This window comes from Coptis chinensis, chromosome 2 (genome assembly GCF_015680905.1).
Source record: "Coptis chinensis isolate HL-2020 chromosome 2, ASM1568090v1, whole genome shotgun sequence".
Taxonomy (NCBI): Eukaryota; Viridiplantae; Streptophyta; class Magnoliopsida; order Ranunculales; family Ranunculaceae; genus Coptis; species Coptis chinensis.
Window position 1 is genome coordinate 7,799,540 of NC_141457.1, and position 72,089 is coordinate 7,871,628.

At 37.0% G+C, this 72,089-nt stretch overlaps 2 protein-coding genes and 1 long non-coding RNA gene across 4 annotated transcripts; 1 reads left to right on the forward strand and 2 right to left on the reverse strand.

Moving 5' to 3' along the window:
* The first annotated feature begins 3,286 nt into the window (after positions 1–3,286).
* LOC147514671 (uncharacterized) lies at positions 3,287–24,695 on the forward strand. 2 transcript variants are annotated; one of them, XR_015213254.1, is made up of 6 exons: positions 3,287–3,503; positions 4,257–4,370; positions 4,464–4,538; positions 23,112–23,204; positions 24,051–24,138; positions 24,406–24,695. It is a non-coding gene; the product is annotated as an uncharacterized LOC147514671 (long non-coding RNA). The 2 variants fall into 2 exon arrangements; XR_015213255.1 differs by having other exon boundaries at positions 4,290–4,370.
* A 13,688-nt stretch (positions 24,696–38,383) lies between these two features.
* Positions 38,384–39,124, reverse strand: LOC147514672 (uncharacterized). Its single transcript, XM_086592657.1, has one exon. It carries the CDS (start codon positions 39,122–39,124, stop codon positions 38,384–38,386), a length of 741 nt encoding a protein of 246 aa, XP_086448783.1.
* Positions 39,125–42,996: 3,872 nt separating this feature from the next.
* Positions 42,997–43,710, reverse strand: LOC147514673 (uncharacterized). The gene has a single exon (XM_086592658.1). The coding sequence runs from the start codon at positions 43,708–43,710 to the stop codon at positions 42,997–42,999; it is 714 nt and encodes a 237-aa protein (XP_086448784.1).
* Between the last annotated feature and the right edge of the window lie 28,379 nt (positions 43,711–72,089).

Sequence of the window (72,089 nt, forward strand, 5' to 3'; positions counted from 1 at the left end):
AAGTGAGAGAAAGAAGGGAGAAAAAAAGAAAAGAAAAGAGACCGGAGTGAAGAGAAAGGAGAGAGACAAGTAATATTGTAGGTTGTAATAGAGGGTGATACAATCGGCATAATGCTTTAGAAAAAATAATGAAGCTGTCGAAAATTTTCGATTGTAAAATTTTTCGAAGAAAGATCGGCATAATGCATTAGACAAAAATAATGAAGCAGTCGAAAAATTTCACTCTGAAAAAAAAAATTCTTAGAAAGATCGGCATAATGCCTTAGAAAAAATAATGAAACTGTCAAAAAATTTCGCTCGGAAAATTTTTCTTAGATAGATCGGCATAATGCCTTAGAAAAAATAATGAAGCTGTCGAAAATTTTAACTCGAAAAATTTCTCGTAGAAAGATCGGCATAATGGCTTAGAAAAAGTAATAAACATGTCGAAAATTTTCGCTTGTAAAATTTCTTGAAGAAAGATCGGCATAATGCCTTAGACAAAAATAATGAAGCAGTCGAAAATTTTCAATGTGAAAAAAAAATTCTCTTAGAAAGATCGGCATAATGCCAAAATAATGAAGCAGTCGAAAATTTTCACTTTGACAATTTCTCGAAGAAAGATCGGAAAAATGTCTTAGACAAAAATAATGAAGCGATCGGAAATTTTCACTCGGAAAATTTCTCTAAGAAAAATCGGCATAATGCCTTAGAAAAAATAATAAAACTGTCAAAAAATTTCGCTCGGAAAATTTCTCTTAGAAGGATCGGTATAATGCCTCAGAAAAAATAATGAAGCTGTTGAAAATTTTGACTCGAAAAATTTCTTGTAGAAAGATCGGCATAATGCCATAGACAAAAATAATGAAGCAGTCGAAAATTTTCACTAGAAAAATTCTCTTAGAAAGATCGGCATAATGCCTTAGAAAAAATAATGAAACTGTCACAAAATTTCTCTTAGAAAGATCAGCATAATGCCTTAGAAAAAATAATGAACTATCAAAAATTTTCACTCGAAAAATTTTTCGTAGAAAGATCAGCATAATGCCTTAGAAAAAATAATAAAGCTGTCGAAAATTTTCACTTGTAAAATTTCTCGAAGAAAGATTGGCATAATGCATTAGACAAAAATAATGAAGCAGTCGAAAATTTTCACTTTGAAAAAAAAATTCTCTTAGAAAGATCGACATAATGCCTTAGAAAAAATAATGAAACTGTCACAAAATTTCTCTTAGAAAGATCAGCATAATGCCTTAGAAAAAATAATGAACTGTCGAAAATTTTCACTCGAAATTTTTTTCGTAGAAAGATCAGCATAATGCCTTAGAAAAAATAATGAAGCTGTCGAAAATTTTCACTTGTAAAATTTCTCGAAGAAAGATTGGCATAATGCATTAGACAAAACTAATGAAGCAGTCGAAAATTTTCACTTTGAAAAAAAAATTCTCTTAGAAAGATCGACATAATGCCTTAGAAAAAATAATGAAACTGTCAAAAAAATTCGCTCGGTAAATTTTTCTTAGAAAGATCGGCATAATGCTTTAGAAAAAATAATGAAGCTGTCAAAAAATTTCACTCGGAAAATTTTTCGTAGAAAGATCGGCATAATGGCTTAGAAAAAATAATGAAGCTGTCGAAAATTTTCGCTTGTAAAATTTCTTGAAGAAAGATCGGCATAATGCCTTAGACAAAAATAATGAAGAAGTCGAAAATTTTCACTATGAAAAAAAATTTCTCTAAGAAAGATCGGCATAATGCCTTAGAAAAAAAAATGAAGCAGTTGAAATTTTTTACTTTGAAAATTTCTCGAAGAGAGATCGGCATAATGCCTTAGACAAAAATAATGAAGCAATCGAAAATTTTCACTCGGAAAATTTCTCTTAGAAATATCGGCATGATGCCTTAGAAAAAATAATGAAGCTGTAGAAAATTTTCGCTTGGAAAATTTCTCAAAAAAAGATTGACGTTATGCTATAGAAAAAATAATGAAGCTGTCGAAATTTTTCACTCGGAAAATTTCTCGTAGAAAAATCGGCATAATGCCTTAAGAAAAATAATGAAGCTGTCGAAAATATTCGCTTGTAAAATTTCTCGAGGAAAGATCGGCATAATGCTTTAGACAAAAATAATGAAGCAGTCAAAAATTTTCACTCTGAAAAAAAAAATTCTCTTATAAATATCGGCATAATGCTTTAGAAAAAATAATGATGCTGTCAAAAAATTTCACTTGGAAAATTTCTCGAAAAAAGATCGGCATAATGTCTTAGACAAAAATAATGAAGCAGTCAAAAATTTTCACTCGGAAAATTTCTCTTAGAAAGATCGGCATTGTGTTATCACAAATTACAACCTATAAACTTACAGATCTCTATTTTCTCTCACTCTCTTTATTTTCTTTTTTCTTTTTCCTCTTTTTCTCTCCTTCCTCTCTTTTCTTTTATCACCCCCTTCTTTCCTTTTTCTCTAACCACCTCTTGTCATCCGTTCATCTCTCTTTAATCTAGCGTCCTCTGTTCCCTCATATGTCGCGGCGGTTTTGTAGCGGTTAGGGTTCCGCAAACCTGATCCACTGCAGTAGGTCTCCTCCTTCTTAAATGGCATCTGGCCCACTTACCACCTATAATCTCCTATGTCAGGAATACGGCCTCTACAGATGCGCCTCTCGGCCCCATAGACGTCGTGTGAACCCCTTCGTTATCCGCGAAGAGACAATGGGGCCGAGAACCCCTTCTCAACTTCTCTTCCTTTCGCGGTACGCCTTTCTTTGATTGGCTCTGTCACCTTCCCGTTCTTTATTGGCACGTGCTTCATCATTGCTTCCACGTGTCTCAGGCGCATGCGCATACGGCCTGGCTTTTCGAACTTCGATGCCCCACATGTCTTATTTCCCATGGTCCTTTTTTCAGTGATTACTCTTTTGCCCCTACCGCTTAGACTCTCGCTTAAACCCCTCTCTCCACTCCTAATCCCACACTTTAGCCTTCACTACTACAGAAATGGTCATTTACCACGGTTGGTCAACTGGTATATACCACTGTTCCCCAAATAACAGTGGTTTATAGTCATTTACCATGGCACAAAACACTTTTCTAGTTTTGGAACAAGCAAATACCACTATTTTTGAAAAACAGTGGTATATAACAAGACATATACCACGGTACTATCAAATATTAGCATAATTATTTTTTAGTATACGTATACCCCACGTTTTCTTAAAACCAGTGGCGTATATTTTGGGCATAAGCAAACAATCAGAGAAAGTCAAAAAAATTAATTAATAAGGGTCGAAAATTAAACACGGAAAACAGAAAGAAAAAGAACAAATGGGGGAAAGAAAACACGGTACAATAGAAAACCCAATTTCTCCATCTCCCACTTCTCTCTCTCTCTCTCCCCCGATTTCTGCCGCCACTAGGGTTCACGAGTTGAGAAAAATCAGTCCCCACCTCTACACCAGTACGAATTACAAAGTTCATCTACCCTAAACTTTGGGCGATCAAACTGGAGATCATATATAATACAAGGTAATCTGTAACAATGAATTTATAATTTTTGTTTGGATCAATTTCAGGGTCATTCTAGAAGTCTACACGAGCTGAAGAAGGAAATGTACCCTCTAGTTTATGTTGGTGATGTATACAAACAATAAGGGACTAATGATCATGGATATTATAGCTTATTATTATAGCTTCACCCTTATTATTATAGCTTATTTCTTGTATAGAATTCTAAATAGAATTGTTTTGATTGGGAAGAAATGAACGATTTTATTTGGGTAGAAAAATCTGAAACTACTGTCATGCTTTTTTGAGATTTTACTTCACTCCAATATTGATAAGAAACCCCCTTAAAAGTTCCTCTGCATCTTTTTCCTTGGGAAGGTTAGTTAATTACTCTGCCGATACCTAGAAAGCTAGACTCATTCCCCTCGCATGGAACTCTGTTCTTTGCAAATAAAGAGGAGGATACTCCATTCCTGTTTACTTCTAGAAGAGAAGGACATGTCACATGAGTGGCCCCATTTGAACGGGACCTTCTGACCTTGATGTAGCTTAGGTGATACTTGAGGCACAAAGTACTACTATATTGTACCTTATTGTTTGCTTCCATTCCAATTATGCTAGAAATATTATTTTAAATAATTTCGACTGGTACTTTATGATTAATAATCATTTGCTTTTATTTCATTTATCATTACAAGAAGATGGAAATAACCACAATATTGATCTACAGTGTGACAGTTTGTTAATCACGATTAGATGCTCTTTCTTTTACAGTGAGGAAGAAGCTAAAAAAACAAATAATTGTAGGTTCAACTAATGGAAGTTACTATGATTTTAATTAACTGCAACATCTCTGCGGTAAAAGGCTAAAAGCATACCAACTCAGAGGTGCAACATCCTTTGAACCATTATCGTATTATGGTGTATCCTTTTTCTTTTTGATCTTATTGAATAATATGTTTTGTTTTGAAATTTCTCCAGAATTCCCAAGTGTACACTTGATCCGTTCCTACATCTCCGAGGTAGATTAAACTGAAGATTATGGGGGTGAGGAAGGTATTTTGTTTTGGAACATCTTGCGCAACTCACAAGTTTACTCATAAGAACTCATGCTTAAATGTTTTTTTTTGTTATTATCTACTGATTATACATTGATTTTATCATCATTAGTCCCTTATTGTTTGATCATGGATATGTGACGTATACTAGTACGAATTACAAAGTGCATCCTTGTTTTGCATTCTTTCTTGTGTGTTAGGAACCTCCAAGATTCCTTGCATCATAGACTTGATAAGCACCCAAAACTGTAATATTAAACCTCGAGAGACATAGCATTTTGGTCAATTATGTGTTTAATAATCATGTAATAATTATATTTTCGTACTTTTGCAGGTTTCCGCAATTAAAATGAAGATAGCGATAAAACATGCATCAAAGTACAGGAATACGGGAATATTTGGAGTTTCCCACTCGACCCCGTAAAGCCGAAGTTTCCAAAAGAACAGAACCAGTGCAGAACGGGCCCACATATGAAGAAGCAGGAAACTTCCGATGCTCAAATCGGATAAATCTAGGTGCCGACGTTGGCTAGTGAAGCTGCCAAGTACAAGAATACGGGAATATTGGAATTCCCGCTCAATCCCCGTAAAGCCCAAACAAAGCCTGACTAGAGCCGGGTTTCCAAAAGAACGTAACCGCGTAACGGGCCCACATATAAAGAGGCAGAAACTTCCAAGCTCAACTTCGATAAATCTAGGTGCCGGCTAGTGAAGCCGCCATAATAATTCGGCTAATTTAACTCAAGTAAGGACAAAAGTAGTAAAACGCCTAATTTTGGCGCGCCAATCGACACTAAGTGGACACACTCTCATGGGCCCGTAAGGCATGATGAGTCAAGATAGGCAGGTGGCAATTGATGGTTTCAAATTGATACCATCTGTCAAGAAAGAAGATTATCGATCAATTCAAACCTGGTGGTTTGAATTAACATAAGCTAAAAAACAAAAATTAAAATGGCAAAAGGACAAAAACTTAAAAATCGTTGAAAACAAAGTTTGGTTTCGAACCATTCAATTAGCAAAAGAACAAAATCTTAAATATTCACGGGTCACTTTTGTATTGTTTATATATATGAAGGCTTCGCTTCATTAGAAGGCCTTCAAAGATATTAATGCTTTAGCTACGTTAAATTTCTTTCTTCAAGACTTACCTTCCGCTATTATTTTGTTTCAAAGCCTTTAATACAAGAAGTTATTTTACCTTAATAATGCTTATTTCTTTCCTTGTTTAATTTCGTCCCGCAATTATGTACTTAATGTATACGCAAGTTTTATTATTCCTCCTATGATGATGAGCTAATCCCCTCGTGGGGAGGGTTATCGCTTCGTGTAAAAATCCGGATTGACTCGTTAATATTCTAGAATCACTACTTAGGAATTAGACATAGAATTAACATCCGTCCCAAAATGACCGAGATCGCATAAAGTTGGAGGCCGATGCTCCAGATAGCTTCGCTGTAACCCAAAATGTCTCAAGCGTGACTTCTGGTGTCGACAGCTCTCCAATTCGGCCCAAATTGATGTGAACTCGCGGCGTGAGCGTAAATAATATACCGTAGAGATGAGGTATTATCGAAACTCCTTATGCTAGTGAAATGCGACCTGTAGATGTGGGCATGCACTAGGGGATCAATATCGACGCCGTCTCTAAACGAGACTAACTAGAGATGTAGTGATTTAGTAATAAAACCGTTGAAAAATGATTATTGCATGAGCATGATTAACTCTCTCCCCCGTTTTCTACTTTTATTTACCTACATATAATCGCCGTAGTAATTTATATTATTTGCATTACCGTTATTTTAATTAAAACCAACTAAAAGAAACCTAAAAATCCTACTCACCTAAAGTTGTAACTCCAGTTGTGAACCTATCCGTGCCCTAAGGTTTGGACGATCCCTTACTCGACCTATCCTACCAATCCCAATGAGTAAGGTAACTTGACTAAAACGCGTCACGACAATACGGACGTTGGACTTTGGACTTTGGACTTGGACTGTGGACCTCGGGCTTTGGACTGTGGACCTCGGACTTAAGAAAATAAGTAACTGAAACCAATCAAACGTGCCTAAAGAGCGTTTTATCAAATGGCGCCACAAGACGAAGGACTCGGACTTAACGTAATAACCGGAATACATCCATAAAAACCCTCCCTTACCTCATCATCTTTTAATTTTCATTTCTGTACAATACTAACTCTTTACCGTAATTTTTTTTTCTACTAACAAATAACCGCGGAGCCAAGTTTTGTTTATTTTCATTAGCACGTCTAAGTACTCAGAGGAATTTGAAGTACTAAACAGACAAAAGAGTCTCGACGAGACTCAATTAGTAAGCACGAAACTAACCCGAGTATCAACACTCCGGTTTTCGTGTATGTGCCACTTTCCTTTTCTTTTAGACTCTTTTGGGCTCTTTGGTCCTGTTTTTTCTAGTAAGCATAAGCTTGGGAGTAGTCGATCGCTATACGAGGAATCGGGACGCCGTGTTTCAAACTCTTAAACTCCTCAAACTTTGTCGAGGATATTATTTGCTATAACCCGTTTTACCTCAGATATTTGTATGTTGGAATGAGAACTCTGTGCATGTAAAGGTGGTTCGTCATCACATATTCACGTAACACAATTAATATGATTCAGATATATTTTGATATATGCGTAGTAGCACCAAACCACTTGCTTAGAATATTTTTATATGTGTTGTTACATCAATTCACATACGTGTATTCAATTGCATGAGTTCGTTTCTTGACATTCCCCTAACTCACACATAGTTGCACGTATAGGTAATATAGATTTGCATGGGTAGACTTTCTTCGTAAAACTAGTATATGTTAGTTAGTTCTATTTTGGCATCTATCGCTTTTAATTGCATATTTCGTAATCAAGTCTCCATAATACACTAATCAATAAAATTAAAAAAAAAAAAAAAAAAAAAAAAAAAAAAAAAAAAATTAAAAATTAAAAAAATCATAGTAATTAAAAAATTTCATCTAAATCATCTTAATAACACCCCGCATAATACACCATCATAAATCATCCTATTCCATCACTGCCTAGGAAACTTGAAAAAAAAATTGAGGTTGCCTAATTAAGGAACGCATAGCACTAACAACCTCCCTCAATTCTCGGGAGACGGGTCTTTGGAATATTCACACGCTATCCTAGCTTCCCCGCCGAAAGTTAGCAATTTCGTGAAGGGCGTGTTTCAACTTCCTCCTTCTTAACTTCTAAAAAAAAAAAAACTCCGGTCATTATTCGTTTCCTTTATGAGCACTAAATTAAAATTTATATTTGTATGAGACTACGGTCGGTAAACATAAGGAATTAGAACTTACATATCATCGCCGAAAATACAAGAAACAACTGTTTATGTTATCTCCTAGGCATAGTTCCTCCTCCGTCAGAATCAACCTCGTCAAACATCTCCGTTTCCATTATCTCCTTTAATTATGGTTGAAGAAAACTCACAAATGGAGAAACCCCTTTCGGATTTCTATATCGCCTACAGAAGGACGACCGCTTCCTCGCATTAAACTCGATCGCGATTGTAGGTGATTTTCGTATTCCGCCAAACATTTTCGGTTTGTTACCTGTTTACCATGGTTTAGACCATGAAAAACCGTACAATCATCTTCGTCGGATGCAACAAGTAGTCACCACTTTCCGCCATCCGACTGTTACCAACGAACAAGTCTTACTTAGGTTGTTTCCCTTCACCCTAGCTGACAAAGCTTCAGTTTGGCTCGCAGGACAAGCGCCGCAATCCATTGACACATGGGCCAAACTAGTTCAAGCATTCATGATAAAGTTCTATACTCAAAAGAAAACTACAGAAATGCTTCAAAAGATTCAATTCTTTTCGCCAAAGACCCTGTGAATCCTTTTCGAAGCGTGGGAGCAGATTTATCGATCTACTTCTAATGTCCCCATCATCAACTCGACACCGCTGTATTAGTTCGTTCATTTTTCAATGGTCTCTCTGACCATCAAAAGGAAACATTAGACATCATGAACGGCGGTTGTTTCATGGACAAGGGCGCTACTGAAGCATACACTTTTCTTGAGAAACAAGCCTCAATGGCACCCATCGGGGAAACATCGATTCTTCTAGATCTTCTAAAGACACTCCTACCAAAGTTACGCCTATGTTCGAGGTCAAACCCGATCCGAATTAAAAACTCTAATCGAGACCTTTAAACAAAAAGGTCGATGCTCTTTTCGGTACAAGTAAATGAACAAAACCCCAAACAGTCATGGTCGCCAACGCTTCCCCATGCCCTCTTTGCTTAAGTCCCGAAAGCACGATTCTTATTGTCCTTTGGTATACGAAAGTGTCCTCCCCAACCTTTCAAGAGGCTTGTGCTTTCAACATCCCTAACGCACCTTTGGCGACAACATCCGAATTTAGCTTTGGGCACCCCCGCCCAACAACAAGCTCCTCCGGTGGCAACAACGCTCCTCAGACGCGACCACCCGCGAATTACAATTCCTATCGTCAAGGAAATCCTCCACAATTTCAGCAAGGGCAAAATAATTTCCCAACAACGCAAATATGGGATACCAAAACAACCGCGAACCTTGTTCCCGCTTAACCAAGGATATGGCTACCAAAATCAACCCCAGAATAATAACCGCGGAACTAGTTCCCGCCGCTCCTTTGGTACAATCCACAGCCGATAAAACGGCTGAAACTTTCCTGACATACATGAATCAACAGAATCAAATCCTAGCTTCTATCCAACAGTCTCTCCAGCTGTTAGCTCAGGATAAAAGTCAAAAGGGCGTGTTCCCTGGCCAAGCAGTTCCAAACCCTAAGCCTCCCAACACTGCCTTTGAACTCAACAATGCACCAGGACCTAGTAATCCAAGCCAGGGTGAGGTAAATGCCATTACCACTCTTCGTTCTGGCCGAACCATCGACAATAATATACGTATGCCAGACGAGGAATCGACGGAAGTCACGACTGACGTCCTTCCAACTCCTACCTCGCAACCTATAATGGACGAAGTTGTACCTTCAAAATCTACACCTACGTCCCTAGGAAAAGATACCACTGATCCTTATCACATGCCGATTCCGTCAAAAGCTCCATTCCCCGCCCGTTTGGTAAAGAACAAACGTGACTTAACATTTTGATGAGATCCGTGAAACCTTCAAAAATTTGACCATAAACTTACCTTTCCTAGACGCTTAAAGCATTTACCCAAGCATGCCAAGTTTTTGAAGGACATGTGCACCACCAAACGACGTACAAATGTACCTCAACAAGCGTTCCTCACTGAGCAGTTTCCCTCCATTACCACTACCAATGGTGTGGTGAAGTACAAGGACCTGTGTCGACTAAACGGTACCATGCACGTTAGGCGACAAGTATACCGCTACTGCACTTTTAGACCTAGGTGCCAGTGTTAACCTACTTCCCTACTACTTATTTAAGCAGTTAGGTCTTCATGAATTGAAACCTACCAATATGACTCTGCAACTCGCGGATCGCTCCATCAAGTACCCAAAAGGCATAGTAGAGAACGTTATAGTAAAGGTCCAAGATTTTTACTATCCAGTTGATTTTGTCATTCTAGATACTGAAGTAGCTTGTGACTCCATCCCTATCATCTTGGGACGTCCTTTCCTTGCAACTGCTAAACGCCTCATAAATTGTCGGGATGGTTCAATGACATTCTTTTCGAACCTTTTTCGTTTAACTCAACGTATTCAAAATAATGAAACAATTTCCGATCCTATAATGGAGGGCTTAGATTAGCTTGGTTGATAGTCCGAACATGATTATTTCGTAAACTCTTTTCCCCCTGACGAGATACATACACCAATTTCTTTCTTTTTGATAATCCGGAGTTTGACGATGACTCGTGACATAAGGGATGTCCATGCATTATTAGAGTCGGCACATCACTATTTGACCCTAATGCTTCGGTGCAAACTAATTCGTAAGAACCGATTCGCTTCTTTTCCATTGAAGAGATGATCCTCACTTAATCCTTGATCCCCAATCCTCCAACTCCGGATTTAAAACCTCTACCCCGATTTGAAGTACGCATATCTCGATCCCGATGGTAGTCACCCTATAATAATTTCTGCCACTTGACTACGCATCGAAGAGACACGCTTTGATTCATGTCATTCGCGGAACACCGCCCGCTTATCGGATGGTCCTTAGATGATATCAAGGGAATAGACCCTAGCATATGCACGCATCGTATACATCTTGATGACGGCACAAAGACATCACGAGAACCACAACGCCTTTAATCCCGCTATGAAGGAAGTAGTGAGAGAGGAAGTTCTACGTTTTTTGATGCTGGTATCATATACCCTATCTCGATAGTGATCGGTTAGTCCCGGCCCACGTTGTTCCCAAAAAAGTCCGGCATTCAAGGTTGTGCAAAATGAAAATGGTGAATGCATCTCCACCGCGCATTCCTTTGAAATGGAGAATTTGCATTGACTATCGCAAACTTAATGCCAGAACCCGTAAAGATCATTTTCCTCTCCCATTCATTGACCAGATGCTAGAACGTTTAGCCGGTCATGCTTACTACTGTTTTCTTGATGGCTATTCCGGATACTTCCAAATTGTCATCGATCCCGCCGATCAAGAAAAGACAACTTTCACGTGTCCCTTTGGAACCTTTGCTTACGCATCTAATGCCTTTTGGTCTTTGTAATGCCCCAGGCACCTTCCAACGCTGCATGCTTCACATTTTTAGTGATATGGTGGAACGTTATATGGAAGTCTTCATGGACGACTTTTCCATTTACGGAAATTCCTTTAACGACTGTTTATCCAACCTTTCCAAAGTTTTAACGCGTTGCGAAGAGAAAAATCTGGTGCTCAATTGGGAGAAGTGTCATTTCATGGTTACCAAAGGACTTGTTCTAGGTCATATTGTTTCAAAAGACGGGATAGAGGTTGATAAAGCTAAAATTGTTAAAATTTCTTCGCTACCCTTCCCACGCACAGTTCGGGATATCCGTGCCTTTTAGGCCACTGGGGTTTTACAGAGATTCATTCAGATTTCTCTAAAGTTGCTCGACCTTTAACCAATCTCCCCTTTAAGGATGCGATTCGACTTCAATTTCAATTGCAAACAAGCTTTTGATACACTAAAACCGCCTCGACTACCGCTCCTATTATTCAACCCCCGATTGGTCTCAACCATTCGAATCGATGTGTGACGCTTTAGCGACTTTGCTATTGGTGCCGCTAGGTTAACGACGCCGACGACAAACCCGTTGTCATTTATTACGCTTAGTAAAACTCTTAACGACGCCAACGTAATTATACCACAACTGAGAAAGAGTTCCTAGCTGTTGTCTATGCTTTGGATAAGTTTAAGCCTACCTAGTTGGAACATCGACCATATAGTATATACCGACCATGCCGCAATTCGGTACTTACGCGAAAAAGACGCGAAAACAACGATTGTTCCATACTGGATCCTTCTCTTACAAGAATTCACCCCGAAATCAAAGACAAGAAAGGAACCGAAAATGTCGTGAGCCGACCATTTATCAAGGCTGGTTGGTGACATCGATAGTGATTCGGAAGCTATCGGTGATTCCTTCCTGCATCTAATACTTGTACTCTATTTTCTCATCTCCATGGTACGCCGGATATCGTTAACTACCTAGTTATTCTTGAGGAAGTCCCTCCTTTTGGTCACGCCCCGATCATAAAAGTTCTTATCCACCGTAAAATATTATTTCGGGATGAACCCTACCTCTTCAAGTATTGTTCGACCAACTCATTCGTCACGCTGCATTCGACCGGGAACACACCGACGTATTATCCTTTTGCCATGAACAATCTTGCGGAGGGCATTTTCATGGAAAGAAAAACTGCGCGCCAAAGTGTTACAATGTGGTTTTACTGGCCTACCCTTTTTCGCGATGCACATGAACATTCGTGTAGCTTTTGCATTCGTTGTCAACACCTAGGTCGAATTACCAAACGAAATATGATGCCCCTAAGTCCTATCTTGATTGTGGAAATTTTTTATGTTTGGGGCATTGATTTTATGGGACCCTTCCCTATTTCTCAAGGTTTTCTATACATTTTAGTTATTTTAGACTATGTGTCCAAATGGATTGAGGCACTCGTGATGTCGCTCAAATGACCATAAGACTGCCGTGAGATTTGTAAAAGAAAACATTTTCTCGTTTTGGTGTTCCCAAAGCTATCATCGGCCGATGGGGTACACATTTTTGTAACAAAATTTTGGGTTTTAATGAAGAAATATGGAGTTACACACAAGGTTGCTACTCCATACCACCCACAAACGAGTGGCCAAGTGGAAGTCTCCAACAGAGAGAGATAAAGTCTATTCGAGAAAACTGTCAACCCATCAAGAAAGGATCGGTCTTCCGCTTTATCGGATGCCTTGTGGGCATACCGAACAAGCATTTAAGACACCTATAGGGATGTCTCCTTACCGCATTGTTTTGGAAAACCTTGTCATCCGCCAAAGTTGAACTTGAGCATCGCGCCTTTTGGGCCATCAAAAGCCTCAATTACAATATCATCGGAGGCAGTGAGAAGTTTAAAACCGCAATTAAATGAGCTTGAGGAGATTCGAGTGATGCTTATGATCTCGAAATCCTACAAAGCTAATATGAAAAGAGTGCACGACAAGCACATTTTGCGTAAGGATTTCAAAATTGGCCAAAAAGTTTTACTGTATAACTCCAGATTACACATCTTTCCTGGTAAATTGAAAACACGATGGTCTGGTCCTTTCATCAGGTCACCTGTGAAACATTATGGGGCAATCTCTTTGCTTAATCCAAAAGATAACAGTGAATTTCAAGTCAATGGACAACGCCTAAAACATTACCACGGAATTACGCCACCAGATGTTGAACAGACTCTTCTTCGTAATCCAATATATACACGACTAGATGTTTCGTTTGGTATCTAATCTTGTTTCTATAGAGAGCACGCCATTTTGGTAGCCGGGCCATCTTCTATCTTATGATCTCCAAAGTTCTTTGAAGTGTGTGGTTGTGCCGGAACCTTAGTCCACTAAAAACTCTTTTTACGTAACGGAGTATAAATGTATTCCGCAAACACGAAAGCAAACGCGTGCTTTTCGAAGAAACGATGGGTACCTAAAATTTCACCTCCTTCCTTTTCTTCCCTTTTCTACTCTCTACCTCGCGAACTTCAGCTAATCATTTGGTGTAAGTCTCACTCATCACTTAATAGGGAATGGTCGTAGTTCTTTTGCTCGTAAACGACGTGCGCGAAGGATGGGCTGGTGTATGCATTGCCAAACACCCTTCTGTCTAGGCTCTGACTTCCTATCCGATACTAGCCAGTTTAAGGTATACTTTTGTCTAACACCAGCTGCGCAGGATAATCTCCGTCGCCGCGCCGTTTCTCCCACAGGTTGGGATTCGTCTTGAGAATCTGACGATAAAAGACTCGATTCGTCTTGAGAATCTGACGTTAAAAGACTCACCTTGTAAATATGTTTATTTTGTTACCTTTTTCCCTTTGCATTAAGTTTTGCACAAGGGATGCGTGTCAAACCTCAGATGTTGCATACTTGGAACACAAACGGGCAATGGATTCCACCAGACCAACCCTAGAATTGGTTACTTTGAGTCCCTTGGGGCGGTTTGAGGATAGCCGTATGTAAAAAGGGCAATTTTAATAGATCAGAGCGCCGCGACGGTCCGGGATGGTACCGCCCCCGCCCCTAACCCCATAATACATAGAGGTGAAGCCAAACCGGCTGGATTGGGTTCGCTCCGAGCCGACATGACAGTTGTCTACGATTTAAGATGGTGACTCCCCGACATCAGGTGTTTTTCACGATATCTCCCTTTGTATGTAAATAAAACCCTTACACTTTCCTTCTAAAAAAAAAAAAAAAACTTTCAAGAATGACTTTCAAGAATACATACAATTGGATAGAATTTTTCGTGCCGATCATTTCGATATCTCATTCGGTCCAATTCGAGCCCAAACGAGTCATGGGTACGAATTTAGATTTTTAGGTTTAAATCAGGCTTTAGGCTTGATTTGGGCTTCGAGAAAATTTTTGGCCCAACCCAAATATCGATTTCTCGGCCCATTTAAACCCAACCAACCCGATAACACGCGTCACTATTCCACGATTCGTCTCCCTAAAACCGGATCTTGCCCCTCTCGTGATCGGGCCTCGCACGAGATAGGCCCACACTAAAACCGGTCTCGCATGACCCTCACAGCTCCGATCAAAATTTCCTTCCGTTAGATCATCCCAATTCTCCCCCTCATCAATAATCCATAGCCATCCTCCCTCTTAGATCAGCAATGGCTGGAAACAGACGGATTTGTGTGGAAAAAATTTTTGGAAATTTGTTTGAAAACGGGATGTTTGCTCCATTCTTTGATCACGAAATTCACTCTAGAGGATGGGAGAGTTTGTTATATGCCAATGGAGGGCTTTATTCTAAGGATTTGGTGATGAAATTCTACGACAATGGAAGCTTTAATGGCGACCATTTTGGATCACCGTCGAGGGTGTGCGACATTTAAGTCACACCGTGTTGTTGCTCTCGGGATCACGCGGGCATTCCATCGGGTCGACCACGGATCGACTTCGAAGAAGAGTCCGTGTACCCACGGACTTACGACCTAATGCTCGACACGCTTATCGAGGGAGAGTACAACATCGACGGAAAATGCGCCATCGGCTTCGGTCGCGAATTTAAACCAAATTTTAGCAAGAACTCAATGGTCGGACCGAACGCGTCATTGGCACCTCGAAGCCTTCCGACATCAACAAGACCTTCCTCCACCTTCTTTGGATCCTCCAGGAGCGAAAGGGTAACTTCTGCATCGTTACCTTTCTTTTTGATATTATCACACATGCCACTCTTAGGTCTGCCCCCCTTGCCGTTCTAGTAACGCAAGTCATGATTAATCTGGGATTTTTGTCTGCCACCCCACTACTCCCTATACCACAATATGAGAATATGCTGGTGTTTAAGAAATGCATACAAGACCCTTGGGAACCCACAGCACCTAGGGCAGCCGAGCACGCTAGCGTAGGATCCTCTCACCCACCATACTTTGATGAGACTGCCATGAGTAAGATCACCCAACCCATAGAGGCCCTACGCAAAGGAATGCTGGTCTGAGAGACATGTACACTCGCCAGGTATCGATGAGACGTACCTTGGGCGAGTTAAGGACAGATATGACCACTCGCCACGAGTCGATGACAGACAGCATGGGTGAATTCCAGCAGGAGATGAGAGCCTCCATGACTACATTTCAGGACAGTATGCTTACTCGCCAGAACCAGTTTCAGCGAATGTTCATGGCGAGCCAAAGATCGATTTCAAGTGCTCGTGATGGATACTCTTGGTGATATCCAGAGCGCTTAGCCTCCACGGGAGCTCGTCTCGCGACGACGTCGCAGGACTCCCTCGCTTCTTCTTACGCGAGCCCTCGAGGATTCTCGCTACAAAGACACTGAGGATCATCAAGAGCTAGTTTTATTTATTCCGGTCTTGTATAATATTATATCGGACATTTTATTTACGGTTTGTACTTTCTAGCTTAATAGAGATAGTTCCTAAAATATTTTTATATATTAGCTATATCTAATATTATAGTATATAGGTAGGAACATATATTAGTAGTAATAAATTATATACATATATATATAAACATATTTCATATGTCATACTTAAACAACAAATTTTAACGAACGTAACTAACAATAATGAAAACGATCTATCGAAAACAATAATGAATAATGAAAACGTCGTAAAATCTATAAAACGGTCGAAAACGGAAATTTTCTTCCTATAAATAAGTTCAACTCTTCCTCCCTATTCACTCATTTCTTATTCTTCCCTCTACACTTCTTATTCTAAAAACATTTTTAGATCACTCCAAGTTCAAGATTCATGGATGCACTAGAAAAGTTTGAGCAAAGCAGCAACTTGAATATGCTACTCAAGTTTTCATGCTCGGTTGTTTTGTTATAGTCATGTTGTTAATGTGGCATATAATTCTATATAATATTTAGGTTTGTAGTTAAGTCATCGTAACATTATGTTGTGTTTCCATACCATTTATGCGTTCTTACATCCTATTGTGATAGTATATCTACATTTTCCTTGTCCTTCTATTTTACCCTTAAAATAAAAAAAAAAAAGGGGCACTCCTTGTCACATGCCCCATTCTTCTCATCTACACTTCATCCACTTTTTTGCGCACATCTTAGAAGATACACGCGGGTCTAACTACCCCGTGACACCTCGAAAACGATCTTTTACATTTTCGGATGGGTGGCTATTTATACCAAGGATAGACACCTCAAAATATTTAACTTTCCTTTTTTTTTCCAAAATAATTTTTCACCTCTCCATCTTTAATGGCCCTCACTCGAAGTTTCGTGCCTGAGCAAAATTTTATGGAAAATTTTCAAAATGGTCTTTTTCATCCTTTTTTTTACACTGAAATATTACGCCGAGGATGGTACCTCTTTTACACCATAAGCAAACATTTTATTCCGGAGAATTGGTCTTGTTATTTTATAAAAGCGGTTATTTCCAAAACGGACAATTCTTTTGTCCGTGCTAACGGATGCGAGAGCATGAATTAACTATGGAAATCATCTCGAGGTACTTCAAATTCCTATTACAAACCAAGGAGTACACCTTCGAGGATTCACCTTTCGATAATATCCGCATCCGATGTTTGCAACTATCCTTCACGGCTAATACAACCGAAGAACCGTATTGTTTATCAGCCGATCCTTACAAAAGAACCAATTATCTCAGGATCCAATGGGTAGCTCATAATGTCCTAGGCACATCTAAGACTTCGAAATAACAAAACCACTCCTCCATTTACTCGGGTGTTGCGGACTAACCGCAATGAATTTTGCATTATTAAATTTCTCCGGAATGCGATTGCACGTCGCTAGGAAAAAGGCAGCTCCTTTACCAACCATTGTAACACTTATCATGATAAATTGGGGTTTTTCTAGCAGTTCTCCTCACACACCTCTTCAACAGCTAACATTCTTACCATTCACTCAAGATGTAGGAACGGATTCTCGAACCCCCGACGCTGTAAAGAACCATGTCAAGACAGACCAAACGACGATTGTTCCACCGATAACATTTTTACTGAAAATGCATTATGCAACGATTTAATCCAATGGAAGGGCTTCGCTTAATTAATTCAACAAGGACTGATGACATTATTCAAACGCCGTCGAACATTATTATCACCAGCCTTCTTGAATTTCAGGACTGCGGACAATAAACGAAGAGGAACAAGCACAATTTTTGCACAGGCCACAACCAGTTCTTGGCAAATCACACTCTCATAATGGAGAACCACGCCAAGATTTACCAAACAGAAAGCAAAATGTTGCAACAAAGTCATTTTAACGGATTGACGGCATAGAAAATCTTATAAACGGATCCCTTCCACAACAGGATCCTAGCCGTTACTTGGGCCAATGAAACCATTTAAATTTTGAAATTTTATATTATTTATCATTTTCTTTTTAGTTTTTAATTTTCGTATGGTAAATTGTTTCTACGTAATTATTCTCATCATGCTCTAATATTTGTTTAAACAGGTCACATTTTTTCACACAATGGAAGCTCCAAAGATGATTCCAGAACAATCCTTCCATTCATTGTTGAATTCTCCGGCATATGGACATCTTTTCAGGGACTACATCACTCAAGTTGGGTGGAACTCTCTCATTCTACACCCGGAGCAGACATACTCCCCAGGTTTGGCAGTTTATTTTTATAATAACATGGAAGATCTACCACCGGCCCGTGGTTTCCCCTTTGAATGGATTTACACTACGTATTGGAAACACCCGACACGCTTTTTATGAGCCAACAGTGGCTATGGCTCTAGACCTTCCTCCTCTCCAGCCAGACCTCCCCATCCAATATATGATAGAGAATGACCTTAATGACTACTCTAGGGAGGATTTTGCTGCCCGCTATGGCGATGGCCTTGCCCACGTCAAAGAACGTGCGGCCGGGCCGATGGCCAGAATTCACTATTCCACTAGCCAGTATGACCATGAATGTGGGAACTGCCATGTTATTTATTCTTCTGAATATCATGGGAGATTGGCATTTTTCCACGGCATCAAAGGAAGCGTGTAAGACATTCCATGCATTGGCCCAGCAACGTACCACCTTCGACATTACAGAACTAGTAATTGAGAATCTTAAGAAGGCTAGGTCTTTTCGGCAAGACTATATCACCCTGCCAGTTACAGCATGCCGGATAGTGAGGACATACTTCCCTGAGTTTGCAGCCACCTTTCAAGACTGGGTAAAGGTCGACTCTATGTGTCCAACAAACAAGATAATTCGTTCCTTGCGATTTCGGACATGGACACGCCCTGCAAGGTATCTCAAGAAAGTTCGTTCTTTCCCTAATGATGATAAAATGATAGCTCATCTAGACAATGCAAAGAAAAGGAAGTGGAGTGAAGTCTGGAAAGCTATGATAGATTCAAGCGGGATCTGAAGGAATGGCATTTCTACAGGGACGAGGCAAGGAAGGACTATCCCCCAGTTCAAGGCTGGGGCAATGTGAGTTGATGCATGTACATATTTGTTTTATGTTTTGATGTGAAATAAATAAGTGACCTAACAGTGTGCTACTCTAACAGTGTGCTTCTACTTTTATGATGTATAATATATAGTGTGTTACAATAAATTTCTGTGGACGATGTCAGCTTTATTTTTGCTCAAAGCCTCTCAGGTATACTCTTTCTTCCTCTTAAACACTTTGAGGACACAGTGTCCGACTGTTTGGGGGTGGTGAGAACCTTTTGCAAAAATTAGGCATGCATTGTTTACTTAATGTCTAAATAAACGTATTTAGTGACAAATTCTCGTTTCTCTTTCTATGATGAAAAATATTTAGAAATCTCACCCTAGCATAAAAATTAGGACTTGTTCTTATAAACTTAATTTAATACGTATGCAATAGTTTTTACATCTTTTCATGAGCATTCATGCACTGACTATCATTAAATGTATACAGCAGTAAGTTTCTGGGACCCAAGGTTAGACAACTTAGTTTCCATATCCCGTAAGAATCTAACCAAAAGCCTCAAATGTATGATATATGAGTAATGACACAGAGGAGTAGTTCTTCGAATAGAGAAGTTCACACGCCTACTTACTTGATCACTACCCAAATCCTAGGCGAGAATTTAGGCCTCCTTTGGATCGATATAGCCAAAAAATTCGCGACTGAATTTTTTTTTTTTACCGCTTAGTCGCCCCATCTGAACCTTTCATTAATCCTTTCTACTTCACCAATAAAATCATTACCCATCTAGTAACCACAAATAAATAAGCCTACCTAGATGATGAGTATGAGAAATAGGATGAAGTGCAGAAAAATGAAGAGAAAAACCTTGTCACAAATCAAAATCAGTTACCTGTTTCAGAAGAAAAGAAAAAGAAAATAGAAATATGTTTCCAAAAATCAAAAGAAATATCAAGGTTAGAATTTCCCCCAAAGATCAAATAAAAAGGGAATACAAAAGCTTGAAAAATCCAAGTGTGGAAACCATGTTAGAAGCAAGAAAGAAAAAAAGGATTTCTCTAGTATAAATATCTCGAAGACCTTATTCTCTCATACTTATCATTTTTTTGAATTTTCCATTCGGTTTTTTACACTACCACCTAAGCCCCATAACACCTAATAAAGACCTCTAGCTCAATTAGGAATAGGATAGTGTGATAATAAGTAGTAGTTGTGACTTCTCGACCTCGGCTCCTCTGACTGTCATTGAGTATGTGAGGAAACGTGTGCCCACTGCACACTGGAGATAGCAAAGCTTGAGTGGAAAAATAAGAGAGAAATTGTGTTTCGACACATACCGTAAGAACCTACTTAAGGACGCTTATCCAAAGGATCCGTAAACGCCCCCGCTTCAGTACATTTCATTATTTAGATCATCGCATGCATGCTCATCACGTAGATGTTTCGATTATTGTATGTATATTAACTTGAATTTCGAAAGAATAAAATCCTTGTTTCCCTTTGCTAGTGAGATGTCTAGATACCGAGATTAATTAAAGAAACAAGCCTTTGTTATCGAAGTCGTTGTAGTATAAATGAAGTTTGTGAGTATCTTCTCCGAAAACTCTCACGAGGTTATAACTTCGCCCACTAGGGAATTCCTAGTGGTTCAAGGCCTTGTTGCATATGGTCAATGCAACCGCGACTCGCGAAATGAGATTTAGCTTAGGACAACACATTTTGATCACTTATCGCTTTAATGTCTCTTCTTTGCTTCGAGGACAAGCAAAGTGTTGTTTGGGGTGGTGTGATAAGCACCCAAAACTGTAATATTAAACCTCGAGAGACATAGCATTTTGGTCAATTATGTGTTTAATAATCATGTAATAATTATATTTTCGTTACTTTTTTGCGGGTTCCGCAATTAAAATGAAGATAGCGATAAAACATGCATCAAAGTACGTGAATACGGAATATTTGAGTTTCCCACTCGACTCGCAGAAAGTCGAAGTTTCCAAAAGAACGTAACCGGTCGTAACGGCCCACATATGAAGAAGCAGGAAACTTCCGATGCTCGATCGGATAAATCTAGGTGCCGACGTTGGCTAGTGAAGCCGCCAAGTACAAGAATCTGGGAATATTGGAATTCCCGCCAATCCCCGTAAAGCCCAAACAAAGCCCGACTAGAGCGAAGTTTCCAAAAGAACGTAACCGGTCGCGAACGGGCCCACATATAAAAGAGGCGTGAAACTTCCGAAGCTCAAATCGGATAAATCTAGGTGCCGACGTGGGCTAGAAGCTGCCTGCCATAGCGACCGGCGACGAACTTTAACGCAAGCAAGGACAAAAGTAGTAAAACTTTAATTTCGGGTACTTAATCGACACAATTAAGTGGACACACTCATGGGCCCGTAAGGCATGATGAGTCAGCATAGGCAGGTGGCAATTGATGGTTTCAAATTGATACCATCTGTCAAAAAGAAGATTATTATCAATTCAAACCGGTGGTTTGAATTAACATAAGCTAAAAACAAAACATTAAAATGGCAAAAGGACAAAACTTAAAACCGTTGAAAACAAAGTTTGGTTTCGAACCATTCAATTAGCAAAAGAACAAAATCTTAAATATTCACGGGTCACTTTTGTATTGCCTATATATATGAAGGCTTCGCCTTCATTAGAAGGCCTTCAGCATATTAATGCTTTAGCTACGTTAAATTTCTTTCTTCAGTACTTACCTTCCGCTATTTTGTTTCAGCAGCTTAATACAGTAAGTTATTTTACCTTAATAACAGTTATTTCTTTCCTTGTTTAATTTCTGTCCTGCAATTATTTACTTAATGTATACAGCAAGTTTTATTATTCCTCCTATGATGATGAGCTAATCCCCCCCCTCAGGGGGAGGGTTATCTCGCTTCGTAAAAACGGATTGACTTCGTTAATATTCTAGAATCACTACTTAGGAATTAGACATAGAATTAACATCCGTCCCAAAATGATCGAGATCAGACAAAGTTGGAGTGCCGATGCTCCAGACAGTCGCTAGCGATCTAAAATGTTCCTAGCGACTCTCCAGTGTCGACAACTCTCCAATTCGCTCACCGATGTGAACTTGTGCGGGGAGCGAAAATATATACCGAGAGATGAGGTATTATCGAAACTCCTTATGCTAGTGAAATGCGACCTAGAGATGTGGGCATGCACTAGGGATCAATACTCGGACGCCGTCCTAAAACGAGACTAACTAGAGATGTAGTGATTTAGTAATAAAAACTGTTGAAAAATGATTCTTGCATGAGCATGATTAACTCTCTCCCTGTTTCTCTACTTTTATTTACCTACATATAATCATTTGTAGTAATTTATATTATTTGCATTACCGTTATTTTAATTAAAACCAACTAAAAGAAACCTAAAAATCCTACTCACCTAAAGTTGTAACTCCAGTTGTGAACCTATCCGTGCCCTAAGGTTTGGACGATCCCTTACTCGACCTATCCTACCAATCCCACGTGAGTAAGGTAACTTGACTAAAACGTACGACAATACGGACGTTGGACTTTGGACTTTGGACTTGGACTGTGGACCTCGGGCTTTGGACTGTGGACCTCGGACTTAAGAAAATAAGTAACAGAAACCAATCAAACGTGCCTAAAGAGCGTTTTATCAAGGCTCATAGCTGATGTATAGCTAATTGCTCTTTAACCTAAATGCATAGTTCCTATCTATGACAATGATCAATGAGTAATTAGTTCGTAGTCTAACTTCTCACCAATGTGTAATGGTAAGTCAAGTTTTAGCAGCTCTTGCCTATGAGTTTCCTTGGAATTTTTAACCTGATCTCGGTTACATTCAGATAAGTTTGGTTTGGTCACTTTAGTGAATATAATTGGTTACGGACAATAAGAACCCTAGTGTCAATGCTCTGCTTCTATTGTTGCTACTCTCTCTAATTTGTGAATGCAGTATGAGTATATTTGTTGGGTATTGCCTGACTCCCATTTTATATTCTTTTTGAAGTGTTTGATGAAAGAAACTATTGTGATGATACCACACCGAGGTCATCCACTAATGCTTGCAACTGCTCATGGTGGAACTTCTACACTATTGGTGGTATATATTCTTCTGCTCTTTTTCTTTGTTTTGATAATTATATTTGCATATCTTAGATATTGTTCCCTACGCGCATTAGATAAAATTGGACTGATGATAAAATTGAACTGATCATGTATTATACTTGTAAAAGGTCATAAAGATGTATTCTAAACATATTCATACCATGGATATAGTTTGCATATTACGGGAAAAAAGGAATAAAACTACACTATTATTTTGATGGAGTAGATGTTTGTTTTTTCTTCATGTGTTATGTGGGAAATTGTTAGGATCATTTTTAATAGCCTTGAGCCTTGACACAAGCAGGTCTTTTACTTTTTTCTTCATTTTGGATAAGTGAAGGTGCTTGCAAAAGTAAGTGCGTCGTGTTCACTTTGTTTTGTTTTTGTTATGTGTTTGTCTATGTGATGTTAGACACTTGCACCAATCGTGATTACATTTGCAAGTGCCAGACGACCCGTATATGAAATTGGTATGGTCAAATTATTTGGATTAGATAATATCGATCTATTTTTTTTTTGTTATAAAATATGACTCCTAGGAGTGTGTTGCATCAGTGATTTCTTAAATCCTTGAATCTTTTTAATTCCAAAGTGATCTCTTAATTCAAGCTATTGTGACTCTTAAGCAATTTTTGTTTTGGGTAGTAGCTCATTAGACACTTAAAGATTGGATATTAGTAATTGTTGTGAGGAGTTATGCTCTTTGAAAGACAAGATGCTCGAAATGAATTTTCTATACTCCTTTGACTTTTATAGTTTCATATTAGTTGTTATCATGTTGATGTCGCAAACAATATGCATTGTATACTCACTTTCTTTGTTGATGTTTAATGGCTTTCAGAGGACATTAAATCCCAAAGCAACCCAACCTCCATCAACACCCAAGTTAGGCAACAATGCAAATAAGAAAACAGGAGATTAAGCAACAGGTATGTAAGTATTTTATTTACACGTGATATATAACTCAAATGTTACATTGTCCTAAGATTTACACTTTAGATTGTGGAAACAAAAAAATAAGAAACACAAATGTCAAGCGTCATTTGGGGGGCAACAATTGATTTAGGGCAGGTAAATTGTAGTTTACACATTATATATTATTAAGATGTCTGCTTCTGCTTATATTTCTTTAGCATTCTATTATTTTATGGTATTCTTCGTTATTAAGTTATTATTTTATGGTATTGATCGTGCAGATGACACTTAACACTCAAAGATACCTATGCACAAGATGAACTTGATGTTGTTCAACTTGAAATTCTGAAGTTCATCTAATGGAATGTTCGAGTGGGTCATGGTGTCTTAGCTAGGTTTGGACCCTTCTAGTTAAGGTTTGGGGATTGATCTCAACATTTGTATTTTTCATTGTAAAACTCATTTGATGTATATAGGTGGAACAAATATATTACTCCTTTGATATTTTGGAACGAAGAACAAGTTGGTCATTATTATTTCTTTATTGACGCGAAAATTATCAAATTCATTTAGCAAAGTCAACATTTGCATGGTCTAAATTTTTTTTGTTTGTTGCACGATGAATATATTGTCCGAAAGCAATGTGTTTTTAAATCGGTGTGGATCAGGTGAAAATATATGCGAGTTGAAATTAAATAATCGGGGATTTTTTTTTAAAAAAAAAAGTATAAACCACGGTTGTGTAAGAACAGTGGTTTAAGGGGATTATATAAACCATGGTTTGAATCAAACAGTGGTAATTATTATTACTATTTCCCACGGTTGACATCACACACAGCGTACGTAAAGACTATTAACCACGGTTTTTGATATCATAATACCTCAGTTTTTCCAAAAACCGTGGTAAATAGAGGATACTTAATACCACGGTTCTGTTAGAAGTATTTGTCACGGTGGTTGTTACCACAGTATGAAAACAGTGGCTAAAGGTTTTTTACCACTGTAAATAACAGTGGTATATGAGCTTTTCTGTAGTAGTGCTTACCTCTTTCCATTTTCTTCTAACCTTTTCAACTTTTCCTTGCTGTTTTTCACCTTTGTGCGATTTCCAAGCTCCATTCGGGTTTCTTTGAACTACCTCGTTGGCTTTTCCTGCCTTGCATTTTAGGTTTGTCTCCTCCCTTTCTATTCCCTTCTCTCGTTATCTTGTTTTGTTCGTTTGTGTCGCTGCTCCACTCTTTGCCCTTCGTAACTGGTTCCTCCATTGTTGCTTTCGATTTCCTCCCTTTATTTTAATCTAATATGTCAGAATCTAATTCGGCGAATACCTCGGCCACTAGATCCGACGGGTCGGAGTCCAGATCTAGCATACATACTGCGAACAGATCTGAATCCTCGAATTCTGACTCTTCCCGCTCTGCCGCTGAACCCTCAACCTCAGGAAGGAAAACTCCTCTTCCTCCCCCACCATCATATCACTGTAGACCCAATATAGCCGCGATCAAAGCTGCCTATGTCATTTCGGCTGACTTGGTCCTTGAGCATGTGCCCGGTGTCACCCATTTTCCATATTTGGTGAAGCCACGGCCTGGTTGTCTCGTCGCTACTGTAGGTCAGATAGTGGCAGGCTTGCATTTTCCTTTAACTCTATTAGATGTCGAGGCATGCAACCATTTCAATATTCTGCCATGCCAAGGTATAGGTAACTTTTGTCGTGTCATGTATACCGCGAACCATTATAATGAAACCCAGTCCCCTAAGATCCAACTTTGCGACATAATTGCTCATTTTTACATAAAGAAGAGTACTAAGTTCGGTAGCGTAGGGTACCAATCCATCTGTACTCGTCCACAGAAGAAGTCTTTTGTCTTCCACATCACCACATCTGACAAAGTGTGGCATTACTATCCATTATATGTGTCCGGGGGTTTTATTTCCACGGACCTTCCATCAGAAGTTTCTCTAAGGCATCTCAGTTTCCTTAAAAGTGGTACATACCGCCTTTTGCTTCACAGTACTCCTTTTTTACGTTTCTAATTTGTCTTCATTTTGTGATCCAGGCTGGAAACCTGATTCGCGATCTCACCTCTACGCCGGCGTTTCCTCCGTAATTTTTCAACACCTCCGCGACTTGGGAAGTGCTCAGTGCGAACTTCTCGGTATTGACCCAGAAAAAGGTAACCCTCTTTTACTTGATCCATCCTTGAAAAGCATCGGCGACTACCACGGTCCCCTCTATCGCTTGCCGCCTCCAAAAGAAAGAAAACCCAAATCCTCCCCACTCCCTAAAAGAAAGCCCCACAAATCCTTCAAATACACCACCAAGATTTACCACTCTAAAGTCGTTGCCCAAAGAGCCGCCGCCGCTCAATCCCGCTCCTCTACTCCCCATACCGCCCCCTCTTCCTTTTCTGCGTTAGCTGACTGGGAAGATGATATTGTTCCTCCTCCTTCTACTGAGTCTGCCACTGCTATGGCAACAAATAAGCTCAAATTATGGGACAGCGACTCCGATGGTGATGAGGCTGTAGAAGTGGTGGCCAGTAGTCCGCCTGCGAAAAAGGCCAGGACTACACCTCTGGGCGTCTCTGACCCCCCTGCTGCACCGCCACGGCCACTAGCTCTAGGGCGGCGTCATGGGAAGGAACCCACTGCCTCGGGTTCCCTGCCCTCTGATAAAGTTGAAATCTGGAAACCTAGATTTAAGGCTAGAGATCGCAATATAACTATCTGTGACTCAGCCTTAGACAACCCAGCTGTTCCAGCGTCTCTATTTTTTAACTCACATTTTCCCAAGGATCAAGCATATGGCGATTCTAGCTCTTTTGCCTCTCACAGATCGGCTATCTATACCGGTTGGGAGAAGGTAGGTTCCTCTTATTTATTTTTCTCCCAAATCTGCTACATTTGTTGCTAAGGAATATTGTTTTTCAGCTGAGCCTGGACATTGGGTATGTGGTGCGCGGCTTGACTAGTACATTGGACTCTCTGGAGATCGCGAAGCAGGAAATTAATGGTTCTAATGGTTGGAAAACGAAGTATACCAGGCTAGAGAAGGGTCGAGACGATCTGCGCATCGTGGTAGTGAAGGCTCAGAAAGCGCTCCAGCAAGCTGAAGATAAGCACCGCGATTATGTATCAGGGGTCGCTTCCAAAATGGAGAGTGAAAGGGAGGCGGACAGGCTTTCCACTCAGGTTGCTGTGGACAAAGCTTTGAAGGATGCCGCTGACCGCTTTCGAGTCCTAGCTAAGAAGAAGATTGGCTGTGCACTGAAGCAACAACGTGAAGAGCTCACTGCTGCTGGTCGCCTTCTTCCCCTGCCCCCTCCGGTAATTCCGCCTCCAGTCATTGATACTCAAACATTGGCGCCATCCGATTCTGCTATGCCTGTGCTACCCATATCCACTAACAGCGCGGTCACTTCCCCCATTGCCGAGGATGATGATATTACAATTGTGGGGGATGTGACTGAGGTCTCTTCACAGAAGGATGTGTCTGAAGGTCAGCCGATGGGGGAGCATGAGCATGTTTCTGAAGATTAGAATGTTGAATGAACTTTGTAATTTTGTTCTTTGCACTTGATATACTTTGACTATTACTCATTTTGCGTTATGTATATAAATTTCGCATGGATTTCTGGGTAAGCCCAGCAGGTTACAACTCATGGTCCTTTGAACTTCAAATTTTACCATATTTCCCCCCATTTCGCAATTGAAAGCTTAACTCACTTAGTAGTGCAAAACGTCCTATATCGTTCTACTTCATTTTATCCGTCTTTGGGTGGCTGTGAAGCCATGTGGGGACAGCTCAGTCTGCCCCAAGTTTGATTCGGACTACAGTCCGCGAAGGGCTTATCCCCCCCCCCTGCTGTCCTTAGATGGCTGTGAAGCTTGTGGGGCAACTCAGTTTGCCCCCAGTTTGACTCGGATCTTAGTCCGCGAAGAGCTCATCCCCCCCGCTGTCTTTGGGTGGAAGCCCCTGTAGGGTAACTTCGGGTTGCCCCGATTCGATTAGGACTACTGATCCATGAAGGGCTCATCCCATGTTGTGTTGGCCTGGTGGCGGAAGCCTGTGGGGTAGCTTCGGTTTGCCCCGATTTGATTTGGACTCTGATCCAGCGAAGGGCTCATCCCCGGCTGTCTTTGGATGGCTGTGAAGCCTGTGGGACAACTCAGTTTGCCCCAATTTGATTCGGACTACAGTCCGCGAATGGTTCATCCCCCTCGCTGTCCTTAGATGGCTGTGAAGCCTGTGGGGCAACTCAGTTTGCCCCCAGTTTGATTCGGATCTGAGTCCACAAAGGGCTCATCCCCCTGTGTTTGGTTTGGGTGGCATGGAAGCCCGGGGCAGCTTCGGTGCCCTTGATTTGATTCCGACTACAGTCCGCGAAGGGCTCATCCCCCCCGCTGTCTTTGGATGGCTGTGAAGCCTGTGAGGCAGCTTAGTTTGCCCCAGTTTGATTCAGACCAGCGTCTAAAAAAGGCTCATCCCCTTCGCTGTGGGGGCGTCTCAGTTTGCCCCTAAGCCAGTTGTGTTCCTTTGTTCATATTCATAAGGCATATGGAAGAAATGCGCTTTATTATATGATAAGTAAACAAAATTAACAATCCTCATCTCATACATGGAATTTTTTTAACATTCTAATGTTCTAAGGTTTCTCGATCTTCACCCCAGCTGAAGTTTGCAATTGATAAATTCCAAAAGTACCATTTTCCATCACCACATAGGGTCCTTCCTAGTTGGGCCCTAGTTTACCCTCATTCTCCTTTCTCGTGGCTGGTGTAACGCGCCGCAGAACCAACTCTCCAACTTCGAAGGTGCACGACTTCACTCTCTTGTCATATTGTCGCTGTAACCTCCGATGATATTCCTCCAAGCGTATACGAGCTATTTCTCTTTTTTCTTCTATGAGGTTCAGCTCACTGGCTAATATCCTCTCATTCTTTTCCATTTTGACCGCTTTAGTTCTGGTCATAGATACTATCATTTCTACTGGTATGACTGCCTCTACCCCATACGTCATTGCGAACGGTGACTCATTAGTCGAGGTTCGCGGAGTGGTACGGTATGCCCATAGTACGTGATTCAGTTCGTCCGCCCACGCCCCTTTCCGCTCCTCCAGTTTTCTCTTTATATTATCCATTATGATTTTGTTTGAAGATTCTGCTTGCCCATTTCCTTCTGGATTATATGGTGCTGAGAACCCCTGTTTCACTTTAAATGCTTGAAGGAACTCTCGTACCTTTCCCCCAGTAAATTGGGTTCCATTATCCGCGATGATTGTGTGCGGTAACCCGAACCTACATATGATGTTCTCCCAAAGAAACTTCTTCACATTTTCTTCCTTAACTTGTTGCAATGCTACTCCCTCTACCCACTTGGTGAAATAATCAGTAGTGGCCAATATGAACCTTCTTTTGCCACTTGCCATGGGCAGCGGTCCAACTATATCCAATGCCCACATGGCGAATGGCCAAGGACTGAACACGTTATGTAATGGCTCCACTGGCGAATGTATGAGCGGTGCAAATCTCTGGCACTTCTCACATTTCTTGGCATACACTGTGGCATCTCTCTTCATATATGGCCAAAAGTACCCCTGTGATATCAATATGTGGGTCGTTGTACGCCCCATCGAATGACTGCCGCAATCCCCTTCGTGTATCTCAGCCAAAACTTCCTGTATCTACGACGGCCCTATGCATTTCAACATCGGTCCGTTGAAGTTCCTTTTATACAAATCCCCTTTGAGCAATGTGTATCTTTGACTCGTTTGTTCCATTCTTCGTCTCTCGTGTCTATCTTCTATTTCTATTCCCTTAAGGAATGCTTTAATGGGTGTCATCCATCCCTGATCTTTCTCGGTCGTAAGCCAAACGCCTTCCTCCTCTGAAGTACTTGGTGTACTTAACACCCTCACTTCAATTGATCGACCCTCTGTTCCAGGAAGTACTGCGGCCACATAAGCCAATGCATCGGCATGTCTGTTTTCACCGTGGCCAAGATGTGCAAACCTGATCTTGTCAAACTTGCTTGCTTTTCTTTGTAGGACTTATAGGTACTTTGCCATCCTTAGGCAACGGGCCATAAATCCTCCATTCATCTGACAAATTACTAAGTTTGAATCCGAGTAAATAGACAATTCACTCACCCCCAGATCTTTAGCAAGATCCAAACCTGCTATCACTGCCTCATATTCAGACTCGTTATTAGAAGCTGCGAATCCCAATTTAATCGACAACTCTAGCCGATTGTTCTCCGGCATCACTAGTACGACTCCAATCCCATTCCCTGTATCTGTCGCGGATCCATCCGCAAAAACTCTCCATCCATTCTGCGGGTCCCAAGGATCCAAAGGATCACAACTCAGCTCCTCTTCCTGTTCCATGACCATTTCCTCTCTCCAAGTTGGGTCTTCGGCTGGAAATTTTGCCAAAAACTCTGCCATGGCTTGTGCCTTTTCTGCAGTTCGAATCCGGTATTGAATCTCATAGCAACTGAGCATCACTGGCCACTTTAGCATTCTGCCTAATTTGTCTGCTTTCAATGCTTGCTTTAATGGCAAGTTAGTTATTACCACCACTGAATGGGACTCGAAGTAGGGCTTCAACTTTAAGGCCGAAAATATCAAAGCCAAAGCATACTTTTCTATTCTATTGTATCGGGTTTCCGCGTCCAACATGGTTTTACTCTGGAAGTAAACTGGCCTTTCTACCTTTTCCACCACCCGTACTAGGACTGAACTCACTCCGTACTCTGAAACTCCCAGATACAAAAATAGTTTCTCCCCCTATTCCGGCCGTGATAGCAAAGGTGTTTTTCCCAAATAACTCTTCAACTCCTGAAAGGCCTCTTCACACTCTGCTGTCCATTGGAAATCTGTAGTTTTTCTCAACAAACGATACAGTGGTCGGCATTTATCCGACGGTTTTGAAATAAATCGGTTCAATGTCGCGACCCTTCTAGCTAGCCGTTGCACTTCTTTCACGTTCTGAGTGGACGACATATCTATCAGTGATCTAATCTGTTCGGGATTCACTTCTATTCCGCGATATGTTACTATGTATCCCAAGAATTTTCCAGAAGTTACCTCAAAGGTGCATTTCTTGGGGTTGAGCTTCAGTTTATACCTCCCCAGTATGTGGAAAGTCTCCTGGAGTCCCTCTAAGTGCTCTTGTTATGATATGCTTTTTTGCACCATATCGTCTATATAAATTTCCATCCCTTTCCGAATCTTACCCTCAAACATTTTTTCCCCTAACCACTGAAATGTGGCCCTAGCATTCTTTAACCCAAATGGCGTCTTTGTATAGCAGTAGGTACCACCTTCCACCACGAAGGTGGTCTTCTCCTGATCTGGCTCATACATTGCGACCTGATTGTATCCCATGGACGCGTCCATAAATGAAAATATCTTGAACCCTGCCGTTCTGTCTACCAGCTCATCTACCCGAGGCATTGGATAACAATCTTTAGGACATTCTCTGTTGACGTCCGTAAAGTCAACACACATCCTAACCTTGTCATTCTTCTTCGGTACCGCGACCACATTCGACAACCATTCCGTGAACTCAACATCTCTAATTATCCCGGCCCCTTTCAATCTTGTAACTTCTTCGCGAATATCTTCAGTGTACTTCAGCCTCACGCTTCTCATTTTCTGTCTTACTAGCTTAGCATTTTCATTCATATGTAGACGATGACAGGCAAACTCCGGATCTAACCCCGTAATATCCTCAATCACCCATGCAAATATATCCTTATTCTCTGACAAAAACTGTACTAGCTTATCTTTCCATATGTCTGGCAACTCAGACCCCACCGAAGTAAATTTCTCCTCGTCTCCTACCCACAGGTTCACTATCTCAATCTCATCTAAAGTTTTTGGTCCAAGTGGAGGCTCATATATTGCCGTTAAAGCAGCTTCCTGTAATTGCTATGCCGCTCCAGGCTCCTGAGCCGCGCCCTCCCCCTTTATTTCTCGGATCATATTCTTTACTGTCACCTGGTGGATATTCTACGCAACCACTTGATCCCCTCTTATCTCATACATCCCTCCATTTGTGGGGAACCGTATTACCTGGTAATTTGTTGATGGAATTGCCCTCATCTCATGAATCCATCGCCTCCCTAGGATTGCATTGTACTGGGAGTTTGTGTCCACCACCATGAACCTAGTGACTACAGTCGTCGGACCAGCAGTCACTGGTAAAACTAGTTCCCCCATGGGCTCGGTCATACTGCCGTTGAACCCGAACAAATTCCTTTGTGGTGCTTTCATCTGGTCTCTATCGATGTTCATTTCCTCCATGGCTCCTTTGAATAGCAGATCCACCAAACTTCCGCAATCTATCAACACCCTCTTTACCAGATAGTTTCCCATTGCTATTGTGATTACCAATGGATCTTCATGCGGTGAAGTTACTGACTCCAGGTCCTTTGGGGTGAACATTATGGTTTCATTGTCCTTCGCGGTTCCACTGACTAACCGCGGTATGCTTACCACTTCATTAACCTGCCGCAGACTTGCTGTCATTCTGATCTTTTCGTGGTGTACATTCCTCCCAAGTGTTTCCCTGCTAAAAATAACATTGATAGTACCTAAGATTCTTGCTGGTGTCGGCAACCTCTCAGCTTGCCGCACCTCAGTGACGAATTCTCTGAGCATTCCCTTTTCAATCATCCTCTCCACCAACCACTTCAATGCATAGCATTCATTTGTTGCGTGGTTCTGGATCTGATGTATAGACTGTGATTACAACCTCTGATCTTACTCCTCTCTCTCGTCTCCTCTTCTCCTTTCATATTTTCTCTCTTCTTTCTCTTTTGTATCTTTTTTCTCCACGTACCGCAGCGGTTACCTTGCAGTTCCTGGTGCCGCTCTCCCAATTCTCCACGCGTTTCGCAGTTAGGTTCCGGTTGGGTCGATACCGCGGATCTGATCCTGTGCACCCTGTCTTCCCACGCTATACCGCCTCCGGTCCCCTTGTCACCACTAACCTCCTAGGTCATGTGTACGTCCTATACAGATGCCCTCTCTCGGCCCCATTGTTGGTCCGCGACCGGAAATGGTACCGAGAACTCCTCTTTCTCTTTCCGTACACTCTCTGCTGAGTTTTTCTTGTTTGATCCTCCCACTTCTGACATATTGTATTTTTCCCAAAGACGAGTTCCACGCGGCTTCCTCCTCAGCATCGCCAAATTGGAAGTACGGCGAAATCTGGGCGACGCAGCGCCTCGTAGTCTGCCCCTTCGTATGAATCGAGATGACACGCGTTCCTATTCCTTTGGTTCTCTGTCGGTCAGTTACTCTTTTGCCCCTGCCCCCTCAAATCCCGCTTAAATCTCTCTCTCCTCTCACAACCCTCATAAACCCTCAACAGTAAGCCCTCTCCACTTTTCTCTTCAACTTCCACTTCATCTTCTTCAACATCTTCTTCTTTCCAGTCGTCATTTTTTTCAGTAAAGATCCGCAGACATCTTGGTTACGCTCCCATTGCTTTGGCCTTCTTGTTTCAGGTTTGTCTTTTATTTTCAATTCCTTTCCTCTCGTTATTTGTGCATTCACTGTTTATTTTGGAGGTTGCTTCCTCATTATCTTCTTTCCCTAGATTGCGCGTCCATCTTTTTCTGAATTTCCCTCTTTGCACTGTTTCCATTATGCCTTCATCGGATTGTGAGGTCATCTCCTCCACCCAATCCTCTGCCACCACGTCAGGCCAATCTGGCTCCTCTACCCCTAGATCTAGCCATCGATCCGCGGACGAATCTGAATCCCCGGCTTCAAACTCTACTGATCACACCGCGGTTCCCTCTACTTCCGGTAGGACACCTTCTCTGTCATCCCAGCCGTCCTATTACCGCAGACCAAATCTAGATGCCGTTAAGGCTGCTTACGGCATTCCTGGTGACGTTAATCTCGAACATGTGTGTCAAGGCCACCCACTTTCCTCATTTAGTATCGCTACCGGTTATCTAGTAGCTTCGTAGGGACCAGATAGCAGCCGGCTTACGTTTCCCTTTGACTCCCCTTGACGTCGAGGTCTGTAACCATTTCAACATTCCTCCGTGTCAAGGCATAGGTAACTTCTGGCGTGTTATGTATGCCGCCAATCATTACAATGAGACTCACTCCCCCAAAATACAACTCCGCGATATCCTTGCCCACTTCTACATAAAGAAAAGCACTAAACGGGGGTGTGGGATACCATCCTTTTGCACCCGGCCCTCAAAAGAAGTCTTTCCTTCTTCACATTACCACCGACAAAGTTTGGCATCGCATCTAATCGTATGTGTCCGTAAATTTTATCCGCGGACCTCCCTCCGGAAGTTTCTCTGAGGCATCTCCATTTCCTAACAAGTGGTAAGTAAGCCATTAGGAGTCGCGGTATTTATCTCTCTTCTGTCACTAATTTGTCTTTTTGCTTTTGTGATGTAGGCCGGAGACCAGATTTGTGATCCCAAATATACAACGGTGTTTACTCGAAATTTTCCAATCCCTCCGCTAACTTCGGTAGTTCGAAGCAGGAAGTCCTCGGCATTGATCCGAAAAAGCCACACCCTCGTTATTTGACCCTTCTTTAAAAAACATTGGTAAATACCAAGGCCCCCTCTACCGTCTGCCGCCCCCCAAAGAAAGGAAGCCCAAACCATCCCCACCTCAAAAAAGACAACGTTCGTCTTACAAGACCTTCTACTATACCAAGAAAATCTCCCATTCCCGAGCTGCTGCTCAACGTGCCGCGGCTACTAAAAACAAAGCTACTACCGCGGAAACCGTTCCTCCTTCCTACACTCGTGTGGCTGAGTGGGAGGACGATTTTGCTACTACTACCGCTCCTCCATCTGCCACTGCCATGGATGTGAACAAATACAAGCTTTGGGACAGCGACTCTGATGGGGATGCTCCTGTTGACTTGTCAAATAAGAGCCCGCCCGCCAAAAGGGCTAAAACTTCGGCCGCCGTTCCTTCCCCAACTACAGGCCGTAATGAACCTCCGAGGTCTGTTGACCGCCCGCCCTAGACAGATTCGCTCTTCGGCTGGGTCTCAGAACCTCCGGGCCCCGCCGAGGTGTGGCATCCCAAGTTTAAGGCGAGGGACCGCGACGTGACGACACGAGACTCGGCTTTGGAAAACCCAGCCGTAGCCGCCTCTTTATTTTTCAGCTCTCACCTGCCGCGGGATCAAGCTTATGGAGATGCTGGTACCGTTGCATCCCACAGGGCCTCCATTTACACTGGATGGGAAAAGGTATGTCTTGGGCTAGTGGGTAGTGTCTACCAATTGTTCATGGTAGCTCTCCATTCTTTGTGCTGCTCTTATACTTATTGTGTCTCGCAACCGAAGTCCAGACATTGGCTATAATGTTTGCGTGGTCCGACCAAAGACCGTGGAGAGTTTGGACGCGGCAAAGCACGAGATACACGGCCCTGACGGCTGGAAAGCAAGGTACGCCAAGCTGGAGAAGGAGGGGGAAGCGACCCGGATAAAGGCAGTCAAGCTTCACAAAGAACTGTGTAGCCGGGGACGCATAACCGCGGATTACGTAGAGCGGGTGTCAATTCAAAAATGGACAGCCTCCGAGAGACGGAGAGGCTTGCCACTCAAGCTGCCGTGGATAAGGCTGTACAAGAGGCCGCGGAGCGATTTCGAGCGCTGGCTACGAAAAAGATCAAACGCGAACTGCAACAACAACTTGATCGCCTTTTAGCGCGCGGCAGACTACTCCTCCCCTCCTTCTCCGGTTGTAGGGACATCATCCCTCGAGAACCATCCGAAGTTGTTGAGACGCTTTACCACGGATGTTACGCCTCCCATCCTTGGCGACCCTTTCTCCAATACTAAATAATGAAGATGCCAAAGATCCCAATTAGTGAAGATGAAAATACTACCCCTCAAGAACCGACTACAGCGCCGCAGTAGTAACCTAACTCGGCTTACTTTCTTTGTAGATGGCCTTGGTTTTGTAATAATTAAACAATTATCTTATCTTGGTCAGGAAACTTGTGTTTGTAGCTAGTACTTTTGTGCGAACGCTGCATTAGCTGCCATTGCTGCAAAGTTCTTCTCTTCTCATTGTGTTTGATTACAACGTATTTGATCTTCTTTATGTATAAAGCTATTGATCAATATGTTACATTGACTTAACCCCTTTCATTTGCAACTCCAAACTCACTTAGCTAGACATTAGATATGATTGTCCCTTGTTAGTTGATTGCACTGTCGGTGAAAAGCTCTCTTCCTCTTGCCTTTACCATTTACATCATTTTTACCCAAGTTAGGTTTGCCCTCATTGCGCTCGCTTTGGACAGCTGTGAAGCTAGTCGGGGTTGCCCCCAGCTGGATTCGGCCTCCACAACCAGTCGGGCGGCTCGCCCCCGGCTGTCTTTGAGCGTTTGTGAAGCCTTATAGGGGGCATTTCGGTTGCCCCTCACTGGATTCGGACTCACAACGTCCAGGGGGGCGCCCCCCGCTGTCTTTGAACGGTTTGTGAAGCCTTATAGGCGACTTTCGCTTTGCCCTCACTGGATTCGGACTCACATCCGCCGAAGGGCTCGCCCCCTGGCTGTCTTTGAACGGCTGCGGAAGAAGCCTGATAGGCAGCCTCGCTTTTCCCCAGCCTAGATTCGGACTCACATCCGCGAAGGGCTCGCCCCCCATTGTCTTTGAGCGGCCTGTGAAGCCTTTATAAATTTCGGTTTGCCCCCTTTGGATTCGGACTCACACCCGATCGGGCGGCTCGTCCCCCCCGCTGTCTTTGAGCGGCCGCGGAGCCTCGGATAGGGGCAGCTCGGTTTGCCCTTTGGATTCGACTCACATCAAGAAGGGCGTCGCCCTCCGGCTGTCTTTGAACAATGTGAAGCCCGATAGGGCAACTTTCGCTTTTGCCCGATTCGATTCTGGATTCGGACTCACAAATCGCATTTTTGAACGGCTCGTCCCCATAGCTGGCTGCTTTGAGCGGTGTGAAGCTCGATAAGGGGCGCCCTCGCTTTGCCCCGAAGCTGGATCGGACTCTGATCCGTGAAGGCTCGTCCCCCCCGCTGTATCTGATTAATTTCTATGCAAGTTATTGAGCCAAGAATGCAATCTTTGTTTCATTGACTAGAATTCGCAGAGAACATATATACATTACACAAAGGATGCTTGTTTCAATGAAAGCTACACACTGCTCCTCTCATGGAATTTTTTCAACATTCTTATATTCCATTGTTTCTCCACCGTTACCCCTTCCGGGGTCTCTAATTTGTAAGTACCCGAATTTCCCTTTGCTGTCATGACATACGGTCCTTCCCAGTTGGGTCCCAGTTTGCCGTCATTCTCTTTTTTTGTAGCGGGTGTAACCTTTCACAGCACCAAGTCTCCAACCTTGAATTCCCGCGGCTTCACTCGTTTGTCATACTGTCGCTGTAACCTTCTATGATACTCCTCCAGTCGTATGCGAGCTGTATCTCTTTTTTCCTCCATTATATCCAACTCAGTGGCTAATATGTTTTCATTAAGACCCCTTTCCACGGCCCTGGTTCTTGTCGTTTCCTCTATCATTTCCACGGTATGACAAAATTTCTACGCCATATGCCATTCATAATGGTGATTCCTTCGTCGAAGTCCGCGGTGTGGTACGATAAGCCCATAACACATGATTCAATTCATCAGCCCACGCTCCTTTTCGGTCTTCCAGTTTTCTCTTTAAATTGTCCATGATGATTTTGTTTGATGCTTCGGCTTGGCCGTTCCCTTCCGGATTATATGGCGCCGAGAACTTTTGTTTCACCTTGTAGGCTTGAAGAAATCGACGACTTTTCCTCCAAAGAAATTGTGTTCCATTATCCGCGAATGATTGTATGGGGTAAACCGACCAGATATTATGTTCTCCGGAGGAACTTCTTCACATTTTCCTCTTTTGACTTGCCGGAGCCACTCCCCTCTACCCACTTGGTGAAATAATCGGTGGCGGCCAACATAAATCTTCTCTTGCGGCATGGGCAACGGCCCCACTATATCGAGTGCCCACATGGCTTAACGGCCACGGACTAAACACATTATGGAGTGGCTGCGCGGGGAATGGATTAGTTGGGCAAATCTTTGGCATTTCTCAAGTTGTTGCATACTGTCGCCGATCCTTTTTCATATGAGGCCAAAAATATCCCCGCGATATCAATCTATGGGTCGTGGGTTCGACCACCGAGTGACTTCCACAATCCCCTTCATGTATTTCGCCAAAACTTCTTGCACTGCCGCGCGGCCCTATGCATCTCAAGTAGGGGCGCTGAAACTCTTTTTGTACAAATCCCCATCCAACAAAACATATCGTTGGCTAACCGCTCCATCCGGGCGTCTTTCCTTGGCATCTTCTATCTCTCGCCCCATAAGAAAAGTTTTAATGGGCGTCATCCAACCTATCTCCTTTTCAACGGTGAAACATACACTCTCAGTTTCCGTTGTACTCGGTTTGTGTAAAACTCTTACTTCAATAGAACGACCCTCTGTTCCTGGAAGCACCGCGGCCACAAATGCTAAAGCGTCCGCATGTCTGTTTTCACCGCGACTGAAATGAGCAAACTGAATCTTTTTGAACTTACTGGCTTTTTGTCGGAGAACCTCTAAATATCGGGCCATTCTTGGACAACGCGCCACAAATCCCCCATTCATCTGACAAATAACCAAATTGGAGTCCGAGAACACCGATAACTCGCTTACTCCCAGATCCTGTGCCATGTTCAAACCTGCTATCACTGCTTCATATTCGGACTCATTATTAGAAGCCGCAAATCCTAGTTTCATTGATAACTCCAATTTTGTGTTGTCTGGAGTCACCAAAACCACGCCAATCCCATTTCCGGTGTCTGTAGCTGATCCGTCCGCGAATAATCTCCAACCGTTGCGCGTATCCCATGGGTCCAAGGGATCACGACCAGATTCTTCTTCCTGATCCATAACCATTTCTTCTCCCCAAGTGGGATCCTCGGCCGGAAACTCCGCTAGGAACTCCGCCATGGCTTGCGCTTTTTCCGCTGTTCTAACCTGGTATTTGATTTCGTAACAACTAAGCATCACCGCCCACTTCAAAGATTCTCCCCGACTTCTCTGCCTTCAACGCTTGCTTGAGAGGCAAATTTGTTATCACTACCACTGAGTGTGCATCGAAATAGGGTTTCAACTTTAATGCGGAGAACATCAACGCTAAAGCATACTTCTCAATTCTCATCAGACGCGAATTTCGGCGGCTAGCATGGTTTTACTCTGAAAATAAACCGGTTTCTCTATCTTCTCTACAATACGCACCAGAACTGAACTTATCGCGTACTCTGATACCCCCAAATAGAGGTACAATATCTCTCCTTCCTCTCGCCGTGATAGTAAAGGGGCTTTCCCCAAATAAATCTTTAACTCCTGGAAGGCTTCCTCGCGACTCGCTGGTCCATTGAAAATCTGGCGTTTTTCTCAACAAGTTTATACAACGGTCTCCGACTTGTCCGAGGATTTGGATATAAACTGTTCAATGCCGCTCTTACCCGCTAACCGTTGCACTTCCTTTACATTCTCGAGGGGACGGCATCTCCACTAGGGATCTAATTTGCGGGATTGGCCTCAATTCCACGATACGTGACTATATATCCCAAGAACTTCCCGAAGATACCCGAATGTGCATTTCTTCGGGTTCACTTTGACTATGCTTCCGTAAAGTATGTGAAAAGTTTCACGGAGACCCTTTAAATGCTCTTCTTCCGACATGCTCTTCTCCACCATATCATCAATGTATATTTCCATGCCCTTTTCGAATCTTGTTTTGAACATTTTTCCCCAACCGCTGAAATGTAGCCCCCGTGATTCTTCAAACCAAAAGGCATTCTTGTATAACAATACGTTCCTCCTTCCACCACGGAAGGTAGTCTTTTCTTGATCCGGGCCAAACATCGCGACTGATTATATCCCATGGAAGCATCCATGAAAGAGAATATCTTGAAACCAAATGTTCTCTATTTACTAACTCATCCACACGCGGCATAGGATACTTGATCTTTAGGACACTCTTTATTTACGCCTCAGAAGTCCACGCACATTCGAACCTTTGCCGTTCTTTTTGGAACCGCGACCACGTTGGATGCCCACTGTACATCCTACGCTCCCCGATTATACCCAAGATCCCTTAGGCGATAACTTCTTCATTTAATCCCTTCCGCGTATTTGGGTCTTTACGCTTCTCATCTTCTTCGCCTTATAGGCTTCGTGATTCTCCTTCATGTGCAAGTGATGGCAAGCAAAACTGGATCTATTCTGTTATATCTTCAATCGCCCAAGCAAATATGTCTACATTCTCCGCTAATAACCGCGGTCCTTTGAATTTCCACTCTTCTGGCAAGTCCGTTCCCACTGACGTAAATTTTTCTTCCTCCTCCACCCCCAGGTTCACGACCTCTATCTCATCCAGAGTTTTTGGTCTCTGATGAGATTCGCATCCTTCCGTGAGTACGGCTTCCTGTAATTGCTCGCTTCTCCCTTTGTCATTAAATCCGTCTTTCACTTTCTATTCCACGGACCATACTTTTTTACCGTCACTTGGTGTATATTCTGAGCCGCGACCTGGTCTCCCTTTATTTCGTATACCCCCCCTTTCGCGGGGAAGCGGATGACCTGATAATAGGTCGACGGAATAGCTTTCATTTCATGAATCCATCTTCTTCCTAGAATGGCATTATACTGGGACCCGGTATCTACCACCATAAATCTGGTGAAAACCGTCGTCGGACCTGCAGTTACCGGCAACGTTATTTCCCCTATAGGCTTTGTCATGCTTCCATTGAAGCCGTACAAATTAGTCTGAGAAACCCTCAACTGATCCTTATCTATATTCATCTCCTCCATGGCCCCTATGAACAACATGTCCACTGAACTTCCGCAGTCTATCAACACTCGCTTCACTAGATAATTACCCATTGCTATGGTAATCACCAACGCATCTTCATGCGGCGAAATCACTGATTCTAGGTCTTTCGGAGTGAAAGTTATGTTTCCCACTGCAATCGCGGTTCCTGACACTAACCGCGTCATGCTTGTCACTTCATTAACCTGTTGCAAGCTCGCGGTCCTTCTCATCTTGTCCCGGTGGGCATTTCTCCCAAGTGTCTCTCCACTGTTAATGACATTTATTGTACCCAAGATCCTAGCGGAGAACTGCCCCTCTCGGCATGATTTAACCTCCGCGACGTATTCTCTAAGCATCCCCTTCTCGATCATTCTTTCCACCAGCCATTTCAAAGCATAACATTCGTTAGTGGCGTGGTTTCTAATCTGATGATAAGCACAAAATGGTTTTCCCTCAATCTCTCCGGTGTGTATTCGCGGTCCTTCATAATCTTTGCAGCCCTTTGATGAGTGGCAAGATTTCCTCTAGTGCCTGTTAAGAGGTGTTTGTTCTATCTCCCGATGACGGCTTTCTTTCCGCGAATATCTCCCGTTCCGATCTCCGATGATCATGCGGTCCACGTCTTTCCCCTCTGTTGGATCCCCCTTCTTTCTCTTCTCTCTTACCCCTATCCCTTCTGTCGTCTCTATCCACTGCCTGCACTGCCTTCCCCGATCTTTTTTGTTCCCTCGCATTTCTTTGCATTATATCTTCGTACCGAATATACTTTTCTACCTTTGGGGTACAAAGAGCGCAGAGTGGTGATTTCGATTTTGGATTAATCGATTCGTGCACCCTAGTCCCCTGCTTCAAGCCGTGCTGAAATGCAATGACCGCGGTATGCTCTTCCAGATTCTCCACCCTCAGGGTCTCTTCTTTGAATCTGCACAGAAACTCCCTTAACGACTCCGCTGACCTCTGTTTGATGTTAAACAGTGCCGCGATATCCACTACTCTCCGTTTCTGGTGGATGAAATGGTCCACGAAGGCTCGCTCTAGTTCTTCAAATCGACTGATGCTCCGCGAAGATAGGCGGTAATACCAATCCATAGCGCCCCCCTTAAGGCTTACCGGGAACATCATGCAGCGCAGCCCGTCATATTTATTTTCCTGCCACAGTGGCATCTGTTGTCTAAAATGATGCAAATGATCAGTTGGGTCGCCCTTTCCATCATACCTTTCGAATCTTGGTTGACTGAATCTCTTAGGCACCCTCGAGTTCCAGATCGAATCCGCCAAATGGATTCTTGTTGAGGTTAGCAACCTCTTTTTGAGCCGCACTTTGGTTCATTTTTTCTACCCGCACGGTTAGCTTCTATATATATCTTTCGATCATGGCTGCACCACTTCCCTTCGCGTGATGCCCTCTACCGTATCTGCTCCCCTAGACTGGTACACCTCATTCTCCCCTTCCATCTCACTGCCCCGGCGATCCCCATGCTCCATGTCATCTTGTGCGGTGTCTCTTTCCTTTCTCAACTCCTCGTTCTCGTTTCTTAACCTGACTATTTCTTCTTGCATAAGTCTGGTGGCGTCTGCCGCCACATCAGATATGTCTTCCTCTCTACTCACCTCTCTTTCTTCACTCACTTCTTCCTCTACTACCTCTCGGACAACTTCTTTCCTAGGTCTTCCTACCCCCTTTTTTGTTATGGTGGCCATTTTTCGCTAGATCCCCACAGACGGCGCCAAAATGTATAGACTGTGATTACAACCTCTGATCTTACTCCTCTCTCTCGTCTCCTCTTCTCCTTTCATATTTTCTCTCTTCTTTCTCTTTTGTATCTTTTTTTTTTCTCCACGCATCGCTAGCGGTTACCTTTGCGGTTCACGTGCAGCTCTCCCACTCTCCACGCGCGCAGCAGCGGTTCGAAGCGGTTGGGACCGCTGGATCTGATCCTGTGCACCCTGTCTTCCCACGCTATACCGCCTCCGGTCCCCTTGTCACCACTAACCTCCTAGGTCATGTGTACGTCCTATACATCTGATGATATGCGCAAAGCGGTTTCCCTTCTATCTCTCCTGGCGTGTTCCGCAGACCTTCATAGTACTGTAGCCCTTTAATTAGCGGCAAGATCTCCTCTAGAGGCCTGTTAAGCGGAGTTTGCTCTATCTCGCTGTACGATTTCCTTTCCCGAATGTCCCTCCTACCACGATCACCAGTTCTCTCTGGTCCCCGGCTCTGCCCTCTATATGAAATCTTTTCTCTTTCCTCTCTTCTACTCTTATCCCTCCGGTCATCTTTGTCCACAACCTGTATTGCCTTCCCTGATCTTTTCTGTTCCTTTGTATTTCTCTGCATTATGTCCTCATATCGTATGTATTTTTCTACCTTCGGGTACAGAGCGTGCAAAGTGGTGATTTCGATCTTGGAAACCGACTCATGGACTTTAGTTTCTTGCCTCAACCCATGTTGGAAGGCTATGACCGCTGTATGTTCATCCAAATTTTCCACTCTCAGTGTCTCTTTTTTGAATCTACACAAAAACTCCCTCAATGATTCTGCAGACCTCTGCTTGATATTGAACAGAGCCGCGATATCGACCACCCTCCGCTTCTGGTGTATGAAGTGATCGACAAAAGCGCGCTCTAACTCTTCAAATTTGTTGATGCTCCTCGATGCTAACCGGTAATACCAGTCTGAGGCTCGTCCCTTAAGACTTGCTGGGAACATCATGCATCGGAGTCCATCATACTTGCCTTTCCCGCCATAACAAAGATCTCATTGCGGAAGTGATGCAGATGATCTGTCGGGTCGCCTTTCCCATCATACCTTTCAAACCGTGGTTGGCTGGGCCTCTTAGGCACTTCAGAATTTCAAATCGAATCTGCTAATGGATTCTTATTGAGACTCGCAACCTCCTTCTGCGCTGCACTCTGGTTCACTTTCTCTGCTCCCCGATTCGCTTCCCTATCTTTCTCAATCATCGCCTGTACAACCTCCAGCGTGATGCCCGCTGTTTGTTCCACACCCACGGGTGGAAATTCTTCATTCTCTCCCTCCATTTCACTGCCTTGCAGATCCATCCGCTCTGTTTCTGCTTGGGTGGCTTCCCTTTCTTTCCTCAACCCATCATTCTCATTACGTAACCTGACTATCTCCTCTTGAAGGAGTCTGGTGGCATCCGCCGCCACCTCCGCTGTCTCTTCTTCCCCTACTCCTTCTATCTCTACGCTCGCTGCTTCTTCTTCTATTTCTCGAACCACTTCTTTCCTAGGTCTTCCTACTGCTCTTTTTGCTATGGTGGTCATTTTCGCTAGTCCCCACAGACGGCGCCAAATGTGTTATCACAAATTACAACCTATAAACTTACAGATCTCTATTTTCTCTCACTCTCTTTATTTTCTTTTTTCTTTTTCATCTTTTTCTCTCCTTCCTCTCTTTTCTTTTATCACCCCCTTATTTCCTTTTTCTCTAACCGCCTCTTGTCATCCGTTCATCTCTCTTTAATCTAGCGTCCTCTGTTTCCCCACATGTCGCGGCGGTTTTGTAGCGGTTAGGGTTCCGCGAACCTGATCTGCTGCAGCAGGTCTCCTCCTTCTTAAATTGCCTCTAGCCCACTTACCAGCTATAATCTCCTATGTCAGGAATACGGCCTCTACAGGCATAATGCCTTAGAAAAACTAATGAAGCAGTCAAAAAATTTCACTTGGAAAATTTCTAGAAGAAAGATCGGCATAATGCCTTTGGCAAAAATAATGAAGCAGTCGAAAATTTTCACTCGAAAAATTTCTCTTAGAAAGATCGGCATAATGCCTTAGCAAAAATAATGAAACTGTCAAAAAATTTCGCTCGGAAAATTTCTCTTAAAAAGATCTGCATAATGCTTTAGAAAAAATAATGAACTGTCGAAAATTTTCTCGTAAAAAGATCGGCATAATGCCTTAGAAAAAATAAAGAAGCTATCGAAAATTTTCGCTTGTAAAATTTCTCGAAGAAAGATCGTAATAATGCATTGGACAAATATAATGAAGCAGTCAAAAAATTTCACTCTGAAAAAAAAATCTCTTGTAAATATCGGCATAATGCCTTAAAAAAAATAATGATGCTGTCAAAAAATTTCACTTGGAAAATTTCTCTAAAAAAGATCGGCATAATGCCTTAGACAAAAATAATGAAGCAGACGAAAATTTTCACTCGGAAAATTTCTCTTAGAAAGATTGGCATAATGCCTTAGAAAAAATATTGAAGCAGTCGAAAATTTTAACTTGTAAAATTTCTAGAAGAAAGATCGACATAATGCCTTTGGCAAAAATAATGAAGCAGTCGAAAATTTTCACTCGAAAAATTTTTCTTAGAAAGATCGACATAATGCCTTAGAAAAAATAATGAAACAGTCAAAAAAATTCGCTCGGAAAATTTCTCTTAGAAAGATCGGTATAATGTCTCAGAAAAAATAATGAACTGTCGAAAATTTTCACTCAGAAATTTTCTCGTAGAAAGATCAGCATAATACCTTAGAAAAAATAATGAAGCTATCGAAAATTTTGGTTTGTAAAATTTCTCGAAGAAAGATCATCATAATGCATTGGACAAAAATAATGAAGCAGTCGAAAGTTTTTACTCTGAAAAAAAAATTCTCTTAGAAAGATCGGCATAATGTCTTAGAAAAAATAATGAAGCAATCGAAAATTTTCACTCGGAAAAAAAATTTCTCTTAGAAAGATCGGCATAATGCCTTAGAAAAAATAATAAAGCGGTCAAAAATTTTCACTTGGAAAATTTCTCGAAGAAATATCGACATAATGCCTTACACAAAAATAATGAAGCAGTCGAAAATTTTCACTCGGAAAATTTCTCTTAGAAAGATCAGCATAATCATTTAGAAAAAATAATGAAGCTGTAGAAAATTTTCGCTTGAAAAATTTCTCGAAGAAAGATTGGCGTAATGCCTAAGAAAAAATATTAAAACTGTAAAAAAAATTCGCTCGAAAAATTTCTCTTAGAAAGATCGGCATAATGCCTTAGAAAAAATAATGAAGCTGCCGAAAATTTTCTCTCAGAAAATTTCTCATAGAAAGATCAACATAATGCCTTAGACAAAAATAATGAAGCAGTCGCAAATTTTCACTCGAAAAATTTCTCTTAGAAAGATCAGCATAATGCCTTAGAAAAAATAATGAAACTGTCAAAAAATTTCGCTCGGAAAATTTCTCTTAGAAAGATTGGCATAATGCCTTAGAAAAAATAATGAAGCTGTCGCAAATTTTCACACAAAAAATTTCTTGAAAAAATATCGGCATAATGCCTTAAACAAAAATAATGAAGCAGTCGAAAATTTACACTCTGAAAAAAAAAATCTCTTAGAAAGATCAGAATAATGCCTTAAAAAAATAATGAAGTAGTCGAAAAAATTTCACTTTGAAAATTTCTCGAAGAAAGATCGGCATAATGCCTTAGACAAAAATAATAAAACAATCGAAAAATTTCAATCGAAAAATTTCTCTTAAAAAGATCGGCATAATGTCTTAGAAAAAATAATAAAATTGTCAAAAAAATTCGCTCGTAAAATTTCTCTTAGAAAGATCGGCATAAACCCTTAGAAAAAATAATGAAGCTCTCGAAAATTTTCACATGGAAAATTTCATGAAAAAAGATCAGCATAATACCTTAGACAAAAATAATGAAGCAATCAAAAATTTTCACTCCAAAAAAAAATTTCTCTTAGAAAGATTAGCATAATGCCTTAGAAAAAATAATAAAGCGGTCGAAAATTTTCATTTGGAAATTTTTTTGAAGAAATATTGGCCTAATGCCTTACACAAAAATAAAGAAGTAGTCGAAAATTTTCACTTGGAAAATTTCTCTTAGAAAGATCGGCATAATGCCTTAGACAAAAATAATGAAGTAGTCGAAAATTTTCACTTTGAAAATTTCTCGAAGAAAGATCGGCATAATGCCTTAGATAAAAATAATGAAGCAATCGAAAATTTTCACTCGGAAACTTTCTCTTAGAAAAATCGGCATAATGCCTTAGACAAAAATAATGAAGCAATCGAAAATTTTAATTAGGAAACTTTCTCTTAGAAAGATCGGAATAACGCCTTAGAAAAAATAATAAAACTGTCAAAAAATTTCGCTCGGAAAATTTCTTTTAGAAAGATCGGCATAATGCCGTAGAAAAAAATAATGAAGCTCTCGAAAATTTTCACATGGAAAATTTCATGAAGAAAGATCGGCATAATACATTAGACAAAAATAATGAAGCGGTCAAAAATTTTCACTTGGAAAATTTCTCGAAGAATTATCGGCATAATGCCTCACAAAAATATTGAAGCAGTCAAAAATTTTCACTCGGAAAATTTCTGTTAGTAAGATCGGCATAATGCTTTAGAAAAAATAATGAAGTTGTAAAAAAATTTCTCTTGAAAAATATTTCGAAGAAATATTGGCGTAATGCCTTAGAAAAAATAATGAAACTGTAAAAAAAATTCGCTCGGAAAATTTCTCTTAGAAAGATCGGCATAATGCCTTAGAAAAAATAATAAAGCTACCGAAAATTTTATATCAGAAAATTTCTCGTAGAAAGATCAACATAATGCCTAAGTCAAAAATAAGAAAGCAGTTGAAAATTTTCACTCTGAAAAAAAAATTATCTTCGAAAGATAGGCATAATGCCTTAGAAAAAATAATGAAGTTATCGAAAATTTTCGCTGGAAAAATTTCTCAAAGAAAGATTGGCGTAATGCCTTAAAAAATATAATGAAACTTTAAAAAAAATTCGCTTGGAAAATTTCTCTTAGAAAGATCAGCATAATGCCTTAGAAAAAATAATGAAGCTGCCGAAAATTTTCGTAGAAAGATTAACATAATATCTTAATAAAAAATAATGAAGTAGTCGAAAATTTTCACTCTTAAAAAAAATTTCCTTTCGAAAGATCGGCATAATATCTTAGAAAAAATAATGAAGTTGTCGAAAATTTTCAGTGGGAAAATTTCTCGAACAAAGATCGACATAATACATTAGACAAAAATAATGAAGCAGTCCAAAATTTTCACTCCGAAAATTTTAGTTAGAAATATCGGCATAATGCCTTAGAAAAAATAATGAAGTTGTCGAAAATTTTCGCTTGAAAAATTTCACGAAGAAATATTGGCGTAATGCCTTAGACAAAAATAATTTAGCAGTCGAAAATTTTCAATCGGAAAATTTCTCTCCAAAAAATCTTCATAATGCCCTAGAAAAAATAATGATACTGTCAAAAAAATTCTATCAGAAAATTTCTCTTAGAAAGATCGGCATAATGCCTTAGAAAAAATAATATAAGTGTCAAAAACTTTTGTTCAGAAAATTTCTCTTAGAAAGATCGGCAAAATGCATTAGACAAAAATAATTAAGCAGTCGAAAATTTTCACTTGGAAAATAAAAATTCTTAGAAAGATCGGCATAATGCCTTATAAAAAAAAATAAAGCGGTCGAAGATTTTCACTTGGAAAATTTCTCGAAGAAATATCTGCATAATACCTTACACAAAAATAATAAAGCAGTCGAAAATTTTCACTCGGAAAATTTCTCTTAGAAATATCGGCATAATACTTTGGAAAAAATAATGAAGCTGTAGAAAATTTTCGCTAGAAAAAATTCTCGAAGAAAGATTGGCGTAATGCCTTAGAAAAAATAATGAAACTGTAAAAAAATTACTCTCGAAAAATTTCTCTTAGAAAGATCGGCATAATGTCTTAGAAAAAATAATAAATCTGCCGAAAATTTTCTCTTAGAAAATTTCTCGTAGAAAGATCAACATAATGCTTTAGTCAAAAATAATAAAGCTGTCGAAAATTTTCACTCTGAAAAAAAAAATTCCTTCGAAAAATCGGCATAATGCCTTAAAATATATATATATAAGTGTCAAAAACTTTTGCTCAGAAAATTTCTCTTAGAAAGATCGGCATAATGCATTAGGCAAAAATAATGAAGCAGTCGAAAATTTTCACTCGGAAAAAAAAATTTCTCTTAGAAAGATCAACATAATGCCTTAGAAAAAATAATAAAGCGGTCGAAAATTTTCACTTAGAAAATTTCTCGAAGAAATATCGGCATAATGCCTTACACAAAAATAATGAAGAAGTCGAAAAATTTCACTCGGAAAATTTTTCTTAGAAAGATCGGGATAATACTTTAGAAAAAATAATGAAGCTGTAGAAAATTTTCGCTTAAAAAATTTCTCGAATAAAGATTGGCGTAATACCTTAGAAAAAATATTGAAACTGTAAAAAAAATTCGCTCGGAAAATTTCTCTTAAAAAGATCGACATAATGCCTTATAAAAAATAATGAAGTTGCCAAAAAATTTCTCTCTGAAAATTTCTCGTAGAAAGATCAACATAATGCCTTAGACAAAAATAATGAAGCAGTCGCAAATTTTTACTCGAAAAATTTCTCTTAGAAAGATCAGCATAATGCCTTAGAAAAAATAATGAAACTGTCAAATATTTTGCTCGGAAAGTTTCTTTTAGAAAGATCGGCATAATGCCTTAGAAAAAATAATGAAGTTGTCGAAAATTTTCACGCAGAAAATTTCTTGAAAAAATATCGGCATAATGCCTTAGAAAAAAATAATGAAGCAGTCGAAAATTTACGCTCTGAAAAAAAAATCTCTTAGAAAGATCGGAATTATGCCTTAGAAAAATAATAAAGCAGTCGAAAATTTTCACTTTGAAAATTTCTCGAAGAAAGATCGGCATAATACCTTAGACCAAAATAATAAAGCAATCAAAAATTTTCACTTGGAAAATTTCTCTTAGAAAGATCGGCATAATGCCTTAAAAAAAATAATAAAGCGGTCGAAAATTTTCATTCGGAAATTTTTTTGAAGAAATATCGGCCTAATGCCTTACACAAAAATAAAGAAGCAGTCGAAAATTTTCACTCGAAAAATTTATCTTAGAAAGATCGACATAATGCCTTAGACAAAAATAATGAAGCAGTCGAAAATTTTCACTCGGAAAAAAAAAATTCTCTTAGAAAGATCGGCATAATGTCTTAGAAAAAATAATGAAGCAATCGAAAATTTTCACTTTGAAAATTTCTCGAAGAAAGATCGGCATAATGCATTAGACAAAAATAATGAAGCGATCGAAAATTTTCACTCGGAAACTTTCTCTTAGAAAGATCGGCATAATGCCTTAAACAAAAATAATGAAGCAATCGAAAATTTTCACTAGGAAATTTTCTCTTAGAAAGATCGGCATAATGCTTTAGAAAAAATAATGAAATTGTCAAAAAATTTCGCTCGAAAAATTTCTTTTAAAAAGATCGACATAATGCCGTAGAAAAAAATAATGAAGCACTCGAAAATTTTCACATGGAAAATTTCATGAAGAAAGATCAGCATAATACATTAGACAAAAATAATGAAGCGGACAAAAAATTTCACTTGGAAAATTTCTCGAAGAATTATCGGCATAATGCCTTACACAAAAATATTGAAGCAGTCGAAAATTTTCACTTGGAAAATGTCTGTTAGTAAGATCGGCATAATGCTTTAGAAAAAATAATGAAGCTGTAAAAAAATTTCGCTTGAAAAAATTTTCGAATAAAATTGGTGTAATGCCTTAGAAAAAAATAATGAAACTGTAAAAAAAATTCGCTCGAAAAATTTCTCTTAGAAAGATTGGCATAATGCCTTAGAAAAAATAATGAAGCTACAGAAATATTTATATAAGAAAATTTCTCGTAGAAAGATCAACATAATGCCTTAGTCAAAAATAATGAACCAGTCGAAAATTTTCACTCTGAAAAAAAAAATTATCTTTGGAAGATAGGCATAATGCCTTAGAAAAAATAGTGAAGTTGTCGAAAAATTTTAAAGGGAAAATTTCCCGATAAAAGATTGGCGTAATACCTTAAAAAAAATAATTAAACTTTAAAAAAAAATCGCTTGGAAAATTTCTCTTAGAAAGATCGGCATAATGCCTTAGAAAAAATAATGAAACTGCCGAAAATTTTCTCTCAAAAAATTTCTCGTAGAAAGATAAACATAATACGTTAATAAAAAATAATGAAGCAGTCGAAAATTTTCACTCTTAAAAAAATTTCTCTTCGAAAGATCGGCATAATACCTTAGAAAAAATAATGAAGCTGTCGAAAATTTTCAGTGAGAAAATTTCTCGAACAAAGATCGACATAATGTCTTAGACAAAAATAATGAAGCAATCCAAAATTTTCACTCCGAAAATTTTACATAGAAATATCGGCATAATGCCTTAGAAAAAATAATGAAGCTGTCGAAAATTTTCGCTTAGAAAATTTCACGAATAAAGATTGGCGTAATGCCTTAGACAAAAATAATGTAGCAGTCGAAAATTTTCAATCGGAAAAATTCTTTCCTAAAATCTTCATAATGCCTTAGAAAAAATAATGAAAATGTCAAAAAATTTCGATCAGAAAATTTCTCTTAAAAAGATCGGCATAATGCTTTAGAAAAAATAATATAAGTGTCAAAAACTTTTGTTCAAAAAATTTCTTTTAGAAAGTTCGGCATAATGCATTAGACAAAAATAATTAAGCATACGAAAATTTTCACTTGGAAAAAAAAATTCTTAGAAAGATAGGCATAATACCTTATAAAAAATAATAAAGCGGTCGAAAATTTTCACTTGGAAAATTTCTCGAAGAAATATCGGCATAATACCTTACATAAAAATAATAAAGCAGTCGAAAATTTTCACTCAGAAAATTTCTCTTAGAAAGATCGGCATAATACTTTAGAAAAATAATAAAGCTATAGAAAATTTTCGCTAGAAAAATTTCTCGAAGAAAGATTGGCGTAATGCCTAAGAAAAAATAATGAAACTGTAAAAAAATTACGCTCGGAATATTTCTCTTAGAAAGATCGGCATAATGCCTTAGAAAAAATAATGAAGCTACCGAAAATTTTCTCTCAGAAAATTTCTCGTAGAAAGATCAACATAATGATTTAGTAAAAAATAATAAAGTTGTTGAAAATTGAAAATTTCTCTTTGAAAGATCGGCATAATGCCTAAGAAAAAATAATGAAGCTGCCGAAAATTTTCTCTCAGAAAATTTCTCGTAGAAAGATCAACATAATGATTTAGTAAAAAATAATAAAGTTGTTGAAAATTTTCACTCTAAAAAAAAAATTCCTTTGAAAGATCGGCATAATGCCTTAGAAAAATTAAGAAAGTTGTCGAAAATTTTCACTGCGAAAATTTCTCGAATAAAGATTGACATAATGCCATAGAAAAAATAATATAAGTGTCAAAAACTTTTGCTCAGAAAATTTCTCTTAGAAAGATCGGCATAATGTATTAGGCAAAAACAATGAAGCAGTCGAAAATTTTCACTCGGAAAAAAAATTTCTCTTAGAAAGATCGGCATTATGCAATAGAAAAAATAATAAAGCGGTCGAAAATTTTCACTTGAAAATTTTCTCGAAGAAATATAGGCATAATGCCTTACACAAAAATAATGAAGCAGTCGAAAATTTTCACTCGGAAAATTTCTCTTAGGAAGATCGGCGTAATACTTTAGAAAAAATAATGAAGCTGTAGAAAATTTTCGCTTGAAAAATTTCTCGAAGAAAGATTGGCGTAATGCCTGAGAAAAAATATTGAAACTATAAAATAATTCGCTCAGAAAATTTCTATTAGAAAGATCGGCATAAAGCCTTAGAAAAAAAATAATGAAAATTTTGCCGAAAATTTTCTTTCGAGAAAATTTCCGTGAGAAAGATCAACATAATGCCTTAGACAAAAAAATAATGATGCGGTCGCAAATTTTCACTCAAAAAATTTCTCTTATAAAGATCAAAGATAATGCCTTAGAAAAAATAATGAAACCGTCAAAAAATTTCGCTTTTGGAAAATTTCTCTTAAAAAGATCGGCATAATGCCTTAGAAAAATAATTAAGCTACCAAAAAATTTTATATCGGAAAAATTCTCGTAGAAAGATCAACATAATGCCTTAGTAAAAATAGTGAAGCGTAAAAAATTTTCACTCACGAAAAAAAAATTATCATCGAAAGATAGGCATAATGCCTTAGAAAAAAATAATGAAGTTGTCGGAAAAAATTTACACTGGGAAAATTTCTCGAAGAAAGATTGGCGTAATGCCTTCAAAAAATAATGAAACTTTAAAAAAAATTCGCATGGAAAATATCTCTTAGAAAGATCGGCATAATGCCTTAGAAAATATAATGAAGCAGCCGAAAATTTTCTCTCAGAAAATTTCTCGTTGAAATATCAACATAATACCTTAATAAAAAATAATGAAGCGATCAAAAAATTTTCACTCACGAAAAAAAAATTTCTCTTCAAACATCGGCATAATGCCTCGGATAAAATAATGAAGTTGTCGAAAATTTTCGATGGGGAAATTTTTTTCGAAAAAAAATCGACATAATGCCTTAAGTGAGAAATAATGAAGCGGGTCAAAATTTTCAATCGAAAATTTTACTTAGAAATATCGGCATAATGTCTTGAAAAAATAATGAACCGTTGAAAATTTTCACTTTGAAAATTTCGGGGAAGAAAAGATTGGCGTAATGCCTTAGACAAAAATAATGAAGCAGTCGAAAATTTTCAATCGGAAAAATTCTTTCCAAAAAATCTTCATAATGCCTTAGAAAAAAAATTAAAATGTCAAAAAATTTCGATCAAAAAATTTCTTTTAGAAAGATCAGCATAATGCCTTAGAAAAAATAATATAAGTGTCAAAACTTTTTGTTCAAAAAATTTCTCTTAGAAAGATCGGCAAAATGCATTAGGCAAAAATAATTAACCAGTCGAAAATTTTCTCTGAAAAAAAAAAAAAAAAATTCTTAGAAAGATCGGCATAATGCCTTATAAAAAATAATAAAGCGGTCGAAAATTTTCACTTGGAAAATTTATCGAAGAAATATCGACATAATACCTTACACAAAAATAATAAAGCAATCGAAAATTTTCACTTGAAAAATTTCTCTTAGAAAGATCGGCATAATACTTTAGAAAAAATAATGAAGTTGTAGAAAATTTTTGCTTGAAAAATTTCTCGAAGAAAGATTGGCGTAGTACCTTAGAAAAAATAATGAAACTGTAAAAAAATTACGCTCGGAAAATTTCTTTTAGAAAGATCGGCATAATGCCTAAGAAAAAATAATGAAACTGTAAAAAAATTACGCTCGGAATATTTCTCTTAGAAAGATCGGCATAATGCCTTAGAAAAAATAATGAAGCTACCGAAAATTTTCTCTCAGAAAATTTCTCGTAGAAAGATCAACATAATGATTTAGTAAAAAATAATAAAGTTGTTGAAAATTGAAAATTTCTCTTTGAAAGATCGGCATAATGCCTAAGAAAAAATAATGAAGCTGCCGAAAATTTTCTCTCAGAAAATTTCTCGTAGAAAGATCAACATAATGATTTAGTAAAAATTAATAAAGTTGTTGAAAATTTTCACTCTAAAAAAAAAATTCCTTTGAAAGATCGGCATAATGCCTTAGAAAAATTAAGAAAGTTGTCAAAAATTTTCACTGCGAAAATTTCTCGAATAAAGATTGACATAATGCCATAGAAAAAATAATATAAGTGTCAAAAACTTTTGCTCAGAAAATTTCTCTTAGAAAGATCGGCATAATGTATTAGGCAAAAACAATGAAGCAGTCGAAAATTTTCACTCGGAAAAAAAATTTCTCTTAGAAAGATTGGCATTATGCAATAGAAAAAATAATAAAGCGGTCGAACATTTTCACTTGAAAATTTTCTCGAAGAAATATAGGCATAATGCCTTACACAAAAATAATGAAGCAGTCGAAAATTTTCACTCGGAAAATTTCTCTTAGGAAGATCGGCGTAATACTTTAGAAAAAATAATGAAGCTGTAGAAAATTTTCGCTTGAAAAATTTCTCGAAGAAAGATTGGCGTAATGCCTGAGAAAAAATATTGAAACTATAAAATAATTCGCTCAGAAAATTTCTATTAGAAAGATCGGCATAAAGCCTTAGAAAAAATAATGAAGCTGCCGAAAATTTTCTTTCAGAAAATTTCTCGTAGAAAGATCAACATAATGCCTTAGACAAAAATAATGATGCAGTCGCAAATTTTCACTCAAAAAATTTCTCTTATAAAGATCAGCATAATGCCTTAGAAAAAATAATGAAACTGTCAAAAAATTTCGCTTTGAAAATTTCTCTTAGAAAGATCGGCATAATGCCTTAGAAAAAATAATTAAGCTACCGAAAATTTTATATCAGAAAATTTCTCGTAGAAAGATCAACATAATGCCTTAGTAAAAAATAGTGAAGCAGTCGAAAATTTTCACTCTGAAAAAAAAAAATTATCATCGAAAGATAGACATAATGCCTTAGAAAAAATAATGAAGTTGTCGAAAATTTACACTGGGAAAATTTCTCGAAGAAAGATTGGCGTAATGCCTTCAAAAAAATAATGAAACTTTAAAAAAAATTCGCATGGAAAATATCTCTTAGAAAGATCGGCATAATGCCTTAGAAAATATAATGAAGCTGCCGAAAATTTTCTCTCAGAAAATTTCTCGTTGAAATATCAACATAATACCTTAATAAAAAATAATGAAGCCGTCAAAAATTTTCACTCTGAAAAAAAATTTCTCTTCGAAACATCGGCATAATGCCTCAGATAAAATAATGAAGTTGTCGAAAATTTTCAGTGGGAAAATTTTTCGAACAAAAATCGACATAATGCCTTAGGCAGAAATAATGAAGCAGTCCAAAATTTTCACTCTGAAAATTTTACTTAGAAATATCGGCATAATGTCTTCGAAAAAATAATGAAACTGTTGAAAATTTTCACTTTGAAAATTTCAGGAAGAAAGATTGGCGTAATGCCTTAGACAAAAATAATGAAGCAGTCGAAAATTTTCAATCGGAAAAATTCTTTCCAAAAAATCTTCATAATGCCTTAGAAAAAAAATTAAAATGTCAAAAAATTTAGATCAAAAAATTTCTTTTAGAAAGATCGGCATAATGCCTTAGAAAAAATAATATAAGTGTCAAAACTTTTTGTTCAAAAAATTTCTCTTAGAAAGATCGGCAAAATGCATTAGGCAAAAATAATTAACCAGTCGAAAATTTTCTCTCGGAAAAAAAAATTCTTAGAAAGATCGGCATAATGCCTTATAAAAAATAATAAAGCGGTCGAAAATTTTCTCTTGGAAAATTTATCGAAGAAATATCGACATAATACCTTACACAAAAATAATAAAGCAATCGAAAATTTTCACTTGAAAAATTTCTCTTAGAAAGATCGGCATAATACTTTAGAAAAAATAATGAAGTTGTAGAAAATTTTTGCTTGAAAAATTTCTCGAAGAAAGATTGGCGTAGTACCTTAGAAAAAATAATGAAACTGTAAAAAAATTACGCTCGGAAAATTTCTTTTAGAAAGATCGGCATAATGCCTAAGAAAAAATAATGAAACTGTAAAAAAATTACGCTCGGAATATTTCTCTTAGAAAGATCGGCATAATGCCTTAGAAAAAATAATGAAGCTACCGAAAATTTTCTCTCAGAAAATTTCTCGTAGAAAGATCAACATAATGATTTAGTAAAAAATAATAAAGTTGTTGAAAATTGAAAATTTCTCTTTGAAAGATCGGCATAATGCCTAAGAAAAAATAATGAAGCTTCTGCCGAAAATTTTCTCTCAGAAAATTTCTCGTAGAAAGATCAACATAATGATTTAGTAAAAAATAATAAAGTTGTTGAAAATTTTCACTCTAAAAAAAAAATTCCTTTGAAAGATCGGCATAATGCCTTAGAAAAATTAAGAAAGTTGTCGAAAATTTTCACTGCGAAAATTTCTCGAATAAAGATTGACATAATGCCATAGAAAAAATAATATAAGTGTCAAAAACTTTTGCTCAGAAAATTTCTCTTAGAAAGATCGGCATAATGTATTAGGCAAAAACAATGAAGCAGTCGAAAATTTTCACTCGGAAAAAAAATTTCTCTTAGAAAGATCGGCATTATGCAATAGAAAAAATAATAAAGCGTTCGAAAATTTTCACTTGAAAATTTTCTCAAAGAAATATAGGCATAATGCCTTACACAAAAATAATGAAGCAGTCGAAAATTTTCACTCGGAAAATTTCTCTTAGGAAGATCGGTAATACTTTAGAAAAAAATAATGAAGTCAGAGAAAATTTTCGCTTTGAAAAAATTTTCAAGAAGAAAAGATTGGCGTAATGCCTGAGAAAAAATATTGAAACTATAAAAAAAATCGCTCAGAAAATTTCTATTAGAAAGATCGGCATAAAGAATGAAGCTGCCGAAAATTTTCTTTAAGAAAATTTTAGAAAGATCAACATAATGCCTTAGACAAAAATAATGATGACGGTCGCAAATTTTCACTCAAAAATTTCTCTTATAAAGATCAAAGATAATAATGCCTTAAAAAAAATAATGAACCTGGCCAAAAATTTTCGGCTTGGAAAATTTCTCTTAGAAAGATCGGCATAATGCCTTAGAAAAATAATTAAGCTACCCAAAATTTTTATATCGAAAATTTCTCGTGAGAAAGATCAACATAATGCCTTAGTAAAAATAGTGAAGCGGTCGAAAATTTTCAAAAAAAAAAAAAAAATTATCATCGAAAGATAGGCATAATGCCTTAAAAAATAATGAAGTTGTCCAAAATTTTTAATGGGAAAATTTCTCAAGAAAGATTTGGCGTAATGCCTTCAAAAAATAATGAAACTTTAAAAAAAATTCGCATGGAAAATATCTCTTAGAAAGATCGGCATAATGCCTTAGAAAATATAATGAAGCTGCCGAAAATTTTCTCTCAGAAAATTTCTCGTTGAAATATCAACATAATACCTTAATAAAAAAAAATAATGAAGCGGATCAAAAATTTTCATTTCACGAAAAAAATTTCTCTTCAAACATCGGCATAATGCCCGGATAAAATAATGAAGTTGTCGAAAATTTTTGATTGGGAAAATTTTTCAAACAAAAATCGACATAATGCCTTAGGGCGTAAATAATGAAGCGGATTCAAAATTTTCACTCACGAAAATTTTACTTAGAAATATCGGCATAATGTCTTGAAAAAAATAATGAACTGCTTGAAAATTTTCACTTTGAAAATTTCAGGAAGAAAGATTGGCGTAATGCCTTAGACAAAAATAATGAAGCAAATCGAAAATTTTCAATCGGAAAAAATTTTCCAAAAATCTTCATAATGCCTAGAGAAAAAAATTAAAATGTCAAAAAATTTCGATCAAAAATTTCTTTTTAGAAAGATCGGCATAATGCCTTAGAAAAAAATAATATAAGTGTCAAAACTTTTTGTTCAAAAAATTTCTCTTAGAAAGATCGGCAAAATGCATTAGGCAAAAATAATTAACCAGTCGAAAATTTTCTCTCGGAAAAAAAAATTCTTAGAAAGATCGGCATAATGCCTTATAAAAAATAATAAAGCGGTCGAAAATTTTCACTTGGAAAATTTATCGAAGAAATATCGACATAATACCTTACACAAAAATAATAAAGCAATCGAAAATTTTCACTTGAAAAATTTCTCTTAGAAAGATCGGCATAATACTTTAGAAAAAATAATGAAGTTGTAGAAAAATTTTGCTTAAAAAATTTCTCGAAGAAAGATTGGCGTAGTACCTTAGAAAAAATAATGAAACTGTAAAAAAATTACGCTCGGAAAATTTCTTTTAGAACCCGCCTTAGAAAAAATAATAAAGCTGCCAAAAATTTTCTCTTAGAAAATTTCTCGTAGAAAGATCAACATAATGCTTTAGTCAAAAATAATGAAGCCGTCGAAAATTTTCACTCTGAAAAAAAAAATTCTTTCGAAAGATCGGCATAATACCTTCGAAAAATATAAGAAAGTTGTCGAAAATTTTCACTGGGAAAATTTCTCGAAGAAAGATCGGCATAATGCCATAGAAAAAATAATTTAAGTTTCAAAAACTTTTGCTCAGAAAATTTCTCTTAGAAAGATCATAATAATGCATTAGGCAAAAATAATGAAGCAGTCAAAAAATTTCACTCAGAAAAAAAAAATTCTTAGAAAGATCGGGATAATGCTTTAGAAAAAATAATAAATCGGTCGAAAATTTTAACTTGGAAAATTTCTCGAAGAAATATCGGCATAATGCCTTAAACAAAAATATTGAAGCAGTCGAAAATTTGGAATAGGAAAATTTCTCTTAGAAAGATGGGCATAATATTTTAGAAAAAAGAATAAAATTTCAGAGAAAATTTTCGCTTTGAAAAATTTATCAAAGAAAGATTAGTAATGCCTTAGAAAAATAATGAAACCCAGAAAAAAAAATTCATTCGAAAATTTCATAGAAAGATCGGCATAATGTCTTAGAAAAAATAATGAAGCTTCTGAAAATTTTCTCCCAAAAAATTTCTCGTAGAAAGATCAACATAATGCCATAGTCAAAAATAATGAAACAGTCGAAAATTTTCACTAAAAAAAAATCTCATCGAAAGATCGGCATAATTTCTTAGAAAAAAATAATATAAGTACTTTTGTTCAGAAAATTTCTCTTAGAAAGATCGGCATAATGCATTAGACAAAAATAATTAAGCAGTCAAAAAATTTCACTCGAAAAAAAAAATCTTATAAAGATTGGCATAATGCCATGGAAAAAATAATAAAGATGTCGAAAATTTTCCCTTTAAAAATGTTTCGAAGAAATATCGGCAAAAAGCCTTACATAAAAATATTGAAGTAGACGAAAATTTTCATTCCGAAAATTTCTCTTGGAAAGATCGGCATAATACTTTCGAAAAAATAAAGAAGTTGTAAAAAAAATTCGCTTCAAAAATTTCTCGTAGAAAGATTTGCATAATGCCTTAAAAAAAATAATGAAACTGTGAAAAAATTTCGCTCGAAAAATTTCTCTTCGAAAGATATCTTCATAATGCCTTAGAAAAAATAATGAAGTTAACAAAAATTTTCTCAAAGAAAATTTCTCGTAGAAAGATCAACATAATGCCTTAGTCAAAAATAATGAAGCACTCGAATATTTTCACTCTGAAAACAAAATTCTCTACGAACGATATGCATAATGCTTTAGAAAAAATAATGAAGTTGTCGAAAATTTTCACTATGAAAATTTCTCGAAAAAAGATTGGCGTAATGCCATAGAAAAAATAATGAAACAGTAAAAAAATTTCACTTGGAAAATTTCTATTAGAAAAATTGGCATAATGCCTTATAAAAAATAATTTAACTGCCGAAAATTTTCTCTCAAAAAATTTCTCGTAGAAAGATCAACATAATGCCTTAGTCAAAAATGATGAGGCAGTCAAAAAATTTTACTCCGGTAAAAAAATTCTCTTCGAAAGATCGGCATAATGCCTTTGAAAAAATAATGCAGTTGTCGAAAATTTTCGCTGGTAAAATTTCCTGAAGAAAGATCGGCATAATGCTTTGAGACAAAAAATAATGAAGTCGTCAAAATTTTCACTTCAAAATTTCTCTTAGAAATATCGGCATAATGTCTAAGAAAAAAATAATGAAAATTTGTCGAAAATTTTAAAATTTGGAAAATTTCACGAAGAAAGATTGGCGTAATGCCTTAGACAAAAGTAATGAAGCAGTCGAAAATTTTAAATCGGAAAATTTTTCTTAGAAAAATCGACATAATGCCTTAGAAAAAAATAATGAAAATGTCAAAAAATTTCGATCAGAAAATTTCTCTTAGAAGGATCGGCATAATTCCTTAGAAAAAATAATATATGTGTCTAAAACTTTTGCTCAGAAAATTTCTCTTATAAAGATCGGCATAATGCATTAGACAAAAATAATTAAGCAGTCCAAAAAAGTCACTCGGAAAAAAAAAATTCTTAGAAAGATCAGCATAATGCCTTAGAAAAAATAATAAAGCGGTCGAAAATTTTCACTTAGAAAATTTCTCGTAGAAATATCGGCATAATGCCTTAAACAAAAATAATGAGGAAGTCGAAAAATTTCACTCAGACAACTTCTCTTAGAAAGATCGGCATAATACTTTAGAAAAAATAATCAAGCTGTAGAAAATTTTCGCTTGAAAATTTTCTCGAATAAAGATTGGCGTAATGCATTAAAAAATATAATGAAACTTTAAAAAAATTACGATCGAAAAATTTCTTTTAGAAAAATCGGCATAATGCCTTAGAAAAAATAATGAAGCTGCCGAAAATTGTCTCTCAGAAACTTTCTTGTATAAAGATCAAGAGAATGTCTTAGTAAAAAATATTGAAGCAGTCGAAATTTTTACTCAGAAAAAAAATTTCTCTTCGAAAGATCGACATAATGCCTAAGATAAAATAACGAAATTGTCGAAAATTTTCACTAGGAAAATTTCTCAAAGAAAGATCGACATAATTCCTTAGAAAATATAATATAAGTGTCAAAAACTTTTGCTCAGAAACTTTCTCTTAGAAAGATCGACATAATGCATTAGGCAAAAATAATGAAGCAGTCGAAAATTTCACTCAGAAAAAAAAAATCTTCTTAGAAAAATCGGCATAATTCCTTAAAAAAAAATAATAAAGCGGTCAAAAATTTTCACTTATAAAATTTCTCGAAGAAATATCGGCATAATGCCGTACACAAAAATAATGAAGCAGTCGAAAATTTTCACTCGGAAAAAAAAAATTCTTAGAAAGATCGGCATAATGCCTTAGAAAAAATAATAAAACTGTCGAAAATTTTAACTTGGAAAACTTCTCGAAGAAATATCGGCAAAATGCCTTACATAAAAATAATGAAGCAGTCGAAAATTTTCACTCGGAAAATTTCTCTTAGAAAGATCGTCATAATGCTTTCGAAAAAACTAATGAAAGTCAGAAAAATTTCGCTTTGAAAAATTTTCAAGAAAGATTGGCGTAATGCTTTAGAAAAAATAATGAAACTGTAAACAAATTTCGCTCGAAAAATTTCTCCTAGAAAGATCGGCATAATGCCTTAGAAAAAATAATGAAGCTAACAAAAATTTTCTTGTAAAAAGATTAACATAATGCGTTAGTCAAAAATAATGAAGCAGTCGAAAATTTTCACTTTGAAAAAAAAATTCTCTTCGAAAGATAGGCATAATGCCTTACAAAAAATCATGAAGTTGTCGAAAAATTTCACTGGGAAAATTTCTCGAGGAAAGATTGGCGTAATGCCTTAGAAAAAATAATGAAACTGTAAAAAAAATTCGCTCGGATAATTTCTCATAAAAAGATCGGCATAATGCCTTAGAAAAAATAATAAAGCTGCCAAAAATTTTCTCTCAGAAAATTTCTCGTAGAAAGATCAACATAATGCCTTAGTCAAAAATAATGAAGCAGTCGAAAATTTTCACTCTGAAAAAAAATTTCTTGAAAGATCGCAAAATGCCTTAAAAAATAATGAACTGGTCAAAAAATTTCACCGGGAAAATTTTTCCGAAGAAAGATCGGCATAATGCCTTAAACAAAAATAATGAAGCTGTCGAAAATTTTCACTCGGAAAATTTCTCTTAGAAATATCGACATAATGCTTTAGAAAAAATAAGGAAGCTGTTAAAAATTTTCGCTATTAAAATTTCACGAAGAAAGATTGGCGTAATGCCTTAGACAAAAATAATTACGCAGTCGAAAATTTTCACTCGAAAAATTTCTCTTAGAAAGATTGTCATAATGCCTTAGAAAAAATAATGAAAATGTCAAAAAAATTCAATCGGAAAATTTCTTTTAGAAAGATCGGAATAATGCCTTAGAAAAAATAATATAAGTGTCATCAATTATTGCTCTGAAAATTTCTCTTAGAAAGATCGGCATAATGCCTTAGAAAAAATAATGAAGCTGTCGAAAATTTTCAATCGAAAAATTTCTCGTTGTAAGATCGGCATAATGCATTAGGAAAAATAATGAAGTTGTTGAAAATTTTCGCTTGTAAAATTTCTCGAAGAAAGATCGGCATAATGCCTTAGAAAAAATAGTGAAGCTGTAAAAAAAATTCGCTTAGAAAATTTCACCAAGAAAGATTTTCGCAATGCCTTCGAAAAAATAATCAAACTGTAAAAAAGTTTTATTCGAAATATTTCTCTTAGTAAGATCGGCATAATGCCTTAGAAAAAAATAATAAAGCTACCGAAATTTTCACTTAGAAAATTTCTCGTAGAAAGATCAACAGAATGCCTTAGTAAAAAATAATAAAGCAGTCGAAAATTTTCACTTTGAAAAAAAAAATTCTCTTAGAAAGATCGGCATAATGCCTTAGAAAAAATAATGACGCTATCGAAAATTTTCATCCGGAAAATTTCTCGAAGAAAGATCGGCATAATGCCTTAGACAAAAATAATGAAGCAGACGAAAATTATCACTCGAAAAATTTCTCGGAGAAATATCTGCATAATGCCTTAGATAAAATAATGAAGATGTTGAAAATTTTCGCTTGGAAAATTTCACGAAGATATATTGGCATAATGCCTTAGACAAAAATAATGAAGAAGTCGAAAATTTTCACTCGAAAAATTTCTCTTAGAAAGATCGTAATAATGCCTTAGATAAAATAATGAAGTTGTCGAAAATTTTCGCTTAGAAAATTTCACGAAGAAAGATTGGCTTAATGCCTTAGAAAAAATAATGAAACTATAAAAAAATTTCGCTCGGAAAATTTCTCTTCGAAAGATCAACATAATATCTTAATAAAAAATAATGAAGCAGTCAAAAATTTTCACTCCGAAAAAAAAATTTCTTCGAAAGATCGGCATAATGCCTTATAAAAAATAACGAAGTTGTCGAAAAATTTTAGTAGGAAAATTTCTCGAACAAAGATCGACATAATGCCTTAGGCAAAAATAATGAAGCAGTCCAAAATTTTCACTAAGAAAATTTTACTTAGAAATATCGTCATAATGCCTTTGAAAATATAATGAAACTGTCGAAAATTTTCGCTTGGAAAATTTCACGAAGAAAGATTGGCGTAATGCCTTAGACAAAAATAATGAAGCTGTCGAAAATTTTCAATCGAAAAATTTCTCTCTGAAAAATCTTCATAATGCCTTAGAAAAAAAAAATGAAAATGTTAAAAAATTTCGATCAAAAAATTTCTCTTAGAAAGATCGGCATAATGCCTTAGAAAAAATAATATAAGTGTCAAAACGTTTTGTTCAAAAAAAATTTCTCAAAAAGATCGGCATAATGCATTAGGCAAAAATAATTAAGCAGTCGAAAATTTTCACTTTGAAAAAAAAAAATTCTTAGAATGATTGTCATAATACCTTATAAAAAATAATAAAGCGGTCGAAAATTTTCACTTGGAAAATTTCTCGAAGAAATATCGACATAATACCTTACACAAAAATAATAAAGCAATCGGAAATTTTCACTCGGAAAATTTCTTTTAGAAAGATCGGCATAATACTTTAGAAAAAATAATGAAGCTGTAGAAAATTTTCGCTTGAAAAATTTCTCGAAGAAAGATTGGCGTAATGACTTAGAAAAAATAATGAAACAGTAAAAAAATTACGCTCGGAAAATTTCTCTTAGAAAGATCGGCATAATGCCTTGGAAAAAATAATGATGCTGCCAAAAATTTTCTCTCTGAAAATTTCTCGTAGAAAGATCAACATAATGCTTTACTCAAAAATAATGAAGCCGTCGAAAATTTTCACTCTGAAAAAAAAAAATCTTTCGAAAGATCGGCATAATACCTTAGAAAAAATAAGAAAGTTGTCGAAAATTTTCACTGGGAAAATTTCTCAAATAAAGATCGGCATAATGCCTTAGAAAAAATAATTTAAGTGTCAAAAACTTTTGCTCAGAAAATTTCTCTTAGGAAGATCATCATAATGCATTAGGCAAAAATAATGAAGCAGTCGAAAATTTTCACTCAGAAAAAAAAATCTTAGAAAGATCGGCATAATGCTTTAGAAAAAATAATAAAGCGGTCAAATATTTTAACTTGAAAAATTTCTCGAAGAAATATCGGCATAATGCCTTACACAAAAATATTGAAGCAGTCGAAAATTTTCAATAGGAAAATTTCTCTTAAAAAGATAGGCATAATACTTTAGAAAAAATAATAAAGCTGTAGAAAATTTTTAATTGAAAAATTTATCAAAGAAAGATTGGCGTAATGCCTTAGAAAAAATAATGAAACAGTAAAAAAAATTCGCTCGGAAAATTTCTAATAGAAAGATCGACATAATGCCTTAGAAAAAATAATGAAGCTTCCGAAAATTTTCTCCCAAAAAATTTCTCGTAGAAAGATCAACATAATGCCATATTCAAAAATAATGAAGTAGTCGAAAATTTTCACTAAAAAAAAATCTCATTGAAAGATCGGCATAACGGCTTAGAAAAAATAATATAAATACTTTTGTTTATAAATTTCTCTTAGAAAGATCGGCATAATGCATTAGACAAAAATAATTAAGCAATCAAAAATTTTCACTAGGAAAAAAAAATCTTAGAAAGATTAGCATAATGCCTTAGAAAAAATAATAAAGCAGTCGAAAATTTTCACTTAAAAATATTTCGAAGAAATATCAGAATAAAGCCTTACATAAAAATAATTGAGCATACGAAAATTTTGACTCGGAAAATTTCTCTTAGAAAGATTGGCATAATGCTTTCGAAAAAATAATGACGTTGTAAAAAAATTTCGCTTCAAAAATTTCTCGAAGAAAGATTACGTAATGCCTTAGAAAAAAATAATGGGGCGTATGAAAAATTTTTTCGAAAAATTTCTCTTGAAAGATCCGTGATAATGCCTTAGAAAAATATCGAAACTAACGAAAATTTTCTCAAAGAAAATTTCTCGTAGAAAGATCAACTTAATGCCTTAGTAAAAAATAATGAAGCAGTCGAAAATTTTCACACTGAAAAAAAAATTCTCTACGAAAGATATGCATAATGCCTTAGAAAAAATAATGAAGTTGTCGAAAATTTTCACTGGGAAAATTTCTCGAAAAAAGATTGGCGTAATGCCATAGAAATAATAATGAAATAGTAAAAAAAATTTCTCTCGTGAAATTTCTATTAGAAAGATCGGCATAATGCTTTAGAAAAAATAATGGAGCTGCCTAAAATTTTCTCTCAGAAAATTTCTCGTAGAAAGATCAACATAATGCCTTAGTCAAAAATAATGAGGCAGTCAAAAAATTTCACTCTGAAAAAAAAATTCTCTTCGAAAGATCGGCATAATGCCTTTGAAAAAATAATGAAGTTGACGAAAATTTTCACAGGTAAAATTTCTCGAACAAAGATCGGCATAATGCTTCAGACAAAAATAATGAAGCAGTCAAAAAATTTCACTCCGAAAATTTCACTTAGAAATAACGGCATTATGTCTTAGAAAAAATAATAAAGCTGTCGAAAATTTTCGCTTGGAAAATTTCACGAAAAAAGATTGGCGTAATGCCTTAAACAAAAGTAATGAAGCAGTCGAAAATTTTCAATCGGAAAATTTTTCTTAGAAAAATCGACATAATGCCTTAGAAAAAATAATGAAAATGTCAAAAAAATTTGATCGGAAAATTTCTCTTCGAAAGATCGGCATAATTCCTTAGAAAAAATAATACAAGTGTCAAAAACTTTTGCTCAGAAAATTTCTCTTATAAAGATCGGCATAATGCATTAGACAAAAATAATTAAGCAGTCCAAAAAAGTCACTCGGAAAAAAAAAATTGTTAGAAAGATCGGCATAATGCCTTAGAAAAAATAGTAAAGCGGTCGAAAATTTCTCGAAGAAATATCGGCATAATGCCTTAAACAAAAAGAATGAAGAAGTCGAAAATTTTCACTCGGAAAATTTCTTTTAGAATGATCGGCATAATACTTTAGAAAAAAATAATGAAGCTGTAGAATATTTTCGCTTGAAATTTTTTTCGAATAAAGATTGGCGTACTGCCTTAAAAAAAATAATGAAACTTTAAAAAAATTACGATAGAAAAATTTCTTTTAGAAAAATCGGAATAATGCCTTAGAAAAAATAATGAAGCTGCCGAAAATTGTCTCTCAGAAAATTTCTTGTATAAAGATCAAGATAATGCCTTAGTAAAAAATAATTAACCAGTCAAAATTTTCACTCAGAAAAAAATTTCTCTTCGAAAGATCGACATAATGCCTAAGATAAAATAAGAAAATTGTCGAAAATTTCCTTTGGGAAAATTATCAAAGAAAGATCGACATAATTCCTTAGAAAAAATAATATAAGTGTCAAAAACTTTTGCTCAGAAACTTTCTCTTAGAAAGATCGACATAATGCATTAGGCAAAAATAATGAAGCAGTCGAAAAATTTCACTCAGAAAAAAAAATCTTCTTAGAAAAATCGGCATAATTACATAAAAAAATAATAAAGCAGTCGAAAATTTTCAATTGTAAAATTTCTCGAAGAAATATAGTCATAATGCCGTACACAAAAATAATGAAGCAGTCGAAAATTTTCACTCAGAAAATTTCTCTTAGAAAGATCGACATAATACTTTTGAAAAAATAATGAAGTTGTAGAAATTTTCGCTTGAAAAATTTCTCGAAAAAAGATTGGCGTAATGCCTTAGAAAAAATAATTAAACTGTAAAAAAATTTCTCTCGTGAAATTTCTATTAGAAAGATCGGCATAATGCTTTAGAAAAAATAATGAAGCTGCCTAAAATTTTCTCTCAGAAAATTTCTCGTCAAAAGATCAACATAATGCCGTAGTCAAAAATAATGAAGCAGTGAAAAATTTTCACTCAGAAAAAAAATTCTCTTCGAAAGATTGGCATAATGCCTTAGAAAAAATAAGGAAGTTGTCAAAAAATTTCATTCGGAAAATTTCTCAAAGAAATATCGGTATAATGCCTTCAAAAATAATATAAGTGTCAAAAACTTTTGCTCAGAAAATTTCTCTTACAAAGATCGGCATAATACATTAGACAAAAATAATGAAGCAGTCGAAAATTTTCACTCGGAAAAAAAAAATTCTTAGAAAGATCGGCATAATGCCTTATAAAAAAAAATAAAACTGTCACAAATTTTAATTTGGAAAATTTCTCAAAGAAATATCGGCAAAATGCCTTACATAAAAATAATGAAGCAGTCGAAAATTTTCACTCGGAAAATTTCTCTTAGAAAGATCGTCATAATGCTTTCGAAAAAACTAAGGAAGCTGTAAAAAAATTTCGCTTGAAAAATTTCTCGAAGAAAGATTGGCGTAATGCTTTAGAAAAAATAATGAAACTGTAAACAAATTTCGCTCGGAAAATTTCTCCTAGGAAGATCGGCATAATGTCTTAGAAAAAGTAATGAAGCTAACTAAAATTTTCTCTCAGAAAATTTCTCGTAAAAAGATCAACATAATGCGTTAGTCAAAAATAATGAAGCAGTCGAAAATTTTCACTTTGAAAAAAAAATTCTCTACGAAAGATAGGCATAATGCCTTACAAAAAATCATGAAGTTGTCGAAAAATTTCACTTGGAAAATTTCTCAAGGAAAGATTGGCGTAATGCCTTAGAAAAAATAATGAAACTGTAAAAAAATTTAGCTCGGATAATTTCACATAAAAAAATCGGCATAATGCCTTAGAAAAAATAATGAAGCTGTCAAAAATTTTCTCTCAGAAAATTTCTCGTAGAAAGATCAACATAATGCCTTAGTCAAAAATAATGAAGCAGTCGAAAATTTTCACTCTGAAAAAAAAATTTCTCTTCGAAAGATCGGCATAATGGCTTAGAAAAAATAATGAAGTTGTCCAAAATATTCACTCGTAAAATTTCTTGAAGAAAGATCGGCATAATGCCTTGGACAAAAATAATGAAGCAGTCCAAATTTTCACTCCGAAAATTTCACTTAGAAATATCGGCATAATGCTTTAGAAAAAATAATGAAGCAGTCGAAAATTTTCGCTTGGAGAATTTAACGAAGAAAGATTGTCGTAATGCCTTCGACAAAAATAATGAAGCAGTCAAAAATTTTCAATCGGAAAATTTCACTCAGAAAAATCGTCATAATGCCTTAGAAAAAATAATGAAAATGTCAAAAAAATTCGATCGGAAAATTTCTCTTTGAAAGATCGGAATAATGCCTTAGAAAAAATAATATCAGTGTCAAAAACTTTTGCTCAGAAAATTTCTTTTAGAAAGATCGGCATAATGCATTAGACAAAAATAATGAAGCATTTGAAAATTTTCACTCGGAAACAAAAAATTTCTTAGAAAGATCGGTATAATGCCTTTGAAAAAATAATAAATCGGTCGAAAATTTTCACTTGGAAAATATCTTGAAGAAATATCGGCATAATGCCTTACACAAAATAATGAAGTAGTCGAAAATTTTCACTCGAAAAATTTCTCTTAGAATGATCGGCATAATACTTTTGAAAAAATAATGAAGCTGTAGAAAATTTTCGCTTGAAAAATTTCTCAAAGAAAGATTTGCGTAATGCCTTAGAAAAAATAATAAAACTGTAAAAAAAATTCTCTCGAAAAATTTCTCTTAGAAAGATCGGCATAATGCCTTAAAAAAAATAATGAAGCTGCCGAAAATTTTCTCTCAGAAAATTTCTCGTGGAAAGATTTACATAATGCCTTAGTCAAAAATAATGAAGAAGTCGAAAATTTTCACTCTGAAAAAAAAAATTCCTTCGAAAGATCGCCATAATGCCTTAGAAAAAATAATTAATCTATAGAAATTTTTTACTAGGAAAATTTTTCGAAGAAAGATCGGCATAATGCCTTAGACAAAAATAATGAAGCAGTCGAAAATTTTCACTGAGAAAATTTCTCTTAGAAATATCGGCATAATGCCTTATAAAAAATAATAAAGCTGTCGAAAATTTTCGTTCGGAAAATTTCACGAAGAAAGATTGGCGTAATGTCTTTGAAAAAATAATGAAACTGTAAAAAAAATTCGCTCGGAAAATTTCTCTTAGAAAGAACGGCATAATGCCTTAAAAAAAATAATGAAGCTGCCGAAAATTTTCACTCAGAATATTTCTCGTAGAAATATCAACATAATGCCTTAGTCAAAAATAATGAAGCAGTCGAAAATTTTCACTCTGAAAAAAAATTTCTTTTAGAAAGATTGCCATAATGCTTTAGAAAAAAATAATGAAGCTGTCGAAAATTTTCACCGAAAAAATTTCTTGAAGAAAGATTGGTACAATGCCTTAGATAAAAATAATGAAGCCGACGAAAATTTTCACTCGAAAAATTTCTCTTAGAAATATCGTCATAATGCCTTAGACAAAATAATGAAGCTGTCGATAATTTTCACTTGGAAAATTTCACGAAGAATGATTGGCGTAATGCCTTAGACAAAAATAATGAAGCTGTCGAAAATTTTCACTTGGAAAATTTCTCATAGAAAGATCGTCATAATGCCTTAGATAAAATAATGAAGCTGTCGAAAATTTTCGCTTGGAAATTTTTTTGAAGAAAGATTGGCGTAATGCCTTAGAAAAAATAATGAAACTGTAAAAAAAATTTGCTTTAAAAATTTCTCTTAGAAAGATCAGCATAATGCCTTAGAAAAAATAACGAAACTGTCGAAAATTTTCTCTCAGAAAATTCCTTGTAGAAAGATCAACATAATGCCTTAGTAAAAAATAATGAAGCAGTCAAAAAATTTCACTCTGAAAAAAAAATTCTCTTCGAAAGATCGGCATAATACCTTAGAAAAAATAATGAATCTGTCAAAAAATTTCATTGGGAAAATTTTCGAAGAAAGATCGGCATAATGCCTTAAACAAAAATAATGAAGCTGTCGAAAATTTTCACTCGGAAAATTTCTATTAGAAATATCGACATAATGCTTTAGAAAAAATAATGAAGCTATCAAAAAATTTCGCTTATAAAATTTCACGAAGAAAGATTGGCGTAATGCCTTAGACAAAAATAATTACGCAGTCGAAAATTTTCACTCGAAAAATTTCTCTTAGAAAGATCGTCATAATGCCTTAGAAAAAATAATGAAAATGTCAAAAAAATTCAATCAGAAAATTTCTTTTAAAAAGATCGGCATAATGCCATAGAAAATATAATATAAGTGTCATAAATTTTTGCTCAGAAAATTTCTCTTAGAAAGATCGGCATAATGTCTTAGAAAAAATAATGAAGCTGTCGAAAATTTTCAATCGAAAAATTTCTCGTTGTAAGATCGGCATAATGCATTAGGAAAAATAATAAAGTTGTCGAAAATTTTCACTTGTAAAATTTCTCGAAGAAAGATCGGCATAATGCCTTACACAAAAATAATGAAGCAGTCGAAAATTTTCACTCGGAAAATTTCTATTAGAAAGATCGGCATAATGCCTTAGAAAAAATAGTGAAGCTGTAGAAAATTTTCGCTTGGAAAATTTCACCAAGAAAGATTGGCGTAATGCCTTCGAAAAAATAATGAAACTGTAAAAAAGTTTTGCTCGAAAAATTTCTCTTAGAAAGATTGGCATAATTCCTTAGAAAAAATAATAAAGCTACCGAAAATTTTATATCAGAAAATTTCTCGTAGAAAGATCAACATAATGCCTTAGTCAAAAATAAGGAAGCAGTTGAAAATTTTCACTCTGAAAAAAAAATTATCTTCGAAAGATAGGCATAATGCCTTAGAAAAAATAATGAAGTTGTCGAAAATTTTCACTGGAAAAATTTCTCGAAGAAAGATTGGCGTAATGCCTTAAAAAATATAATGAAACTTTAAAAAAATTTCGCTTGGAAAATTTCTCTTAGAAAGATCAGCATAATGCCTTAGAAAAAATAATGAAGCTGCCGAAAATTTTCGTAGAAAGATCAACATAATACCTTAATAAAAAATAATGAAGCAGTCGAAAATTTTCACTCTTAAAAAAAATTTCCTTTCGAAAGATCGGCATAATATCTTAGAAAAAATAATGAAGTTGTCGAAAATTTTCAGTGGGAAAATTTCTCGAACAAAGATCGACATAATGCATTATACAAAAATAATGAAGCAGTCCAAAATTTTCACTCCGAAAATTTTACTTATAAATATCGGCATAATGCCTTAGAAAAAATAATGAAGTTGTCGAAAATTTTCGCTTGAAAAATTTCACGAAGAAATATTGGCGTAATGCCTTAGATAAAACTAATGAAGCAGTCGAAAATTTTCAATTGGAAAATTTCTCTCCGAAAAATCTTCATAATGCCTTAG

Excerpts from the sequence above, each read along its gene's own strand:
- LOC147514672 (XM_086592657.1), bottom strand. The coding sequence starts at position 39,124 with ATGGCGGAGTTCCTAGCGGAGTTTCCGGCCGAGGATCCCACTTGGGGA.
- LOC147514673 (XM_086592658.1), bottom strand. The coding sequence starts at position 43,710 with ATGATGTTCCCAGCAAGTCTTAAGGGACGAGCCTCAGACTGGTATTAC.